We start from the raw sequence: 72,089 nt of genomic DNA, 5'->3' as shown, positions 1-72,089 counted from the left end.
GAACTCAACCATAGGCCCAACAGGTAATTTTTTGCCACTTGGAGACAAATAAAATACTTGTGAATGTGGACTACAATAAACAAATGCATGGGTATGAAGCTTCCTCTAATGCTCCAGCTGGAGCCGAGAACACAGAAAGGTATGCTGTGGACTAGCTCTACTGGGGTCTCACCCTCCAGCACAAAACTCCAGGAAGTCCCAGAAACTCAAAACTGAGGAAAATGACATTGAAATAAAAAGTATTTGGATGTGGGAGTCAGAAGGAATAGCATGGGGGACGTTAGGAGAAGGAAGGGGAAAATGAAGGGAGGGAATTGAAGGGGGAGATGAACCATGAGAGACTGTGGAGTCTGAGAAACAAACTGAAGATTTTAGAGGGGAGGGGGGTGAGGGGATGGGCGAGTCCAGTGATGGGTATTAAGGAGGGCATGTATTGCATGGAGCACTGGGTATTATATACAAACAATGAATCTTGGAACATGCCTCAAAAACTAATGATGTACAGTGGCTAACATATCATTAAAAAAAAAGGAAAAAAGAAGAAGAAGAAGAAAAAAAAACCGCCTGGGTTTAAACCTTGACTTTGCTTCTTATTAACTTTGTAACTGGGAACATGTTTCATACTCTCTATTAGGGGTAATTTCTGGATTTAATGTAATAGGATTAAAGTTAATATTAACCAACATAGCACTTCGAAGGTGGCAAAGAAAACATGTGGCATATAATAGGTTCTTGATAAATGGTTTGTTCTCTTTCCCTTTATTACTCCAAACAGCAGCAAAATAAAAATTTATAAGCATGCAGTCATTTTTTAAAAATTCAATTTAATTTTTTAATTTTTTAATTTTTTTTGGTGAATAGGCATTTCTCTACGAAGAAACAGGTTTGCATAAGTGGTGCCACATGTTTGGGATGTTTAACTTTGTAAATTCTATAGAAACAAAGTATATAATTTACATTAAAAATGTTAAATGTCTTTGAAATTTCCTTAGAGGTATTTGTTTTTAGAGTGCCTGCTTTACCTCTCTGTTCTATGTCTTAGTGAAATCCTAACAGGTATTAAAATCATGGGGCGTCTGGGTGGCTCAGTGGGTTAAAGCCTCTGCCTTCGGCTCAGGTCATGATCCCAGAGTCCTGGGATCGAGCCCCACAGGGAGCTCCCTGCTCAGCAGGGAGTCTGCTTCCCTCCCCACCCCCACCGCCTGCCTCTCTGCCTACTTGTAATCTCTGTCTGTCAAATAAACAAATAAAATCTTTAAAAAAAAAAAAATCTAGTTGGGGAAGAAAAATGTTAAAAAAGCTTTTCATGTATGTGAATGCTTTTCAAATATGTTTTGTCCAAAAAGAAATGAGTACTAAAACAATTTGTGCAGAACCCTTTTTATGGTAAAATTGTAAAATTGTAATTGTTGTATACTTCAACCTGGAAGCATTTGGGAGTGGATTTCCTGAGTACATTCCAGATAGAGAGCGAGAGAAAGCACATTCACAAGGGCTCTGCCCCTCGGCACTGAGCTTAATTGACATTCCTAAGGTCATCCTATCAACCATTGCCGATGCTTGCCAGCCTCACACAGCACACTACCTTTTAGATCTCCTCTTTTTCCCGAGGACATAGACAACGAAAGTGTCATATCTGCATCAAGAAGGGCCTCTTTAAGAAGAGAATATCTGACCAGACCTGGCAGGTGTGCTTGGACTGTGTTAGCATGAAAGGCAGTGGCAGGCCTGTGGAAACTATTGGAGCAGCTCACTCTTCCTCAGCCTGCTCTTTGGTCTTTTAGAAGCAGTTTTTCTTTAATTCTGTATTCACTTTTCAGACTTTGATTCTAGATCCCTGAGCCACTGCCAAGAGTTGCCAGGAGTCAGATTCTAGAGCAAGAAATTTCTATGAAGTGTCTAACGTGAGTCAGTGACAACAGGAAAGCAGGCCGAGAAGGTCCTATGTTCAAAATTTAGTGGGGGAAACTGACTTAAAAACAAATAAATATACTTAGTTAAAAATAAGAGTTGTGAAAGAAATGGGTGTTAAAATATAAAGTAAGAAAGCACTCTAAATTCCACTGCTTGGATTTTTCCAGGATTTTGACTAAGCATGATTTACAACTCTAATCCTATTCCTGAGATGCTTAATCTTATGAATGCATATAATTTATTTCCCTGAAAAACCTGATTTTCAATGCCAAGGAAGGGAGAAGATGCGGAGGTTTGGATAAAGATCAATGGGGAGGATGCTTTCTTTGTCATTATAACTGCTTCTCTGCGCATTTGGGCAAAGATGGGAAGCAGCAGGTCCTCGGAATTTACAGTGACCAGTTAATCAATGAAGGTTGGAAAGCTGGACGGTGTAGGATCAGAGATTTCTTAGCCTCAAAGACCAAGTTTGAATTCTAGCTCTGTCACTTAACAGGCTGGTGATTCTTGACAAGTCACTAAACTTTGTTAATCTCCACTGTCTTCATCTGTGAAAATGGTTAATAAAGTAGTATCTACTCCATATGGTTAAGTATCAAGTAAGATGATTCATATAAAGCACTTAGCACATTATTTTGTCCATAGGTATTAGCTATTTTCACTAATGTGAATTATGTTTTGGTAACTGTGGTAGTAAGATTGCTTTTTCATTTATATATATACGTATATATATATATATATATATATATCCATATATATATACATATATCTATATGTGTAACCATGAATATATTCAGGTTGCAACTATTTATAGATAATGTGATAAAATGTTGGAATTATAAGGAAAATTATTTTTAAAAGCAGACATGTTGCTAATGAATGTAAAAACATAAATTCATTTTTTATTAATTGTTTTTGCTCTTTTTCTTTGAAGTCTAACTTAACAATAAAAGTTCATATCTTCATTTTAGACCGTCCTGGAGACATTTAGTCACTAGCTTCTATATGTTCCATTGAAATCTGCACTTTTCATATTCTAGTAATTACCATGCTTTATTTAATATATTTTTTTTTTACCTTTACTCTTATTTTTCTTGATGGTTGCTTACATATAATGTCCCTGGAATATAGTAAGCACCAAGGAATCCCTTGTTTAATGAATAAGTAGATGAATGAACGAATAACTAAAATATGAGAAAATGGTCATCACCATCATAGAAATACAGAAAAATTATAGATTCACAAATTCTGTAGTCTGGATATCTGGAAAACTACATTTTGTTCATGATACTTCTCACACTTATGTTAACATCATCAATATTCATGGCCTAGGTAGATATTATGGAGCTACATGCAAAGAGTTATGTAGAATTCAGCTTAACAATCTCTTTGAAACATCATAAATATACATAATTATGAAAATTGAGTGGGTAATCTTGTTGAGATAGATTGACGACAAAATAGTACCAATTCATCAACCCTTCCCGTGTCCATATGCTTTGCAATATGACTTTGCTGCTTCTCTCAACAAAAAGGGAATCTGTTTTCCCATTTGGGACACCCTTGTTACTTGCTTTTGCCAAAACAATCTGTGGAGAATGGCCTTGCACTAGTTCTGAGCTTAGGCCTTAAATGGCTGTGAAGGTTTTCTCTTTTGAAACCCTGGAATACAATCATGTGAACAGATACAATCTAATGTGCTGGGTAATTAAAGACACATGGACCATGGTAGGCAAAACTGACAACAGTCAGTTAATCACCAGGTCAGTGAACCTCTGAGCGAACTACCAGCTGATGGCAGAAACATAAGCAAAACTAGACAAAATCAGCCAAGTCTGGATAAGATTAGCAAAATTGTGTGGCTGATCCATAATCTTAGGAACAACAATACTTGTGATTTTAAGACCCTGGATTTTGGTGTAGTTCATTATATGCAATAGATAATTGGTTCACATATATACTCATAACAATCTGTTATGTAATATATGCATACTCACACATTATACATGAAATATACTTATAACCTTTAGATTGTTCAATAGACATGTGCAAATTATATGCATACATATGAATATATTTATATAAATAGAGGGCAGAAAGCATGCATGTGTGCAGAAGAGTCAGTTTGGAATATCATTTTTTCATCTCTCCTTAACATCCCCAGTGACAACAGAAAGTTCTAACCCTCGCTTTAGGTTAGAGATTTGCTGTGGTAGATCTCCCTCCATATGTTGTCTTAGCTCATAAATTACCTTTAAGTAATAGTTGCCACTCAGTGGTGGTGGCAATGACAGCAAATAGAATAGAAATAGAAGTTTGAATCTCTCTGAGGACCATCAGTGAAGAATCAGGTTTAAAGCCCCAGTAGGGGGACGCCTGGGTGGCTCAGTTGGTTAAGCAGCTGCCTTCGGCTCAGGTCATGATCCCAGCGTCCTGGGATCGAGTCCCACATCCTGCTTCTTGCTCAGCGGGGAGCCTGCTTCTCCCTCTGCCTCTGCCTGCCATTCTGTCTGCCTGTGCTCGCTCTCTCCCCTTCTCTCTCTCTGATAAATAAATAAAATCTTAAAAATAAATAAATAAATAAAGCCCCAGTAGGTAACATATTTTTGGTCTCACAATGTAATCTCCTGTAGATGTGAAATGGCTAAGTTTCATGGAATGTCATAATTTTAAGCCTTCATTTTATTCTCTGAGAAAGAGATGGCTGGGTCAAAGCTGTGAGAGAATTAGTCATAAACATAGAAAAACACTCAACTTTTATTTTCTTTGGTAGTATTCCAATATTTCAGATTATCATTTTTAAATTCTTCTAATATTAAAAGGCAAAATATTTCTGTATCATTATTATATTGTTTAACTATGGATTTGTGGGTCCTACATTGATGGTGGTAGGGAAAAAAATTTCAATTAAAAGTTCTGCATTAAGGGGCGCCTGGGTGGTTTGGGCTGCTGCCTTCGGCTCAGGTCATGATCTCAGGGTCCTGGGATCGAGCCCTGCATCAGGCTCTCTGCTCCACAGGAAGCCTGCTTCCCTCTTTCTCTCTCTCTCTCTCTGCCTGCCTCTCTGCCTACTTGTGATCTCTGTCTGTCAAATAAATAAATAAAATCTTTAAAAAAAAAAAAAGTTCTGCATTAAAAGCATAAAATGGGGGGTGCCTGGGTGGCTCAGTGGGTTGAGCCGCTGCCTTCGGCTCAGGTCATGATCTCAGGGTCCTAGGATCGAGTCCCGCATCAGGCTCTCTGCTCAGCAGGGAGCCTGCTTCCCTCTCTCTCTCTGCCTGCCTCTCTGTCTACTTGTGATTTCTGTCAAATAAATAAATAAAATATTTAAAAAAAAAAACATAAAATGGGTGAAAATAGTAAAGTATCATTAGGTAAAACATGACGACTGAAAATGCAGCCAGAAAATATGAAAACATGAGTGTTCCTGGCAATCAAGACACAACCAACTTGGAAACCTTAGTTTTGAAGTCTTGCAAAGTAACAGTCAAAACAAAATATCTGGTAAGCCTTCTCTGCTCAATAAAATGAGATCGGAGTAAGAGTGAACCAGATATAGGCCAGCCCCCTTTATTCTACCTAGGAGATTGCACAGGACAGTTGACTTAGCAGTGATGAGAGAGAGAGGGAAGGAGAAGGAGAAGGGAGAAGAAGAAACAAGGAAAATCTTAGTCAGCCCTATCAACAATGTACAGCCCAGATTCTCATCACTAAAGTGGTTTAAGGAGCTATTTCATAGTAAATTGTGTTTAAAGTAGCTCTGTCCTGGCTACCTGACAAATGAGAAAACACTGATCCATGAAGGAAAAGGCACATCTACAGTTTAACCTCTAGAAATCACTTCAGTAATACTTGCAAAGGAATAAATAGTGCAGTGGTTGAGATGTTTTCAACGTTCCATTTGAAAAAGGTACAAGGGAGGGCTCTGGGGAATAGAGAGGGTCTAGAAATTTTTTTTAGAAGGAGAAGTTGAAGAGGGAGGGCTCTGGGGAATAGAGAGGGTCTAGAAATTTTTTTAGAAGGAGAAGTTGAAGATAAGGACTAGAGGAGAGTTTGAGAATATGGAGAATTTTGTAATAACCAATATTAAATTCTAGAGGGTTCAAAATGATGCAGGACGTGGAGAGAGTAGGAAAGGATGAGTCAGGAAAGGTATTAAAGTAGATGATTTGTGGTGATGACTTGGGAATCATGGGATTCTTGTAAGAAGGGATACACCTCTAGGGTATGAAATTTTTTTAATTTTTAAAAAAATTTTTTACTTACACTTTCTTAAGGCAATTCTTCGCTTTTCTAGCTTCTCATGTTGTGCTCTAACCTCACTAATTCTCAGGCATTTTGTCCCTAATGTAAGCTTACAGGACTAAAGTTCCTCCTCTAAATGCTACTTTAGCTGGATCCAGCAAATTCTGGTATGTGATTTTGATTACAAATTGGTTCTAAATTTTTATCCATTAAGAATTAATTTTTGACTTATGAATTATTTATATACTTATTTAAAACCTTTCAAACTTTAAAGTAGGGGGCTTTTAAAAGTTTCAAACATGGAATTATAACCTATTTGTATTGTGATTAGGAATCATGTTCTGAATAGTACCCTTTTTTTTAATATTTGTTGAGAGTCATTTTTGTTACATTTAGTCTATTAATATTAAAAAAATTATAAATGTTCCTCATAGGCCTAAAGATATGTTAACTCTCCAATTTGTGGACTCAGGATTTCACCTTCCTATTTTTTAAAGATCTCACTTTTTTTTTAACTTCTACTAGATATTTGTTGGACCTTATTATTTTACCTCTTATGTCTTTTAATTGCTCTTTCATATTTCCTCTCTCTGTAGGTTTCTATGTTTTTGTTTTCTGTAATTTCCCAGGTATATCTTTTACCTCACTAATTCTCTACTCAATTTACCATTTGACTGATTCAAAATTTGCTCATGAGAAATCTTTCTTAATATATATTCTATTTGCAAAAGTTTAATTTTGATCATTTTCAGCCCTGTTTATGAATGCTTTTGTATCTTTACATACTTTTCATAATTTAAAAGTCTAATAATTCTATTACATAAAAATATTACTTGTATTTACATTCTTGATCTTGGAATACTGCCAAGTATTGTGTCATTCAGGGCTGTGAATTCACATTCATGAAAACTTATCTGTAGGAATCCTCTCTAGTGTTAATTAAATGTTTTTCTAGAATACTTTTGCCATGTTTCTATCACTTTTGTCCCACTTGAGATTGTTTTTTTTATATTAATTTGTTGGATTGAGTGTTCCTGGATAATGCATGAGGGAAAATGTTTAATCTCATATGAAGTCATAATCACATTTTTAATTCTCACTAAAACTATTTTATTTCAGCATTAATCTCAAACAAATACAGATGAATTTGTTTTCTAGTTAAATCTAGTTAAAGAAATTTGTTTTCTGTTAAAGATTAATTTTTTTTTTCAAACCTGATAGTGAAGTCCTTTGAATGTTCAAATAAATGATGATGTAACGTTTTAGGTGTTCTGAATTTCAGCTACCCACCATGTGAGGGCCCAACACTTAACTACTGTATGGCTATTAAAACTAAAAATTTTAGTCATTGAAATTGCAACACTCCATCCCAATTCATCATCCCTTCCAATAGCTATAGTCTCTTGTTTCAATTTCTTCTTTATGACTCATCAAAGATTTCTATACTTACATACTCACTATAGTTTTTAAGTAATGTCATGTGAAATGTGCATGGAAAAGTATTCAGGACATTTAGTCTGCCTAATGCTGAAAAATAAAATCCAAATTCATTCACTTCTTAAGTTCATTTAAAGTGCAATAAAATAAAATCCTCAATTGCCTCACTTTCCACCTGATGTGAGGGTAAAATATCTTAATCACATCTGTCTGCATAGCAGAACTACACAATGGGCTGGACACAGAGATGTATAAAAAATAACCTACTACAAATAGTTGTACAACATGGAAATCTTTAATAGCTTTGCTGGTGGAAGGGAATATAATTGTAGGCCTTTCTATCCAACCGAAATTAGCAGTTGCTATTTTTCTACCCCAGAAAAATGCATCTAATAGCAGTTTACTGAAACTCCATCATTGCAAAATGTCACTAGTATAGGGGAAAAAACCCACTCATATAATCAGAGAAATACTATGTTTAGCTCATTTCTCCAGCCTCTCAACCTCTAAATTTAATAGTTTTTAAGCATAACTACAGTCATGAATTATGAAGTTATGAAGAAATGATTCATTACACAGGCCTTTGATTCATTCACTGCCACCTATGATTGTAGCCCCCGTATCAAATTGTCACTTTGAAATAAATTTTTAGACAAATATAAATGAGTAATATTATAATGTGTACAAATCCTTGAATAGAAAACAAATACCCACTTGATTCAAAATTAAATACACAAATATAGAATTGGTGATTTAAGCAGCTTTAAAAATAGTTGCTTGCATAATTTTGTTCAAATGAGGTATCAAATCATATTTTTAAAAGATATCTACAGTGAACACTTATCATGAAAGTTACTGATTCCTTGTCTTTCAGCTCCAAATCCACTCTTCCTTGCCTTGTCTTGTGTAATTGGAACAGCTCTATCTCTCAAGCCTTTTTTCTTGGATACTTAGTACAATGTTTATCATCAGATGGCATTAAAAGGAATCTGGAAGGAAAAACAGAAGACGCTTTTTTGTTGTGTGTTTTAGTCATGAAGCCTCTGATGGTCAGTGGTTTAAGGGCCACCTGTTGGGACGAGGCTCTCAGCAAGATTCACTGGTGTTGCAGTGGGCAGCTTCCTTGCTCGTGGTGTGTGGGAGACCTGGTGGTGCACGCCTTCCGGTGAGTTTCACATCCCTGCAAAGTAAGATCGTCATATTCAGCAAATAAAGATACAAGACAGTTAAATTTGAATTTCAGATTGATATTTTTTGCAGCATCTGAGATATACACACCTCTTATTCATTATTTATCTGACATTCAAATTTTGGCCTACTTCCTCTATTTTATATGGCAACCCTACATCCAGTGGGAGTTTTCTGTTTGCCAGCCACGGACAGTTAGCATCCTGGTTGGCAGCTTTCTGCCCAGTACCTCTTTGAATTTTGTTTCCCAGTGCCCACAACCACACCTTCTCCAACAAGGTTTGAGTTTTTGACCTGGGTCAGGGTCACTGGTTTGAGGGGCGGGGTGGTTCTCCTTTCTTTCCTCCTTGAATCCTCTCCCTGGCCTTGGATGAGCAGCTGTTCCCTACCTTTGCTATTCCCATATTCTTTAAGAGTTGTCTTCTGTTTACTAATCATCTTAATTAATTAATAAGTCTTTATATTAAATTTTCTCTGTGGCAATTACCATAATGGATTCTGTTTCCTAACTGGATCCTGACTGGTGTGGAATTAGAACTGGAAGTGGTTCTATTAGATAAACCATTCAAGATGAGACTTTAGGGATTGGTTTGGTCATGCTCATGGGCTTATGTACAGTGGTGAAATCCTGACCATTGGGACACAGGATGCTAATAATTCAAAGCATGTAGTGGTATCACGGTTAATCAAACTACCACCTGTGGCTGATTCTGATGAAGTGCCAATTGAAGCACGTGCCTTGGGAGCCTAAATGGCTGCAGCACTTGACCGTTAAGCAATCAAGATACGTGTGAGCATTGTGGTGTGAGAGGAATCTGCTGAGTGCACTGGAGCACTTACAAAAAATAAATGACAAGATCAAGTCCTTTAACCCTCAGTTCAAATCATGACCTGAAATCAGAGCTCTCATGACAGCCCTCCTAGAATCTCTTATATTTTTAGCCTTGGAGCTGATTCTGCTCAAAAATCAAACACAATAATGGTGCGGGCTGCTAAATAACATCAGTTGAATTCACAACTCCATGTGACACCGTTTCTCATGTGAACATTGTATTGATCTGGAAAGAATGGAACCAAGCTTGGAATTGACAACATTAGCTTGGACTCAGATGAAATGGACGTGTCAAACTCACCAGTCTATCTGAGCTTCCCTGGCAAGTAGAAGCAGCTTTTCTTTTGTGTGAGAAGATACTAGCTGCCCTTTATTTGGAAATTCTGTGATAACCTCACCTTGTGCAGATGCTTTGAAAGAGGATGCTTTTTCTTCTCAAGACCCATTATAGTTATCCCTTGAGACCACTAGACCCATAACTAGAGTCAAACATCAGAATGCTTCCAGTGGTCTGAAGAAGACCCAGTGGTTCTCACCATCCAGTGCACTTTCAGCATCTGAACAAGCAGTATCCTTGTTAGCACGACATGGCAGACACACTGGTAATTACCCTTTAACAAGTTTCACTGTCATTTTATGGAGAAGCTTGTTCTTGTGTTTTGGTGACACCCTCACAGGTGTCTTCCGTGGGAGATGAGTGCTTGGGGATTCCTGTGATCCATACCCTCCAGGGAGTTTTGTCAACACCCTAGACATGATTTCCTCACTCCTGGTGTTCCGGACAGCCAGGACTGCACATCTTTCAGTGAGAGTTATTAACAGCCTGAAGACATTTTCTGATTCTCAGCTAAGAGAAACTGTTGTACATGGTCTTTTGGTAATGTGATGGTGAGGTGTAGGGGAAGGGCAGTGTTCTGTTGTTCCATGAGTAAGTCTTGATCTTTAAGCCAGCTTCTTCCTCCAGACTGGGATCTACACAAGAGTTTCTCAGGTTTTCTCTGCTTTGTTTGCTTGTTTGTTTCTCCTATTTAGGTGGGACAGAATGGCTAGAGTGGGCAGAAGTGATATTTCTGTTCTCCCATGTAGAAGGCTAGAGCCAGATGGAATTGGGTATTTCCTGTTCCCCAGGTGAGTTAGTGCTCTGATACTCTCCCAGCGGGTTAGGCTCTGGTTAACTAGTTTCTCCAGAGGAAAGACATTGCTAAGAACACAGTGCTCTGGAGAATTAAAATGCTTCCTTTCCCCCTCCAACTGACAGAAACAGGAAGGAAGTTGTCTCTGGTACTTCCCGTGAGAATCTTGTTAGAATTTCTGGAGATAAATCTCAACAATATTTTGGGGAATCCCTATGATTGGGTCCCCTAACTCTGAAACGTGTCAAAGAGAGCATCTAGAAATTCATTGATTACAAACCAGGTTTTCCTGCCAGTACTTGTTCCAGGGGAGGTTTCCATTGGGAGTATTGGCACTGGTGGCCATGACTTCTTTATATTTGCTTATCTCTCCTGTCTTGGAATAGCAATTTTCCCTATGTCCTCCACATAGGGTATTTTATATATTCATGAAGAGTTGATTTTTCAGTCTATTTAGTTTTTTACTTGTTGTTAGGACAGAATGGAGAATTCCCAGCTCCTTAATACAGAACTGGAAACTGGGAGTCTATACATTTGCTGTATAAATATATTGCTATTTATATCTATATCTTTTAGAGTTCTCTTCTACTACTTTTAGCAACCACTTTTTTCTAGTAATAGTTTTTTACATTAAATTCTTCTTTTTCAGATAATTGGTAGGTGTTCTTTGCATTTTCTTTGTATTGACCCTAACACATTTATAATTATATTCAACCCATATTTAAACACCTTTGATATCTTGGAAGCAAACTGATAGTTCTGTATTCCACTGCAGATTTACTATACGTACTTTCAGTTGGGTAGTATATGTGGAGACTCCAGTGTTTAAGGCTCTGTAACTATCACAGTAGAAAAGCTGTATATTCACAACAACATTACTGTTGGGTTAAGCCTATGGGCCACGGCGTAAGTGTCTGTACACCTCAGAGACCATTCCTGTGGTAAGTTTATGACCCAGCATGGTTTTTCAGCCACTAACTGCATCTATGACTTTCTTGACATCAATTTAATTAATTATCTTTTCTTGTACATTAACTAAAGTTGTCTTTAATTTTTGCAACCAAAAACCCTGACAAGCAAAGCACCAAATATCAAGATAAATTACCCGAGAAGTTCCATTGTAGTAAGTTGAGAAACTTCTACTAGACCAATGATTTAAATCCATCACTGATTCGGTATAGAGTTAAAATCTTGATTCATGTAACAGTTCATTGTTGCTATTAAATTAGTTAGCTGGATAAAAAAAAAAAAATCAACTTAACATTTGGCTACTAGAGTTGTTGGTTCCCCACAACCAAAGATTTATTTACTCATTAGAGAGAGGCCATGCATAGGTGGAGGGACACAGGCAGAGGGAGAGAATCTTCAGCAGACTCCTGGCTGAGTGCAGAGCCCCATACAGAGCTCAGTCCCAGGACCCATGAGATCGTGACCTGAGCCAAAACGAAGAGTTAGAAGCTTAACCAACTGAGACATCCAGGTGCCCCTGAGGTTTTCTTAATGTACAGAGAATTTTGTTCTGAAGTTTTGGCCATCTAAAATATCTTCTAAGGTGCAAGAGCCATAAAGAGAGATAGATACACTGATCAAGCCCCATGCTGTACACCCCACTCAGGGGGAATCTGCTGGAGATTCTTTCCTTCTCCCTTTACCCCTCTCCCCACTTGCATGCTCTCTTTCTCTCTATGTCTCTAAAATAAAGATAAATAAATAAATCTTTTTTATTTTAAATTTAAAAAAATTTTTTAAAATTTTATTTTTAAATATAATTTTAATAACAAAATATATTTTATTTAAAATAAAATTTTAAACAATTAAAAAAATCTTAATGTAATATACCAGCTACTCTGATACATATAATTATTAAAATTATCTAGAACTCCAGTTGGCTAGAACTCCAATTGGCTGAATCCTAGAACGCCAATTGGCTCTCCCCTGTCTCCATTTTCTCTAAACGGGCCATTTTGATTCTTCAGATTAGTATATTTAATAGGTGATGATTTGCTTTCTAAATGGTTTCTTCAGTGTGCTTCTCAAAAGTTTTTGCATCATTTCCAGAATAATGGAAATAAACATTTAGGTATGGAAAAGAATGTAAGTAAATCTCAACATTCATTAACTAAGTATTTATGTTCCTAAATTTGGATAAGTTAACATTTTTATAGATTTGGCATTGAGAAATTTTGCAATTGTCAAAAAAATGATGTTAAAAATCCAGAGTAAAATTAACCTCACTTTCTCCACTATATGCTCCATTGCATAGTATAACTTTGTTTCATAAACAAACAACTCTTCGATTATCAGTGCAGGGAATTCAGTGGGAATTTGTCAAGGGAACAGTGCAGCATATAAAAAGTTTTTGTATAATATGGAATAGATTCCCAGAACAAAAACAAAATCTTAAGTGTAAAAACACAAAAGGATTTTACTATTGTTTATAAAAGTTTAGACTTTAAATTCAGAAAGTATAAAAAATATATTTTGACCATATCTGAGCAAGTATTATGTATTCTGAAATAAAACTATCCCTTTCCAGTTACTCTGAAGTTTTTAAATTAAGTTAATGGCCAGTTACACATAGCAGAAGGGCAGAATTTTAGGGAATAAGAAACTGGTATATATCATGCATATAGATGGGGATTTTTTTTCCTTTTATAGTTTATTTATTTATTTGACAGGCACAGATCACAAGTAGGCAGAGAGGCAGGCAGAGAGAGAGGGGAGGCAGGCTCCCTGCCGAGCAGAGAGCCCGATGGTGGGCTCCATCCAGGACTCTGGGATCATGACCTGAGCTGAAGGCAGAGGCTTTAACCCACTGAGCCATCCAGGTGCCCCTAGATGGGGATTCTTAATGCAAATTTTAAAAATAAGTGGAAGCTAACTTAAATGTCTAACTGTCTGGATGATGGACTAGAGACCAATGAAAAAAATTATATCATTTAGAAAAAAAAAAATAGAAATTGTTAACAATAGTGAACAAGGGGCAATGCTAAGAGATTGTTCAGTTACTTAAAATAAAAGGAAAACATTGTCACCTATAAATTACCCAATAAAAGCATACATAATCCAAAATTATTTCAAAGAGTCTGACACAGTATAAGACAAAGCTTTACATTGACTTAACAGATGAATTAGTTTATCTATAGAAGTTTTATACCTGAAGTCAGAGTTTGCTTAGAAGAAAATGCCTTGGTGGCATAGAGGGTTGAATGTCCAACTCTTGGTTTTGGCTCAGGTCCTAATCTCAGGGTTGTTGGATGGAGCCCTGCTTTGGGCTCTGTGCCCAGTGGGGTCCTGCTTGGAAATTCTCTCCATCTGCCCTTCTCCCCTGAGTAAATAAATAAATCTTTAAAAAAAAAAAAAAAAAAAAAAAAGAGAAGAAAAAGAGAAAAGTGAGTCAGAGGGATTAAGGTCAGCAGAGCGCATGCAACCCCTTTTGCTATGTCAGGGATTTTGAACTACAGTGCATCTATCTTTTCCTTAGCATATATATCCTAGACATATACTTATACCCTGAGTTTAAATTCAGTTTGAGGAAGTGAGATTTGTGTATGGGCTTGTAAAATCACTTCTCAAGTAATTCTGATGCTCACTACTTGAAAAATTATTGACTTAAAATATTTGAATATTTAGGAATTGGGTCTGAGTATATTGTAGATAGGAATTTAATTAATTGACTAAAATTGCTTAATAATCTTTTAAATAATAATGTTTAATCTTTCTTTATAAATTTAATCTAATACAAGAGTATTTACTAAGTATGTGTTATGTGAAAATGATAACTTATTTGTAAAACACATTTTAATATTTCTTTCAATATTTCATCATGAATCTGTTTATGTTTTTCAAAGAGGAAAAATACCAAAAGGGTTCAAGAACTTCACACATCTTTGTACAAGGACAGAATTGTCTAGATTTATTTTATAGATAAGTGTATTTATTTTATTTTTAAGATTTATTTATTTATTTTAGAGAGAGACAGAAAGGGAGAGTGTTTGTTAGTAGCGGGAGAAGCAGAGAAGAAGGATTTTCAAGCAGACTCCCACTGAGCATGGAGCCTCTCCTGGTGCTTGATCTCACGACCCATGAGATCACCATCTGAGCTAAAACCAGGAGTTTGTCACTCCACACACTAAGTCCCCCAGGCACCCTCAATAAGTATTTAACAGCAACAACAAAAAAATTATCAGTATACTTTTTATGTAGAAGAAGAAAATTAATTATCTTTTTTTTTTTAAGATTTTATTTATTTACTTGAGAGAGAGAGAGAGAGACTGTGAGAGAGCATGAGAGGGGGAAAAGTTCAGACAGAGAAGTAGACTCCCCATGAAGCTGGGAGCCTGCTTCAGGACTTGATCCCAGGACTCCAGGAACATGACCTGAGCCAATGGCAGTTGCTTAACCAACTGAGCCACCCAGGCACCCAAAATTAATTATTTTATTGCCATTATTAAATCAATACCGTGATAACAAGAAATATAATCCAAGTCTATAGCACTATGGCTTATATATTTATAAAGGCACTCAGTATGCTCAGGAATCCAAGCTTTTGTCTTCAACCTCAGTTCCTCCCCGGAGTTCTAATTCTATATGTCCCTATAGTTTAAGTGACAATTCTATCTGGATAGGGTTCTCAATTTTAATATGACCAAAAGATTATGTTTCTTAAAAAACTCTTCCAGTCTTGATCTTCCCCATCTTAATGATCAAACTTGAGGTCTCTCTTTGCCTCCAACCCTTATCCATTAGGATCTTTTTATTACTTTCCTTCAAAAATACAGCTGGAGTCTAGCCAATAACTAATCATCCATTTAAAACACCCTTTCTACCTCTCTGAATTGCTGTCAGAGCCCCTAACTTGTCTTCTTGCTTGTATCCTCACATTTCCCTTGAAGTCAACTTTTTAGGAGGTTGTCTGTGTGATCTTATAAAACATAAGATTAGTTCATGTCACTCAACTGTCCTAAACCCCACAAATGGCCTCCAGAACTTTTAGAATGAAACCAAACTCCTTATCAGGGTCTACATAACCTTTTCTAATCTACCTGAAGAAGGCCTCCAACCTCATCACTCTGCAGTTCCTTCTTTGTTTCTGTTGTTCTTTTTACAGTTAGTGTTTTACTTCATGGCCTGTACTCACTATTCCTACTATATGGAAAGTTTGTCCTTCAGAAAGTATGACTCACTCTTCTGATCATTTCTATCTCTGTCCAAGTGTATCTCTTCAGAGAGGCTACTCATCACCCTAAGTAAAATAGTTTTCTCCAAATTCACTTTCATCACACATCTTTTTTTTTTATTACTTTTTTTTTTTTTTTTTTTTTTTTTAAGACAGTGAGAGAGGGAAAAGGGGTAGAGGGAGATGGAGAAAGAATTTTAAGCAGTCTCCAGGCCCAGCATGGAGCCAGGCAGGGAGCTTGGTCCTACAACCCTCAGATCATATCCTGAGCTGAAATCAAGAATTGATTGTTTAACCACCTGAGCCACCTCGATGTCCCATTACACATCTTTAATTATTTATTTAAAATCTGTTTTCCTCATGAGAGTGTAAGCCATGAATCAGTCTTTTAAAAAACCAAATTAATTTTATTGTTTTAATTAAGATTTAATTTTTAAATTATTGTTGAGTTCAGAATTTAGAACAGTAACTGTAGATTAAGCAAATAGTAAATTTATTTTAAGTGAATGAATTGGAAATGAAGAATTTTATTTAATGCCTTCTTTTCCCAAATATCAGTCATGTCTTTCACAGTGCTTGCCATAGTTCAAACCTGTGAGACACTTTGCCTGTATGGCACTAATTTTCCACATTCAAGAGCAGCTTGTTGACAAGGAGGAGCTAGATGTTCAAAGTGTTGTCCTGCAACATTTGTTCTCTCCTGTCAAATCCCACCACTGCTACTGCTCACCTCTTCACACCTATGTCAAACCTGAATTCCTAGTCTTTTTCACTGAAACTGATGACAGATACATTTTTTAATGTTTTTTAGTTTTTCTTTTTTTTTAAAGGTTTTATTTATTTATTTTTTTAGAAAGAGAGTGAGAGAGAGAAAAAACATGAGAAGGGAGAGGGTCAAAGGGACAAGCAAACTTCCCCTGAGCAAGGAGCCCAGTGTGGGACTTGATCCCCAGACTCTGAGATCATGACCTGAGCCAAAGGCAGCTGCTTAACCAACTGAGCCAACCAGACACTCCTGATTTTCAGTTTTTCATTTTACACATATTAACAGAGTGGTGTTTGTATATTAGTAACTAAGTAAAAACCCAGCACCGTTTTCCATACTGTCTCTCAACATAGAACATATTAAATTCAGCTGATATTCAAATTTTTCCCTAATTCCTGCCTTTCAAGTCTTATCTCTGACTATTCTCATATAGATCTCCTAAAATAGATAAATCAGAAATATTCTTATATGGATGTTCTAAGATAACCTACTAGAAATGATATTTAGGTATCTGGGGGGGGGGGGAAGGCCAAGAAAGTACTGTATACAGGATGAGGGATTGATGAGAGAAAATAAAAAGTTTATGTTTTTATAATCTCCTAGGTTGTGAGGGAAATTGTGGGTCAAAGAAAAGATTAGTCATGAGATGATAATTCCTCATGTTGAGTGATTTATGAAGGTTTAAATTCTATCTCTATCTGTGTGTGTGTGTGTGTGTGTGTGTGTGTGTGTGTGTATTTGTTTCTCAATTCCCCATTTGCTCCAGTCACGCATACGTTCTCAATGTTAAAATAGAAAGTGCTTTAAGGTCAGTAAATGTTAAATTATATCTATAAAATTGACTGAAAATTTGTCTTTGCATCTGTATGTTTTAAGTTAGGAGGTCCTTGAAACTATTTGTCAGGAGGCAAATGCTTTTGTGTGCCAGATGGCTTGTAGAAAAATGTAAGAAATCAGGATTACTTCATCAATAATTTTAGGTATTTGCCTGAAGCATTTCCACTCACTTAAGAAGAGAGTTAAATCATAATACTGTTTTGGAATGTTGCAATTTATTTTTAATTAGGCAACAATTATTGTTAAGTCACTGAAGGGGTTTACAGAATGAGTAGGACATTTAAAGGTAAAATAAAATTCTTGCTTTATGTGGCTTATGATGGGAGGAGGGCCAAGTTTATATTAGTCTGTTGAACTAATAGGATCGATAGAGAAGGGAGAAAAAGCGAAGGCATATTCATCTAGCTATTATGGAATAATGCTTATAACAACATTTGACTGAGTGGCTGCGTTAGTTTCCTAAGTTTTCCTTAAGGAAGCAACACACACTTAACTGGATTAAAGCAACAGAATTTTGTTGTCTCACAAGTCTGTGAAGTCTAGAAGCCTGAAGTCAAGGTGTTTGCAGGGCCATGCTCCCTTTGAAGCCTGTAGAAGAACCCTTCCTTGACTTTTCTTATGGTTGCTGCAAACTTCTGTGTTTTTTGCTTGCATTTGCGTAAATCCAAGCTCAGCCTTTGTCCTCACTTGGAGTTCTCTGCATGTTTCTCTGTATCTTCCATTATACGGGCACCAGTCATATTGGATTCGTCATCTACTCTACTCCAGTATGATCTCATCCTAATTAAGTTACATCTGTGAAGGTCTTATTTCTCAATAAAGTCACATTTGAGATACAACTTCAACATACCTTTTTTTGGGGAGGACACCATTCCATAATAACTGTGGATTGTGAGAAATATTAACAAGAGTGTATTAATCTAATGGAAACATTACATGACAATAGAGATAAAATGAAATGCCTCCCAAATGAATAGAAGTACTTCAATAGATCTTGAAAAATGTGGGAATAGTGATAGTTGGAAAAGGTGGAGACTGTGTTTAGGAAACTGTAAACATACACTTAAACTGGAGAATAAGTTGTGTGTAAATATCACAAAAAGAAAATAGGAAAAACTAAGTTGAGTTTCTTTTAGGAAGTGGCTCCATTACCAGATCATTGCATTTGTACTTAATTCTCTGGACAACGTTGTCAGCACATGCCATGTCAAAAGCTGACAGGACGGGATCTGCGTGTTAAAGATCAATACAGTAGACAACTGAGGTAAAAGTCCAAGTTAGAGAAATGAGCCCCTGAACCAGAATGGTAAAAATGAGGACGACATCCTGGATTATTTTTTTGATCCATGTTTGAATTCTTTGTAATAGGGTGCACACAAAATATGAGATTCACTTTTGTTTCAAGGTTTCAAGCACATTATCCTGGTTTGTTTAATGACAGCAGAACTCAAAAGTCATTCCTCAACATTTGGTGTTTACATTATCGCTGGGAAATTTTGCACCAAATTGCATCAAAGCAGTTAATTTAAAATTATTGCAGATTTACTTTATTTAGAGAATGCATTATTAAAATGGATTACCATTTCCATCTTTGTTTAAATTCTTGTGCTTAATTTTGTAAAAGGTATAGTTTAAAAATATCTCTTTGATTTTTATAAGAAACAAATTGTATTTATACTTCCTTTCCTACACCTAAAAGGTTTCTTCTCAGGAACAACCATTCCAAAAATATATTTCAGGAAACATTTTATCAAGTCAAGAAAAAAAATCTATTTAGTCACAGCTAAGAATAAACTTGTGCAAATAAAAACCACATGCCAGACAAAGCCTTATAAATTTATTCATTCATTCAAAAGAGTTTTATTGATTATCTATTATAATTAAACCACTCCATCAAGCAAAATGTAGAGCAAAAAAGCTTTCCGATGTGGTCTCTTCTTTAAGGTACTTGACTTCTATAAATGAATCTAAGACTCTTACAAAAATACATGTAGTTCAAGGGGAAGAGTGATTGTTGCAACAGATGTGGGATAAGTAATTAAAGGGTGTGTGAGACACATGGTGCTAATCCAGTAGCACCAACATCCCCTTTGTCTTTGTTGTTAGAATTCTTATATTGTCCAGGTAGCAGAGAGCCATATGGTAGCTGGTCTTGGTGAGTCTAAGCCTAAGAAATCATGATAATTCTAGCTCTCCAGACATAGGCATGTGAATAGCCATGTGACATGATTCTAGCCATTCAGATAGGACCATGCTAGACACATCTGAGAAAATTGTTCTCACTCATTAAAAAACAAAACAACAACAACAACAAAAAAAAAACAAAAACAACTTAAGGAGAGGGATGCCTTTTCTCATCTGCTTTTTTAAAAGTGTCATCTCCCTTCCACACTTGGAACAATGGCAACCGTCTCTGAGTCTTGAGGTTTGCTAACACTATAAGGAGATGGCCTGCTAGAAAGGTGAATCCAGGGGCGCCTGGGTGGCTCAGTGGGTTAAAGCCTCTGCCTTCGGCTCAGGTCATGATCCCAGGGTCCTGGGATCGAGCCCCACATCGGGCTCTCTGCTCCGCGGAGAGCCTGCTTCCTCCTCTCTCTCTTTGCCTGACTCTCTGCCTACTTGTGATCTGTCAAATAAATTAAAAAATCTTTAAAAAAAAAAAAAGGCAAATCCAGAGAAATGGGATCCTTGATGATCTGAACTAAGGAATTTATCAAGCATGGAAGCATCTTACCTTGTGATTTTTTCATTATGTGCAATATTATATTTCTATTATTTAAAAACTTATTTTGTTTGGTGGAGGAGGAGTGACAAGGAGCTGAAAGTGTCCTCATTAAAAGAGAATTAGAATGCATTGGGGTTAGTTCTTAAAGAATTACTACAGTTTTATAATACGTTGAAGTGCCTGGTGATAAACATGGTAGAGGAGTTGAGAGAGGTCCAAGGTTTAAATGTCAAATAATTTATGTAAAAATACCAACTATTTTATTGTTATGGTTAATCTCAATTGATGGAAGGAAATTACTCTAATTAATATATATATTTTGATCTAAAAATTTCAAATGCATTTCTGTTTAAAAACCAAGCATGTTCCTAAAGATCTTTTACCTTGTTCTTATTTTTTTAACTACATTTCAAGACCCATCATTGAGTGCTTTAAAGAATGTATTTAAAGCTCACAAAAAGGCATCACATACAAAGATATGAAGCCTAAATTCTATCATGGAAGAAAATTAAATAAGCAAATAACAAGCAAAATCTAAACTTTATTTTTGAGATTAATTTTTATTAAGTGCTTGAAATAGTCATTACTGTCAGGTCAATTACTTTGTTCTGTGAGTAAGAAAAAAAAGGGACTGCATCCGTTTATTGGATTGGAACACTAATATTCTTTACACACGGACTTTTGAGATGTCCAGAAATTCAATTAAACTCCAGGAGACGGAAATAGGATATTAATCTAAGCTACTTAAGAAACACGAGAACCAAGTGATACTTTTCTGACAATACTCCCTGAAAACCTTACTTCTGTAAATAGTATATATAAATACCCTGCAATAAAATTTATTCTGGAGACTGAAAGGCATTTAGGAAGGCTGAGGTGGGGCACACAGGGAGGGCTGACATTCTGGTGACATCGGTTCAAATCTGCTGATTCTTTTTGTGGGCCTTTCAAAGTCTCTCTTGTTTTTAGTAAAGCCATGTGTGCCTGCAAACGATGTATAATATGTGTTATTTCTGGATGAATGCACTTAATTATCTCTAAAAATCATTTCACCAACAGATGTCTCCTCCTCCTTTTCCTTGTACTAATCATTCTCTGCAGTTGCAAACTTTTTTTTCTTTTTTCTTTTTTTTTTTACTGAGTCCTTGTGTTCCCTCTCTTCTTCTTTCTGAAGGATTTCTTCTCCAGGGCAATTCTCCCTCTCAAAACCAGAATGTGTAGAAGCATAAAAGATACCATAAAGGCTTTGAAAATGTTCCCTAGTGCATATTTTAATATAACTACCAGATTTGTCCAAACCAAGAAAATGAATTTTCATCATTTTAGTAATTTTTGCAATGGCATCATAATCCAAATTTATCAATTTATCTCTTATTTATTTGTCTACGTAAGTGCAGTTATGCTTCATTGTTTTGGCAGTGATTAGAAAATGAAAAGAACTGTACAAAATTGTATTGTTATTCATTTCCATTTCTATATCTCATTTTGTGAATCACACCAATTAAGTTGTTTAGGTATTAGGATTACACAGGGTTTATTCCTTCAGCTCCCTATTCAAGTTCCCAGCCTCTAGAAAAACAAACAGACATATCACCTAGGTTCAGAAACACAAAGAAGACCAGTTGTGACTGCACATATATTAGGGCTTTATTAGGCCTTAAGCCAATATTGCTATGACATTTTAGATTTCATAAACTCTTGGCTCATTTAAAGTGATTATGATAGACATAGTTGCTTTCTGAATTATTATTCAACTGAAGATTTGATGTGGTACAATCAAAGCAAAGCCACCGAAGTGTTCAGAAATGAAGATGGAGGCCTCTTTAGATACAATCAGACACCTAAGCCTGCCGATGTTTACAGTTGCTTTAATTAAGGATGAGGCTTTAAATTTCACCAATTTGACTTTTATCTTCTTAGTCCTTACCTCTTGTCTTTGTATGCAATTGATTCCTTTTTTTTTTTTTTTAAGATTTTATTTATTTGGCAGAGAGAGACACAGCAAGAGAGGGAACATATTAGGGAGAGTAGGAGAGGAAGAAACAGGCTCCCCACAGAGGAGGGAGCCCTATGTGGGGCTTGGTTCCTGGACCCTGGGATCAGGACCTGAGCCTAAGGCAGGGGCTTAATGAACCACCCAGGCACCCCTACGGTTGATTCTTAAGTAGAAATGTCCTCACATTGCTCTGAGACACTTTCCTTTTTTTGCCATTTATTTTCACATGTCAAAAGCCTGCAACAAGGAATTCTTTTTTTTCTTTTTTAAGATTGTATTTATCTACTTGAGAGTGAGAGAGCCCCAGTGAAAGTGGGAGCAGGGGGAGAGGGAGAGAATCTCAAGCAGACTTCATGCTGAGTGAAGAGACCAACACAGGGCCCAGGCTCAGGACCCTGTGCATCATGACCTGAGCCGAAATCAAGAGTCAGACACTTAACCAACTGCCACCAGGTGCCCCAAACAAGGGTTTCTTCTGATGAGATTAACCCTGGCATTTTAAGTTTGAAGAGTCCTCCTGAGATGATGGTTGTGATATGTGACCCTGTGGAAGAACCGTTAAAGTACACTATTATAAATATGGAGCGTTGTGGCTTGGGAAGTTCTGGCCAGGGAAACCATGTATTTCCTCAATGGAATACTTAAAAAAAAAAAAAAATTCTATTAAGTTTTGGAAGTTGTGCAGTCTTTTAAAATTTGAGTCCATTCAGAACAGTACTCCTAAAGTATCAGTCACTTTGTAAAGATCCCATTGGAAATGCTAAAGAAATTAAAACATTATACTATATGTCTGATGTGGCACATAGAAGGGATCCTGACCTTGAGAACATATTTAAAATTTGCAAGCCTTATTTTACTTATTTGTACAATTACAGTGTGTACCTAATTGCTCTTTGAGCTCAATATTCTGTGATATGTTGATACTCTATCCAAGAGATTGCACAATTATTTTGTAGTACTTTTTCCCAAAAAGGATATGAAAACACATAAAAAGGAACGTTTTATCAAATAAAAAGTAGAACTTGAGAAAATGAGGATTAAGGCAAAAACCTGATGTTGCCAGCATCAAGTCAGTAAAGTTTCTTTCATTTGGCGTCACCACTGCCTCTAGGTTTCTCACAAGTCATGTATAAGAAATAAAACGATAGTTTCCAGATTAATGGTCTTCATAGTGTGATGCTATAAAATAATAGCATTTCTAATTACATTTGTAACTCATACGCATTTCTATGTTCATTTTTTGTGTGCTTTATGGTATATGTAATATATTAGAGCCGTCTTAATAAAAGATATACATGTCTAGACATGGTTCAGAAAAGAATTTTAATGATGTAGTAAACATTTGGAAGACATTGATATGGAGAAAAAAATAGAAGCTCCTTAGAAAAGACAACATTTTAATAGTTCCAGGTACTGAGAAAAATTCAATGTGAGAAATAACATTTAGATATATTTAAGGGAAGGAAAACACAAATGCTTTCAAGAGTCAATTAGATAACACAAATGCTTAATGCAGCTTGTTTTGAGTCAATTAGATAACACAAATGCTTAATGCAACCTGTTTTGAGATAGGTGTTGTGCCCTGTGCAGATATGGACAGAGTCTTGCCTAAAAGCATCTGAATGTTTCTATATTTAGTTTTATAGGTTAGTATAAAAATGTATATATATCTTTTATATATATATAAAATATTACTATATGTATAGAGCCTCTCAAATGTTGAGATACATATATATAATTTGCATTTATGTATATTTTAGAAATATAAAAATATTGTTTATACTAAACACAGTGTCTTCAGGTTTAAGGTTTAGAATTTGCTATTCCTTAAAATACATAGTACCCTGAACAATGATTTAGAACAAATAAAGAAGAAATTATAGACTTTTTAATTTAGTGAACTTTAAAGTTCAGAAAACAATATTGAAATACACCTTTATAAATATGATTTTAAAATATAGTGTAAATGATTTTTTCCATTGAGGTTTTGATAGGACCTCAAATATAGTTAAAAGCTATGGTTAATTATGAATTATAAATCTAAAGTGAAGGTAACTTGTACAATTATATAAGATGATATTTGTAAGGAAATAAGTCAGATAAGAGTTAGGAGACAATTTTTATTATCAACATTGAAGACCTTAATTAAAATTTTAACTGAATATGTAAGTTCATATGTTCTCTGTATGAAGATGGATCAGAGAAGTCCAAGAACATCCTTAAGAAGAAGTATTTTTATATGATCTATGAATTGGATAAAAACTGGATTGATCTAAACATAATTCTATGTTAAAGGCTATGACAAAGATTCTGAACAGTCCTCAGAGCAAATGTTCCTGGTATATTGACAGGGGACCATGAACCACAGAATACAGGCAGCCCTTAGAAGTTGGAAAGACAGGGAAGTGGAGTTTTTCTTAGAGCCCCCACAAAAGAATATAGTTCTTTGGAGTAAATACCCAATAGTGAAATTTCAGGGTCACAGAGTAGCTCAATTTTTGATTTTTTTTAAATTTTTTATTTTTTATAAACATATATTTTTATCCCCAGGGGTACAGGTCTGTGAATTGCCAGGTTTACACACTTCACAGCACTCACCAAAGCACATACCCTCCCCAATGTCCATAACCCCACCCCTCTTCTCCCAACCCCCCTCCCCCCAGCAACCCTCAGTTTGTTTTGTGAGATTAAGAGTCACTTATGGTTTGTCTTCCTCCCAATCCCATCTTGTTTCATTTATTCTTCTCCTACCCCCTTAACCCCCCATGCTGCATCACCACTTCCTCATATCAGGGAGATTATATGATAGTTGTCTTTCTCTGCTTGACTTATTTCACTAAGCATAATACCCTCTGGTTCCATCCACGTTGTCGCAAATGGCAAGATTTCATTTCTTTTGATGGCTGCATAGCATTCCATTGTGTATATATACCACATCTTCTTTATCCATTCGTCTGTTGATGGTTCTTTCCATAGTTTGGCTATTGTGGACATTGCTGCTATAAACATTCGGGTGCACATGCCCCTGCGGATCACTACGTTTGTATCTTTAGGGTAAATACCCAGTAGTGCAATTGCTGGGTCAGAGGGCAGTTCTATTTTCAACATTTTGAGGAACCTCCATGCTGTTTTGTATATCCTTGAGGGAGGAATTACACATATCTAAGAATTTTTAAAAATATCATGTAAAGTCATATACTTTTAAAGGACTAGGCAGCATTAGTAATCATCTAGACTAACCTCTGTATAATATAAAGAAGTAAATGGAAATTCAGTATATTTTCCTCCAGCAAAATGAAATATAGGATTAAGAATATGTGGAAATCATGTCTTAATCAAAATTACACATTATTTAAAAAACATTTATATATATAATTCTGAGTGCATTCAAAATCTTTTTTTAATAAACCTCAACAGAATGAAAAGAGTTTTGAAAAATAGAATCATAAATATTTTGGTTGCTTCTGGCAAATACTAAATAATCAGATACTGCCTCATGATTAATATATTAAAATGTACTGCAGTAATTTTAATATTATGGCAAAAAACAAGCTTAGCTCATATTCCTGGTTATTATTTATGATTTAAAAAAAAATCATCTTCACATCAGTAATTGGTAATGTGCTAGAAGGTGCTGTGGGAAGATCCGGTCACTGTATTTGAAGTCAGGTAAAATAAAATCTGGTTTACAGATTTAAGCCTACTAGATATAAATGGTAACAGTCAAGTTCATAGAAATACAAAAATTAAAAAAGTTTAAGCTCTTTTCCTTTTTACATGAAATTATTTCTTTTATGAGCACTATCTTGAGAATTGCCAGATTGTAGTTTGGGAACTAATCCAAACCAGAGATTGCACCTGAGAGCTATAAGGTTAAAAAATTAGGTTACCCTATAAGAGACTGTGGACTCTAAGAAACAAACTGAGGGTTTTGGAGGGGAAGGGGGTGGGGGATGGGTGAGCCTGTTGGTGGGTATTATGGAGGGCATGTATTGCATGGAGCACTGGGTATGGTGTATAAACAATGAATTTTGGAACACTGAAAAGAAATAAAATTTTAAAAATTAAAAAAAAAAGTTTCATTTGATGGAGTAGTCAAAAAAAAAAAAAAAAAAACAGTTCTACTGACATCTTCATTTTAGCCAGTGAGACCCTTTTCTGGAGAACTTTGGAATACCAGAACTGTGAGATAATGTATCTATGTTATTTAAGCCACAAAATTTGCTCTAATTTGTTAAAGCCACAATGGGAAAGTAAAAGAGTATTTTTGAGATCCTCCAGTATAATTCTTTCACTTAGATGTCTAAACTAAATTTGTTAAAATAAGCAATCATGTTTTTTTATACCTCTATTATATGGCTCTTTCTTATCCCCAGGCAGGATTACAACTCTTTATGGAAAACTGATGTCTCCCATTTATTACTACTTGGCATACTTTTTAGCTTTCAGTGTTTAAATAACAGTACATATTATCCTCAAACTATGCATTTTGTTTTTCAGTCACAAAAATTCTTTAGATTATTACATATTATTACTTACTTTTGTCAATTTTTTTATGTTGCTGTTGTAGAGAACTTTTATCTATAAACCAGTACCGCTTTAGTTGTTCACCTTTTCAAAATCAGTAGCATGTTTATTCTCTCTCTTCATAATCATTGCAGTGGTCAAGAATAGTGAGATGTCCTTCCCAATTAAAACTGTTTTAAGTTGATGTGTACTCTCAAAACACGTGAATAAGAATGTATATAGCAATATGAGTTTGTTGAATACTTTTTCTGCAACTTGACATAATATTTGCATGGTATAATTATAAAAACAGTAGAACTCAGTGATAAACCATCATGAAATAGTTCATTCTTTAATTATGACATTTGCACACAGACTAAAAATGCAACATATGAGAAGAAAAATAAAAGGATGTCTATATGATGTTGGGTCTCAAAAAATATTTCTAGGAATATTTTTAATCCAGGGAAATTGAAGTTTAGAAGGTTTGATCAAAGCTGTATCGGTTTTTACTGGAAAAATGAAGATTCGTTGCATTGTCACAGGAGAGAATCCTGGAGGTAGTCACCCAGAGCTAATTGTGTGTGCCATGTTTAATAAGGTTGCTGTTTAATAGACTTCATCACAGGCAAGTCTTTATTGCCCAAGAGACCTTGACATTAGGAACATTATTGGAAGGGTTTCTGTCTACACATGTATCCAGCTATTTACTCGCCCAGAGTTAACATAAGATTTTTTCTAAAGGTTGATTGGTTCAGCCATCACTTTGATTTTCTGTCTCCTGTCACTTTTTGCAGTAATCACATAAGTAGTTTTTGTTGTTGTTTTCTAAGCAACCTGGATTAAGGAAATAGTTTTTCACTTGTACTAAGAGGTGTTTTTCATTAAACAATGTGATCAAAGTTGCTATTTTCAATTTATATGCTAATAAAGTGTACTTTGGAACTTATAAACATGCGTTACCCAGTGGGATTTTATTCCTGGATCCAACATAATCTATGCCCTCCAAGGATCTCTTCAGGTTATAAAACTAAGAGAAAAGTGGTTGTCAATCGAAAAGTATGAGACCATATTCATAGTAAGGTGGAGCATTAGAGCAATAAATGATAAATTTAGGAGAGATTAGAAAGAAATGTAGATATAAAAAACATGCAAAATTTTTATAATTAATTATTCATGGTTCTTTTTCCTAACAATATTGTATATCTTGGGGCAGCTGGGGGGCTCAGTGGGTTAAGTCTCTGTCTTTGGTTCAGGTCATGATCTCAGGGTCCTGGGATCAAGTCCCGCATCAGGCTCACAGATTCAAAGGAAACCGATATTTAGGTTAATAAGTTTTGCCTGAAGAGGCTTAAAATTAAGATTCTACCCAAATGGGCATGATGTAGCTAACTAGTTAAGGCAGATCTCTTCTGATAAACATAATTATTCAACACAGAAAAGCATCAGGATTTTATTATGGAAATAACACCTGAGGAGACACAAAGAGACCTTGAGATGGCAGAGGAAGCGAGTTCGCAAAAGCTGTAAGTAAACTAAAGCTATGAGTCACCAGAATTCATAATTAACCTGAAATCAGAAGTTATGAGGAGTCAGAAACCACAAGACACATCCAAAGTTGAGGTGGCTTGTTCACAACAAGCAACTGGATCTTATTTTTGTTCATAGCAACAGGGACTGTCAAAACACAGAAAGTGAGAAGTGTCCCAAATAAAGGTCTCCAAACACCTGCTGCTGATAAGATTAGATCTGAGAGAGTTCTGGGTTTGGGGTCAGGTGAGTGTAAGATGTAGTGTATTGTAGAATTCCATGACTGGCAGCGACTGATGAAACTACTTTACATGTCGGTGCCCTACACGGAAATTTTTCTTCTTGGTTTGATGCATTGATGTTTTTGGAAATGAAAACGAGAAGCCTGTGCTTTCAGATACCATGGAAAGAGCCATTGTTCAGAGTGGATAATCTACTTTCCATTTATTCTGGATCCCCCCTCTTTAGATGATTCTTCTTAGAATTAAATATTTTTTTAGGTACATTATTAGGTAATCTCATCAAAAGACTTGTGCATTCTGTTGCTTTTAAATTTATACTGAAGTTCAGTTAACTGAGGCCCTGCATTGCCTTCTTCCTGGGTAAATTACACGATTTGGATATAGAGTGAGTATGTGTGTGTGGGTATATGACCATGACCGCATGTTATGATACGATATGTTGAGTGCCATGAGAAGCAATATTAATTATTTTCTAATTTTATTTACTTATAATAAAAATATATTCAAAACATTCCTGTGGTAGACACTCCTACTATTTGGTGATAATCTGATTTTCTTCTTACTGATCTCACTCATCTCCTTGGAGAGATGACACTATAGGACATCCTACAGCCAATGACAGTTGAGCTGTAATCATAAGAATCAGTTCTAGGTGGAAATACTCATCAAAGATCAACTCTTCAATTTGTCTTTTCTTCTGGTGTATGGATATACAGATATATATATATATATATATATATATATATATATATATTCCAGCATATGAGGAATCAGCGGCACTTGACACTGGCAAAGAACAGCAGCAGTGTGCACAAGAAAAAAAAAGGAAAGAAAAGAATGAAAACTTTGTTTTCAGACCCTGAGATTTTTAGGATGTTTGCTATTATAACATGATGTAGTCTATTTTGACATCATCATAAAAGAGGAGAACAAATACAAAATTTCATAAGTATTGCAAATGAAGACTTTCATCAGGTAATGGTTAGTCCCCAGATGTTTCCACACATTAGGGAAAGAATTCAAAAGGTACAGACTCATATTTTCTTAATCAGGTAAAAATCTTGAATGACACTTTTTACAAGTATTGATAATCACTTGTGAACTAACCCTCCACAGCAATATGTTAAAAATAATCTCATTTGTAATCAAGCAAAATCCTTTTTACCTAATATTTATGATTTTATAAATAGTGTACTACTTCTTAAGGAACATTAAAACATTAATTTGTAAATTCAAGTTTGACAGAATCAGATATGCAAAAATTTCTATGCTTTACTTTGTCATGTTACCTTTATTTCATATGAATTTCTAACAGTCCTGGCTGTAAATTTTCAATAACTAAGTTTGCTTAAGTTATTGTTAACTTAATTTATCATTAATGTCATATATATTAATGACATTAATATAATGTCAATTATATTATCTTTATATACTTTGGATGGTGTTATCTTCTTTTTCAAAAAAAAAAAAAGGATATCTTCTTTTTCTGTCCTCTTGTATTTAGTTCAGTCATTAAGTTGACCAAAATAAAAGGAAAAATATACTTCCTTTACTTCTTTCTGAAATTGACTTGATTCTGATCAAATCTGATTAAAAAGAAAATGTAAAGCAACGTCTAAATACCGCTTCCATTACTAAGAACTGACTTTCAGAAAAACAGGTCAGTGTATAAGTAGCTATGTTACTTAACCTTGTTTCATTGGCCTAAGCAGGTCAAATGGCTACTTGCACTGATTATATTCTAGAATAATGACAAACAATAGTGATAAAAGTGTGTATCATTGCCTTATTCTTGAGTTTATCAGAATGGTACATAGGTTTCTCTGTTTTGTATGATATTGGCTATTAGCATGCAAAAATATGTTTAATCATGATGTTTTTTTTTCCCACAACAGGAATTTTTTTTGGACATGGTTGTTGATTTTACCAAAACATTTTTGGGGTCTATTAAAAGAATCAGATGGGTTCTTTTTTTTTTCCATTTAATTGATGATTAATAATTAATGTGTTTTTGTTTACCCATCATCTTACCTCTCTGAGGTTCCTGGACCCAATTATAAAGTATATCTGTGGAGGAGCCTTCCCACATAACACTAGGCAATTCTCAGACCCCTGCTAATGTCCTGCTCATGTCCAAGAATTCAGTTCAATTCTGACACTATCTACACAAAGATAGCATCAGATTCCACAGTTTAAGGGTTCAGTCCTATAAGGCTCTAACCTACATCCTGCTTCAGAAGCCAGTCACAAACCTAGATTGTACCTATGCTTTTGACAAACTGACTACAAATTGGAGGTTCCAATGAATCCCATCTTCCTTAGGTGTAATTTGCTAGAGCAACTCACAGAACACAGAGAAGCATTCTATTTACTAGATTCCTGGTTTATTATAATAGGATATAACTCAGGAGCTGCCAGATTGAAGAGATGCAAAGGTCAGGGGGCTAGGAAAACTCCAGTCTTCTAATCACAGGGTTGGGCCCATCTTTAGGTGCTGTATGAACATAATGAAAGACATCTCTGTGGCTTTCCTCACGTAGGAAATCCTGGAGGCTCTTAGGAACTCTGTGCCAGAAAGAGGGACCAAGACCAAATACACATTTCTTATTACAAATCAAAATATCACTCTAGCCCTTCTTAAACACACTCTGTATTTAATAACGACTTCTTCTTTCTCTCCTTCTTATTAGCATCTCTTCCTCCTTTACCTTTTTTACTTATTTTTTTTATATTTTTACTTATTTTTTTAACTTTTTTTTAAACTTTTTAAAAATATTTCATTCTATAAGTTTAATTTACAACAACTTACAGTTGTTTATTGGTGTTTGTGTAAGTGAATGCATTATGGTCTGGACTGGAAAATAGAAAGCATACCAGATATTTTTAAAAGATACTTGTATATAAGAAATTGATAATGCAGGCACTAGAAAAACTGAGAGAGGTAAGTGGGGGAAAGAGAGAGTGGAAGAGGGAATTAAAAGAGATAGCAATTAAGGAAGTAGTTCACTCTTAGGGCAAGAGGAAGAAATGGAAGATATGGGTGTTATCAGAACCTAGAATATAGTATGAGGGCCCCACAGAGCTGGGACCTAGACCTCTGAGGGATTGCTTGTATCTCAGGAGCTTGGATGAGACCACCTAAAGAGCTCTGAGGAGGGGGCACTGGCCATATTGTTTTGGGGTATGGTTGGAACTGGTTCTGAAAGAGTGGAGAAAATAAAAATATGGAATTCGGAGTATCTATTTTTGCTAGAGTGAAAAACTCTTGGTGAGATGATGCTGAATGGACAGTGAGCAAACCAGAGTGAAGCAAGATCATTTTTCTCCTGTCTGCCAGTTTCTCTACTGATACCACTGATTGCTGAAAACAGATAGGTAGCCAGCTGACAAAGAAGAAATGTCATTTTTAGAGGCCAACAAGCTCCAACAATACAAACATGTATAGCAAGATGGCTTTGGAATTGAGGGACAATAGCTTAATAAGTGATTCAATGGAAATGGCTTCTAATTTCTATTTTAAGTATTATTACCTTAAAGGTATACTAAGTTTGTAAGATAAAAAGTAGACCTTTTTTTTCTTTCTTTTTGCTCTGAAATAGTTTACATAACATGAAAATTTTCTGTCCATTAAAAATGTAATTTGGATTAAATTTCTGGGATCATAGGAATTTGGGATAGAATTTTGGACAACTTATTTAGTTTCAGCTGTAGATACTGGTAGGTATATGTTTTTTAACTTTGCTTAATTCTTGGGCACTTTCTGATAATGTTCTGGAAAAATGTTCTATTGCTACCCTTATTTGTGTTTATCCTACTTTGGCAAAATATTTTCAAGTAATATATAGTGTGATATCAGTCTTTGAAATTATGAGACAAAGTGATCATTTAGAACACAGGGATATTTCATAATGCAATAGCAAATATAAATATAAACAGACACACATGCCAACATTTTTATAAATTTACACAAACAATTGTATTTTGAATAATAAAATAATGCCTTTCTCAAATATATATTGAATTTTCAAACAGAACTGTTGAACATTAAGTCAAAAGTAACAGTTTAAATACAGTTTGTTCATGTAGGTGTTTCTCTTGCAGGTGCATATCAAAATGGCTTCAGTTGGGCATCTTAAGATTCAAGGACTGATATTAACATATCATTTAGGTAAACAAGGTTTAACCGTTGCCATTTATCACTGGACTAGAATAGGGAAAATTATTGATATAAAAAGAACTTGAGAAAGCTTTTGAAAATAACTAGTTTCCTTTCTTTATCTTACAGATCTTTAAAGCTCTGTTTTCCTTCTGGGACACTTTACCCCACTCTTCATTCGGACCATCTTGTCTAGAGATTCTAGGCCATGCCACCTTTGAAGAAATCACTCCTTTATATTTAGCTGGTAGCTTCCTTTGACAAGTTTTTGGGTCTTTGTTGAAAAATTGTATTCATTTTTACATTCCCCATTATGAGGTCAATGATAGTGGAGTTAAATATTCTAGTGCTTTGAGGGTAACACATTAGATTCCTTTTACTTTCGGGTGAGCTTTCAGAACATATCAGGAAGAAAAAAATTGTTTGCTTCTTTGTGGAAGAGAGTATGAAAATGTATTCATGCATTATTATTTTTTCCTTAACCCTTCCTGGTTTGTCACAGAAAAATACTACTTTAAAGATGTTTTATCATGATAAGTAACAACCTAAAATTAAAATGTTGAATTTACTTAGGTGTATAAAATACGTGTCTTAGGGAGAGAAATATGAATATAGAAAAGAAAGAAATCTTTGTACATTTGATTTTATTTATCTTTACCAAAAAGCCATAAAAACATTTGCTCTTAAATATTTAAATGTCAAAAGAGGAAATATGGTTTTGCCGTAAAAGTTCTCAGAAGAAAATCTGGTCTTGATCTTGTCTTTTATAGTCATGTTTTGCATCTTGAGAGCTTTTTCTTTGCTCTACCAATAAAATTATTCTTTTCTTCTGTTTTACTAGTAGTGTTCCAAAAACATGACTAACTACAAAGCAAATCTCCCAATGCATGTGTCAAAACAATGTGATACATGCCTGAGTGTAATACCAGAAACAAAGCTCTGGTGATGTTTCTAAAGCAACACTTAATTAAGTTGTTGTTCATGCAGTAAACACAACATCAGACTCTTGGGTCCAGCATTCTGAACCAGGGGACAACATAGTTTCACAGTCTCAGAAAACAGGACATGTTTTGAGCAGAGCAAAAACACTCATCCAAAAGGAAAAACAGACATTTTAATAGATTATCTGATTAAAAACTAGTTTTACAAGCCCATTTTATTTTAGAGGCAAGGTTAGCAGATGGAAAAGGTATTGTGATAGTTGATAGACGAATCAAACTTAGCAAAATAATACTATGGAAGACTAATCTCACCTTAAGCTTAAAAGATAAATGGAAAATTGTTTTAGAATTATAATTGGGATGGACATAATCTTATTTCTTATTTTGAAATCATGTTTAACTCTTAACACGAACATAGGACAATATCTATGTACAGTTAAAGCATATACAGAGGAAATAAAATTCTACTAAAATGACTAGATGAATGGATGATATTGGTTTTATAATGTAAATTATTCTTGCCTGTGGATATTTTGTGTTACCATTTGTGTTAGCTTAAAATTAAAGCAATATAGACTCAAGGTCCATGGTACTAAATATATGAGAGAACATTTGCCTGATTATTAAATGTATTATCTCCTAATTTAAAAAGTCAATTTAGGAGCAGTTAAAATTCAAGATACTTTCTTTATACCCACCTTAGATCGTATTTATCATCCAATAATTGTGCATTTTGATTAGATGTATGAGTGATAGAAATATCAGTTGTTTAAGACATATTCAGATGAAATAAAATAATTATCTCTAGACCCATAGAAAATAAGTAATTATTTATGTACTTAAGTTCTGGTTTTAACCTTATAGTATATTTCTTCCCTAAATTATAGGAAAGTGTTCCAGAAGTTGAGTTAATGTTATAGCAAATGGGCCAGATAATAGCAATGTTGTAAAAGTACAATACTGGCTAATGTGCTTACACAAGAGGGTAGAAATGGGATTTAGCAGGGTCAGGGGAAAGGTAAGCAGAATATAAGAGATAGATTTAATAAAATCCATGAATAATGACAAATATAGAAAACAGTCGGGAGGTCAACATAAATCACTATAGTAGCTTGTCTGAGGCATTTGATTTGGTTCTCCCAAACTCCAGTCCAACTTCATTCAATTTGGAGATAATAAAATGGCTGAAAACAACCTTCCCACTCTCTCTTACAGATAGGGCCAAGATGAAGTAGGGTATACTCATAGTTCGTACACCTATAAGGCTTGGAAAGCAGACATGAGGCAAAAGCTGTTTCCTGCTGCTGTTTTCTCTTGCAAGCAAGATCAGGAGATGTGGGGAAGTGTGGTGTCCAAACTCAACATCTAGTTTCCGGCTTTCTGGGCACCAAAAAGCACTGCTGAGCAGTCTTGGTGGCTGCAGTGTCCACAGCATCTTCTCGTATTCCTGATTGGAGCTAGATGGTGATATTTCAAATCAGTAGTGAAATGATATAACCTCTTCACTGTAGTATCTCCCTGCCTCCCAAAGCTGTGGCTAGCTTTATTTACTTATTTTTTTGGGGGGGGGTTAACTCTTCTTTCCCTGTATTAAATTCATTTCTGACTGAAATAAGTAGGAGGGTTTCTATTTTCTATACTGGACTTTGAGTGACAGATAGACACAATATTTGACTACAGTGTTATTGAGGATAAAGAATGAACGATAAGGAATGAAGGAGGACAAATGGGTAAGAAAAGAAGAAGGTTGAAAAGATAAAGGAAGAGAAAATGACGTTTCTTACTGATTATTGATCACTTGTAAGAACTGGACTACCCTTGTCACGTTCACTTATTTGAATTTGTTGGAGGACAGATGTGAACTTAGAAAAAACAAAAATAATAAATCTACCCCTATTCCACTTATTCTATTTATAGCTTCAGCTCAGAATAAAAACGGAAGCATATTTGGTACAACAAGCATTCTTTCTCAAAACACGCACTCAGACAGGGCCAGAGCTAGTATAATGACATTAAAAGAGCACAAGTCTTGTAAAACAATGAGTCTGCTCTCCATGGATAGTTTTAAAAATCTGTTAATAATCCCCCAATATTCTGACTTTCCAATAATGACTACTTTCATATTTTCATAAAGGATAACATATCAAAAATACATCAAAAGTTTGGACTTTTCTCTAGCTAATGGCCTAGGGGAAGACTGATATGCTTATTAATAATCTAACACTATGCATGAAACTTCACTCACCCTCCATCTTACTCCAGTCCAGAGGGGCCCAGTCTTTATCTCAAAGTCAGCCATGCTTGAAATCCATTCTTCCAGAGCTTAAACCACTCTGCCTACTAAGCCAGTTTAAAACATAACAAGAACAAACCAAAATGCCCAGTTCATCCCTTTTTGATTCTTCCTCCTCTCCCTGTTTCTAGTTTCTATTCATAGAGCAGAGTCCTAACCCATGTACCTAATCATCTATTTGCCTTCCCAATCTCGGCCAGTTCCACTTCTTTTGGGGAGTCTCTTCACTTATATTACTTAGTCTATTAACTGGATTCTTGAATATTTTTATAAGCTAATCAGAATGCTTATTACCTCGCCCCATATTCTTTCTCTTCATGGATTCCCCAGTGTTACCCTCTGAATAGATATCCCGAAACCCATCCCTGTCCCTTAATATTACCCATCTTCCACTGGAAACCACTATGTACAGAGCTAATTAAGAATGACAGTGCTATGGGGCATCTGGGTGGCTCAGTGGGTTAAGTCTCTGCCTTCGGCTTGGGTCATGATTTCAGGGTCCTGGGATCAAGCCCTGGATCAGGCTCTCTGCTCAGCAGGGAGCCTGCTTCCTCCTCTCTCTCTGCCTGCCTCTCTGCCTACTTGTGATCTCTCTCTGTCAAATAAATGAATAAAATCTTTAAAACAAAAAGAAAAAAAAAAAGAGTGACAATGCTATACTTCTTCCCCTGTACCTACTATTAAATCCTCAGCTTCTTTTCTCAAACAGCCATTGTCTACATTTGTGCCACATGTCCCCCTACATCCTCACAAATGACTCCACCTTCTTATAGGTTGATATATTTTTGTTCTAAAACAAAATAAAGAATAATTGATACGAAATGTAAATAACCAAGCTATGAAATATTCCTAATATCCAAAATTCTTTGCAAAAAGTCATTTTATTTCATTTAGGCAAAGAAGCTTACCTCTAGAAAGGTAACCTCCATAGGGATATTCTATTTTAGCAATCACTATGTTCCCAGATCTCAATATAATCCTTCATACAAGGTAGCATACCTTTAATAATTTTTATATGAAAAAACAAAAAGGAATTTATGAGTTTGTTGTCACTCAAAGATAGTTATTATTAACTATAGTTAGTTTATGTTGAGTATAATTTACTATGTATCCCTGAATGTTACAGGTTATAGACACACATTCGATTTCCCACAGGAAATGTAGTTTTTATTTAACGCTGAAAAATACATTGTCTATGAAACTAATTACTACCATTGACTACTTTCAATATTCTTAGCCCAGACAAAAATAATACAGAAGAGAGTGAATTACCTAAATGTCTCTGAAAATAATCTGCTCAAACTCAGAGAAATAGGGGAGTATTTGAGTGGTACATTCAGTTGAGAATCCAAGAGAACTCTCTTGGTTTCAGCTCAGGTCATGAACTCAGGGTCATGGGATAGAGCCCCATGTTGGGCTTCGTGCTCAGCGTGGAGTCTGCTTGACAATCTTTCTCCCTCTCTTTCTCTCCTTCTGGATTGTGTTGTCTCTCTCTAAAATAAATAATTAAATCTTTAAAAAGTCAAGGAAATAGGAATGCATCTAATAAAGTAAGATAATAAAAGTACTGTGACATATCTGTTATCTGTGGATCAGCTTTTTCTTTCCCCAAAGCCCAACATATTTCTTGTCAACTAACCTTACAGCTCAGCTGCTAAATTATTTCTTATATACACAGGAAATGTAAGCTAATTTGAGTTTTTTCTCAGTAACACACAATGATGTTCTGTTACCAAAAAAAAAAAAAAAAAAAATCCCCAAATTGGATACAAAGGCCTTCTGGATTATTCATAGTTTTGGATAATCCATGCTGCTTCTTTCTGGTAATTGAGAATTATTTGTAAAAACATTCCCAAAATGTGCTAATTACTTAAAATAAAAATACATCTTTCTATACTTGTAAGCAGAATTTTGATATTTATACTCTGGATATTTATGATATAACATCTGTTTAAAATTTCATGTGCTATTTAAATTAACTATGATAGATTAAATAAATTAGTAGGAAAATTTTTTATTAAGCCAGAATAACAAAAATAAGGATGTTTAAAAACAAACAACATCTCAACATGTTCTATTATACCTTGGAAAATGACATTACATAAAGAAAGGTATATTTATTACTTTTTCACAAACCCAAACCACTGAGAAATCCTTTGACCTCTATAAATTGTTTAACTTAATAATTTAGTCCCTTCTTACAAAAAACCTGCATTCACCTCATATTTGCTCACTTCATTGGAACAATAGTCACTCTGATACCTGATATATACACAATTAATCTGTTAGATTGTATATCTGTATATCTGATATACACACAATTAATTTGTTAGAGTTCCTATCTTCTTTAAATAGCTAGCTCTATTCCACAGAGAATGCGATAAGATGATATAAAATTTTTCCTGAGGAATATTAAATATGTTTATAGATCACAGAAATCAATTTCACTGTGATTCAGCATCATATGAAGGTAAATATGTAAACCGTATTAATCACGGTTAGGAATCTTCACGGCTCTCTCAAAGACTGATTGACTTATCTTATTCACTCACCTAGTCCAGAGCATTCACTGGTTCTACTATATACACAGAATTATGCCGATGCTACCTACTTACAAACAAAGGAGCTCGGTACTTTATTGTAAGCTCCATGATGGTGATCAGTGTATGGTACTATGGGAGCAAATAAGAAGAGAGCTCTACTTGGGAAACAAATGAGTGGAATAACGTATGATTGGAAAGATTAAACCCTCCCCCCTCCATGATTCTCTCAGTCTTCCAATATATTTTTGGATTTTCTAAAATTGTTTTTCCTAAAAATGAATCTCATGTTACTTTTCAAATTGAAATTCTTCCTACTGCTTTCCTGGCAAACTTCTTTCATGGCCCATAAGATTCTTCATGATTTCCTCCTGCCCATATCCACAAACTCATCTCTAAATAGTCCTTAAAATATCCTGCACCATAAAGCCAAACGTGAGTTATATTTCCGCAAATTCATCCTTTGATCATTCTTCTGCTTGGAATACTTTTATCCAACTTGCTTAATCTTAAATTTTTAGACTCATGTCAGGCTTCACCAAATGAGGAAAACTTTCCCAGATCTAAAAGCTGGAGCACCAGGGAGGTTTTTCCTGAGGATTTGAGTGAGAGGAAAACATACTTGTTGACTTAGTATTAACAAGGTGAAATTGGACAGAGAGGAGGGCATTCCAAAGAGATAAAAAGGATTATTCAAAGAACCAGTAGGGAGAAGAATGACTTAATCAAGGAATAAAATAAATAATCTTAAAGAACAAGTGATTATGTGGTCTGACATTAAAGCAAAGAAATAGGAGGTCGGAATGAAACCATTCAGGCTTATTGACCACAATAAAGATTTTAGTTTAGTTTAGTTTTGTTTTGTTTTCCTAGAAGCAATGAGAAGCAATTAATAGGTTTTACATAGGAGATGATATCATATTTCATTTAAAAAAAGAACTGAAGTGTGAGGAATGGAATATAATGAAGCCAGAAAAAATATGAAGAAACTAGAAGTCCAAATAAGAAATAAAATAGCCACTGGTCTATGTCCATTTTTGTGCCAGTACCATGCTATCTTGGTGATCACAGCTTTGTAGTAAAGCTTGAAATAAGGCAACATAATGTCCCCAGCTTTTTTTTTTTTTCTTTTTCAACATTTCCTTAGCAATTCGGGGTCTCTTCTTGTTCCATACAAATTTTAGGATTGTTTTTTCCAGCTCTTTGAAAAATGTTGGTGGAATTTTGATCAGGATAGCTTGAAAGTATAGATTGCTCTAGGCAATATAGACATTTAAAAAAATGTTTAATCTATTTTCAGCATAACAGTTTTCATTGTTTTTGCACCACACCCAGTGCTCCACCTTACACCAGTTAGAATGGCCAAAATTAGCAAGACAGGAAACAACATGTGTTGGAGAGGATGTGGAGAAAAGGGAACCCTCTTACACTGTTGGTGGGAATGCAAGTTGGTGCAGCCACTTTGGAGAGCAATGTGGAGATTCCTCAAGAAATTATAAATAGCGCTTCCCTATGACCCTGCAATTGCACTACTGGGTATTTACCCCATAGATACAGATGTAGTGATAAGAAGGGCCATCTGTATCCCAATGTTTATAGCAGCAATGGCCATGGTTGCCAAACTGTGGAAAGAACTAAGATGCTCTTCAGTGGACAAATGGATAAGGAAGATGTGGTCCATATACACTATGGAGTATTATGCCTCCATTAAAAAGGATGAATACCCAATTTTTGTAGCAACATGGACAGGACTGGAAGAGATTATGCTGAATGAAATAAGTCAAGCAGAGAGTCAAATATCATATGGCTTCACTTATTTGTGGAGCATAACAAATAGCATGGAGGACAAGGGGAGATGGAGAGAAGGGAGTTGAGGGAAATTGGAAGAGGAGGTGAACCATGAGAGACGATGGACTCTGAAAAACAATCTGAGAGTTTTGAAGGGGCGGGGGGTGGGAGGTTGGGGGAACCAGGTGGCAATATAGACATTTTAACAATGTTTGTTCTTCCAGTCCATGAGCATGGAATGGTCTTCCATCTTTTTGTGTCTTCTTCAGTTTCTTTCATGAGTTTTCTCTGTAGTTCCTTGAGTACAGATCCTTTACCTCTTTGGTTGGGTTTATTCCCAGGTATTTTATGGTTCTTGATGCTATAGTAAATGGACTCGATTCTCTAATTTCCCTTTCCATATTTTCATTGTTAGTGTATAAGAAAGCAATTGGGTTCTGTACATTGATTTTGTATTCTGCCACATTACTAAATTGCTGTATGAGTTATAATAGTTTGGGGGTGGAGTCTTTCGGGTTTTCCAAATAAAGTGTCATGTCATCTGTGAAGAGAGAGAGTTTCACTTCTTCTTTGCCAATCTGAATATCTTTTATTTCTCTCTGTTGTCTGATTGCTATTGCTGACTTCTAGGACTATGTTGAACAACAGTGGTGAGAGTGGGCATCCTTGCCGTGCTCCTGATCTCAAAGGGAAGACTGTCAGATTTTCCCCATTGAGGATGATATTCACTGTGGGTTTTTCATAGATAGATTTTATGAAGTAGATGAACGTTCCCTCTGCCCCTATACTTTGAATCATTTTAATCAGGAATGGATGCTGTGTCCTGTCAAATGCTTTTTCTGCATCAATTGAGAGGACCATGTGATTCCTTTCTCTTCTCTTACTGATTTGTTCTATCACATTGATTGATTTGTGAATGTTGAACCAACCTTGCATCCCATGGATAAATCCCACCTGGTCATGGTGGATAATCTTTTAATGTGCTATTGGATCCTATTAGCTAGGATCTTGTTGCTAATCTTAACATCCATATTCATCAGGGATATTGGTCTGAAATTTTCCTTTTTTGTGGGATCTTTGCCTGATTTGGGGATCAGGGTAATGCTGGCTTCATAAAATGAGTTTGGAAGTTTTCCTTCTGTTTCTTTTCTTTTCTTTTCTTTTTTTGAAACAGATTCAGGAGAATAGGTATTATTTATTCTTTCTATGTTTGGTAGAATTCTCCAAGGAATCCATCAGGTCCTGGGCTCTTGTTTTTTGGGAAGTTTTTGATCACTGCCTCAATCTCGTTACTAGATATTGGTCTATTCAGGTTCTCAATTTCTTCCTGATTCAGTCTTGGAGGTTTATAGGTTCCCAGGAATGCATCCATTTCATCTAGGTTGCTTGACATATAATTATTGATAATAATTTCTGGTGATTGTTTCTATTTCCTTGGTGTTAGTCATGATCTCTCCCTTTTCATCCATAATTTTATTAATTTGAGTCCTCTCTCTTTTGGGTTAGTTTGGCCAATGGTTTATCGATCTTATTGTTTCTTTAAAAAAAAAAGAGCTTCTACTTTTATTGATATATTCTACTGTATCTCTAGTTTCTATCTCATTGATCTCTGCCCTCATCTTGATTATTTTCCTTCTTGTGGGTGAGGTTGGCTTAATTTGTTGTGATTCTTCAGTCCTTTAAGGTGTAAAGACAGCTAGTGTATTCTGGATTTTTCAATTTTTTGAGGGAGGCTTGGATAGCTATGTATGTCCCCCTTATGACTGCCTTTGCTTTATCCCATAGATTTTGGATCAAAGTATCTTCATTCTCGTTGGTTTTCATGAAGTGTTTAAGTTCTTTGCTTTCTTGGTTGATCCAAAAATTCTTAAGAAAGGTGGTCTTTACCTTCCAAGTGTTTGAATTCCTTCCAAACTTTTTCTTGTGGTTGAGTTCAAGTTTCAAAGCATTGTGGTCTGAGAATATGCAGGGAATAATCTCAATCTTTTGGTATCGGATGAGACCTGGTTTGTGACCCAGTATGTGGTCTATTCTGAAGAAAGTTCCAGGTGTACTTGAGAAGAATGAATATTCTGTTGTTTGAGGGTGGAATGTTCTGTATATACCTATGAGGTCCATCTGGTCCAATGTGTCATTCAATGCTCTTGTTTTTTTTATTGATTTTTTGCTTGGATGATCTGCCTATTACTGAGAGTGGCATGTTAAGATCCCCTACTATTAATGTATTCATATCAATATAACTCTCTATCTCAATTAACAATTGTCTTATGTAGTTGGCTGCTCCCATATTGGGGGTATAAATATTTACAATTGTTAGATGTTCCTGGTGGATAGACCCTTTAACAATGATGTAGTGTCCTTCTTTATCTCTGGCTATAGTCTTTAGTTTAAAATCTAATTTATCTGATATGAGAATTGCTACCTCAGCTTTCTTTTGAGACCTACTGGCATGAAAGATGGTTCTCCATCCATTCACTTTCAGTCTGGATGTATTCTTAGTTCAAAATGGGTCTCTTGTAGACAATATATGGATGGGTTTTGTCATTTTATTCAGTCTGCAACCCTGTGCCATATTATAGGAGTATCTAGGCCATTCACATTGAGAGTGATTATTGAAAGATACATTTTTATTGACATCATGTTGCCTGTGAACTCCTTGTTTCTATAGATTGTCTCTGTAAATTTCTGTTCTATGACACTCTTGGGTTCTTACTTCTTTTGTAGAACCTTCCTTAATATTTCTTGTAGTGCTGGCTTGGTGGTTTTATACTCTTTTAAACCTTGCCAGTCTTGGAAGCTTTTTGTCTCTCCATCCATTTTGAATGTCAGCCTTGCTGGATAAAGTATTCTTGGCTGCATGTTCTTCTCATTTAATGCCCTGAATATGTCTTGCCAACCCTTTCTGGCTTGCCAGGTTTCTGTGGACAGGTCTGCTGTTATTCTGATGGACCTTCCTCTGTACATAAGGAATCTCTTCCCCCTAGCTGCTCTCAAGAGTTCTTGTCTAAAATTATGATCCATCAGTTTCACCATCAGGTGTCTTTAGGTCTTTCTAGATTCTATGATCTTGGGGGGATAATCTTTCTGTCTCTAGGACATGAACACTGGTTCCATTCCCCAGATTGGGAAAATTTTCATGGAGAATTTGTTCAACTATATCTTCTAGTCTTCTTTCTTTCTCCTCCCACTCAGGGATCCCAGTAATTCTAATGTTGGAATGTTTTATGGCAACATTTATTTCCCTAATTCTGTTTTTTTTTTAAGGATTTTTTTTAAAGAGTTTTATTTATTTATTTGACAGACAGAGATCACAAGTAGCAGAGAGGCAGGCAGAGAGAGAGGAGGAAGCAGGCTCCCCGCCAAGCAGAGAGCCCAATGCGGGGCTCGATCCCAGGACCCTGGGATCATGATCTGAGCTGAAGGCAGAGGTCTTAACCCACTGAGCCACCCAGGCACCCCTTCCCTAATTCTGTTTTCATGGCTTCTAAACTGTTTGTTCTAGGCCTCCTTCTGATCCTTTCTCTCTATCATTTTGTTCTCTAAATCACTAATTCTATCTTTTGCCTCAGTTACCCTAGCTGCTAGAGAATTTAGGTCAGATTGGATCTCACTGATATCATTTTTAACTTCTTCCCGGTTAGCTTTCACTTCTGCCCTAATCACTTCCATGTTGTCATTAATGGTTTTCTCCAACCTAGCCATTGCCTGGATAATTGTTACCCTAAATTACCTTTCCAATATACTGTTTATGTCCTTATCAAATAGCTCTGATGGAGAGGGAAGTCTGAATTCTTCCTCTGTTGAGAATTCCTCCTCCTAGTCATTTTGGTGAGAGGTGGTCGAGGGGATGTATAGTTGAATATGTCAACTGTGGAACAGAGTAGAGAGCCCAGATATGAACCCTCAACTCTGTGGTCAAACAATCTTTGAAAAAGCAGGAGAAAATATACATTGGAAAAAAGACTGTCTCTTCAATAAATGATGCTGGGAAAATTGGACATCTATTTGTAGAAAAATGAAACTCAACCATTTTCTTATCCCATACACAAAGATAAAGTTAAAATGGATAAAGGACCTCAATGTGAGGCAGGTTTCTATCAAAATCCTAGAGGAGAACATAGGCAGTAACATTGGCCACAGCAACTTCTTTAAAGATATGTCTCCAAAGGCAAAGGAAACAAAAGCAAAAATGAACTTTTGAGACTTCATCAAGATCCAAAGCTTCTGCACAGCAAAGGAAACAGTCAACAAAAGTAAGAGACAACTCATGGGATGGGAGAAGATATTTGCAAATGCAAATGACACTACAGACAAAGGGCTGATATCCAAGATCTACAAAGAACTCAAATTCGACACACACAAAACAAATAATTACATCAAGAAAAAGAAGACATGAACAGCACTTCTCCAAAGAAGATACACAAATGGCTAATAGATATGAAAAAATATTCATTATCATTAGCAATTGGGGAGATTCAAATCAAAACCACATTAATATATTGCCTTACACCATTTAGAATGGCTGAAATTAATAAGACAGCAAATAATAAGTCTTGGAGAGGATGTGGAGAAAGGGGAACCCTCTTACACTGTTGGTGCAAGTTGGTGTGGAATGCAAGTTGGTGCAGCCACTTTGGAAAACAGTGTGGAGATTTCTTAAGAAATTAAAAATAGAGCTACCATATGACCCTGCAATTGCACTCCTGGGTATTTACCCTGAAGATACAGATGTAGTGAAAAGAAGGGCCACCTGTACCCCAATGTTTATAGCAGCAATGGCCACAGTTACCAAACTGTGGAAAGAACAAAGATGCCCTTCAATGGACGAATGGATAAATAACATGTAATCCATATATACAATGGATTATTATTCCTCCATCAGAAAGTATGAATACCCAACTTTTGTATCAACATGGATGGGACTGGAAGAAATTTTATGCTGAGTGAAAGAAGTCAAGCAGAGAGAGTCAAATATCATATGGCTTCACTTGTGGAGCATAAGGAATAACACAGAAAATATTGGAGTTAGAGAGAAGTGAAATGGGAGAAATCAGAGGAGGATACAAACCATGAGATACTGTAGACTCTGAGAAACAAACTGAGATTTTTGAAGGGGAGGGTGGTGGGGGGTTGAGTCAACCTGGTAGTGGGTGTTATGGAGGGCACATATTGCATGGAGCAATGGGTGTGGTGCATAAACAATGAATTTTGGAGCACTGAAAAAAAAATAAAAAATAAAATAAAATAAGATAAAACATAAAAAAAAAAAAGAAATTAAGTAGCCAGATGAGGATAGAATACTGTATGTGGAGACAATGAAATGGAGAGTAGGAAGTAAAAGTGAAATCAGTAAAATTTAATGAGAGATGGGGCACTGCAAGTGAGGAAGAAAGTTGTGTCAAGTCAATAGGACAGATGTGATTAGAAATTTGAAGTTGAAAAATGAAATCAAGTATAATCTGAAGAGGTTGATGAAAGACAGTTTATAGTAAGGGTAGAAGAAGCACATGAAGTATAATAATTTTCAGAGGTTATTATAAAAGGTAAAGTCCTGTTTAGGTTTTTGAAGTTTAAACTACATTATGGAATGACCAAGATGAATGAAAATCCCAAAAGGAAAGTGGAGTGATGTAAAGTTACAAGGCAGCTGTATTGGAAGAACAGAATTGAGTGATAATGGCGACTGTGTTGAGAAGTTCAATAAATCATTGACATTGTTATTAAAGGAACTATAAATGATTAAGCATGAAGAGAGGAAGCAAGTGAGCCAGGTGTTGAAATCATCAAGGAAGATGGAAGGATTGCATTGATCATTTGGGAAAGATGCAAAGCGAAATGGCATGACTTCAAATAAACAGTGAGAACTAAGTTGGAAGAGGGAGAGCTAAACGTTTCAGTATGAAGTGGCAGCAAATCAATAGTCTGGAATTTGTACCACAGTATATTGGCTGAGTGGATACAACCCCACCTTCAGTTGAGTTGTGCAGAGTAGAAGATGGCAATATAATCACTTTTGTGCCATATCAACATCATATACTTTAGCACTCTTAATTGCAAGTTACAGTATACATTTCAAATTTAACCTTTTTTTAAAGTTTTTAAAGCAGAATTCTGTGTTTCTTATAATTGAAAGTCTGCCTTTGGGAATATCATAGTACAGGTGTTCAGGTGATGAGCCAGTTTCTCTCCCTCTCCTTTGCTATAAGTGTCAATGGCATGAGGGCTCTCTAACATGGCGGCAAGGATAATTTTAGCAGATTGAGGATCTACATGGTACTTAGTTCTCCTTTTTTTCACCTGTCTCAGTACCAGAAAATATTATGGGAAAGACTTCTACTGGTCTTTTTGCATGACATTTTCAGAGAAGGAAGAGTAGTCCCAACTCTCAAAAACATTTATATGAAATGTATAAATCATTCATATATAATGAACATTATATAAAACATATAAAATATAAAGAGTTAACATTTCTAAACTGAACTCATCTTTACTTAAAAATATTTCCTTATCTACATGATTTCTTAATCACCTTATTAATTTTTAAATTTATTTTTTAATTTATTTAATTTAATTATTTTAAAAATACATTTTAAGTGACACTTTAATTTTTTTTTTTTCCTATTACCCAAGCAGACGATCTGGGAGTCATTCATAATGCTTTTGACACAAGAAAAGTAATTTACGTTTAGTTAGAAAAGCACTGGAAGAAAAATATTTAGATGTAGTTAAGGCTTATAACATAGACAAGGAAGGTTTTTGAAGTTTGTAACCACTGTCATGATATTAATGGTTTTCTTGCATTTAGGGAACAATGAATCCCAGAAATATTTAGTACTGTGACTGCTCTTTTAGCAAGTTATTTTCACACAGTGGTTAAGATAATAGAGTATTTGGGCACCTGGGGGGCTCAGTTGGTTAAGCATCTGCCTTCAGTTCACATCATGGTCCTGGGCTCCCAGGATTAAGCCCTGTGTAGGGCTCCCTACTCAGTGGGAAGCCTGCTTCTCCCCTTTCCTCTGCTGCTCCCCCTGCTTATGATCTCTTACTCTCTCTCTCTGCCAAATAAAATCCTAAAAAGAAAAAAAAAAAGATTAAATAGTGTATGGCATCAACAAACTTGACTCTGGATCTTAAGTCTACTAAACCACATTCTGTTCAACATCGGGCAAGTTTCTTTGTCTGTAGAATGGAAACAATTACTGAATCTTATTCAGAGATACCGTGTGAGGACAAACTGACATGAAGCACAGAATTTGTTGTATATAAGGTTTGGTTCATGGTAATACCATGAAATATCAAAGGTCATCATGTTATTATTAGAAATTCTCTCTTCTTTGGGATTTGGTCTTTTCTCTCTGTTACAGTCTTAAGGTGAGGAGTATGCTGTTATGTTGTTTAAGAACAGCACATGTTTCTGTGTGAATGGCCTCGTGGTGTCAAGGAGGCTAGGTTCCCACTACCGTGCTAACAGTTATAGCTAATCCTTTAGATCATTTTATGCAGACATCAAAACAATGGAGAATGGCATCAGCTTGAAATCTGTTGCTTATCTGCAGGGCATTACCCTCTCTTCAGGCTCAAATAAAAAACATAGGAAAGGGGAAAACTGTCATGTTGCAGAATATAAAAATATCAAGAAGAATCAGAAAATGGAAGAAAGAAGTAAATTGAGGTAAATCTTCTGGGATCCATCTTTAGCTTTGCTCCAGTGACCTGAACCTTACTTTTTGTGGTGATCCACATTGCTCTGCCTACCCACCTTCCTTCTCTGACTCTTTCTCCTTCTAAGTTTAACAACAGGACTAATTAAGTGCTTCTGGGACAATGTAGTAACTAGTCAAACCCAATTTGAATTGTTTAATCAATAAAGCAAATATGCCTTCTGCAAACTATATTAGTTTTGCTTTTTACCTCCATCTAGGAAAAGTCGATGTATGTACTCAAGTAGAGCTTAAAAGATAGTACAGATAAAAATACCCATTGCAACTGGTGACTCCTTTCTTGTGTGATACACCCAAGTGCAAATAAAAGGTTCATTATCTTCTGAGCATGAATTAAACAAATATGTACGAATGATACAAAGTCAAACTACCTTCAAGTAATCTTGGTCCTATGCCATGAGAATCGATTTAGACAATGTAAACAAATCACATTATGTAAATAAGTGTTAGAGTGGAGAATCACCTTTTTCTTCACCTTGTGTTTCTCTGCTGAGGGAAGGTAAATACTGCAACACAACCTTGGTCTTCTTAGCTTCTTCCAGTATTCCTAACATGGACAAGATGAGCGAATTATCTGATTGATAAGTGTTGATGCAGGAACCGAGTAAACATAGTTAGCATCTGCACTCTTCCTTCTTAGAGGGAATCTGTTTACTTCCAGAGACAGCACATCTTACTCTATGCTAGTCCCTTTTCTAAGCTTAGCTCAGGGTTTATCAACCATGACACCCAATGACATTTTAGACCAGGCAATTCTTTGTTTTGTGGATGCTGTTGGGTATTGTAGGCTGTTTATCAGCATCTATGGCTCATAGCTACTAGATGCCTGTAGCATGCCTCCATTTGTGAAAACCAAACCTTTCTCAGATTATCTCCAAATGTCCCCTGAGGGATGGGCAGGGAGCGGGGTGGATTCCAGTGGGGAACTACTGCTTTGAGGCTTGCCTTTTAAGGGAGCACTGCCTGATTGAATGGGTGACTCAGCCTAATACCTAAGCAATATCCACACCCAACATGGGGCAGGAACCCACAAGCCCAAGATAAAGAATCTCATGCTCCATAGACTGAAACAGTCAGGTACCACTCACTTAATTCTATTTAACCTGAGCCAAATTTTACAGTAACTCTACCAGCAACAAAGTTGATACTTTAATTTCTTTTTATATTACTCCTTGGTCTCTCAAACAGTCCAAACTCTAGAAGGGGTGTTTGTTATGGGCCTTTTACAACTTCAGTTAAGGAAAACACAGTTTTTATTTGTTTGTTTAAGAAAAATAGCTATGGATGGACTTTAAGTCAATTGATGGGAGGGTGGAGGTAAAATATTTTAAAATGCTAGAATAGAATCTTTACTGCCAATGTTAATAATTTGAGAGCCATATCTTTGTTTATTAAGCAGACTTCCTTCCTTCCTTCCTTCCTTCCTTCCTTCCTTCCTTCCTTCCTTCCTTCCTTTTCAAATAACTTCTGTCATTAACATTTATTTCAATTAAGGAAATGTGAATTTAGAATTAACATAAGGTAAAACCTTTTCAAAGTATTTGGCAAAAGAAATACTATTAAGAGTTAGACTAAAATGATGGTGGCACCTGCACTGGGATTAGGGTGGCAAGTTTTGACCAGAACATGGTCAGAGAAAGGATACATTTTTCTAGCCTCACGTTGCCTGGGAACAATTTCTCAACACTGTGGAGATTAATGGATGAGAGAATAGACTCCAACATCAGACAGGCTTGGGTCATTTATTAGCTCTGTGACTGCATTTAATATAAAAATTTCCTCTCATATTGTTTTCTCACCTCTAAAAGAGGCTAAGACGAGTACCTCGTTCATACATTTTTATTTTTGAGGATTACATTAGATAATATGTGTCAAGTACTCATCAAGCTATCTGGCATATAGGAGACACTAAAAAAAATTACAGCCATTATTCTAATTCACACTCAAAATGATGACAACGGGACAAGTGTCTACTCATGATGTGCTCAGGGCAGAAAGCAGAGTGATCCTTGAGACTTGGGATCCACAGAGAGGAGACTATTCAGGATGCCAGACCACAGAGCAGGGTGGTTGTTCTGCCAGCATGGCCGGGCAAGGCGATAGTAGAGATGCAGGAGACTGAGGCTCCATGACCAGCACAAGCATGATGCAATCATGCCAACATGAAGCGTGTGAGAGGGGCAGTTTCCAACCAATACAGGAAAAATAAATCACAGAAAACATTATCATCATTAGTTACCCCCGTCAGCGAGAAAAATGTGGGTTTGTGAGAAAGGACGTGTGGATGTTAAGTGAATAGAGATGGTGTCAAATAAAGCTCTGAAGGTGACCTACTTTAGAACTTTTTCTGTTTCACCAGAAAATAACCAGAGATCATAAGAGGAGAGCATGATGCCACACAGACAACCGTGTCAGTGCTGAAGTCTATCCTCTAGCTCCAAAAGATTTAGAACCTCATCAATTTGACAATGATTCGTGAAGAAAATTCACAATTGCTGTGCTTATTGATATAGTCAATATATAGAATATACAGTTTAATTTACTAGTAACTGTTTGGATGGCTATCACATAACTAATTTTTGAAAGGACTCTTCTCTAAGTGTTGTTAAAAATGATAGAGGGGCTTAAGGAGACACAACCAACCACGTAAACACAGGAAGTGTGCATAACAACTTTTCTCAACTGTGTCTGATGCTGTATTGATAAGAGTTGCACAAGTGGTGCCCACGCCGGGGATTTCTGCCAGATAACCCATTCTTGCAGTAGCAGGTTAGAGAGACTTTTCCACATTGTTCTAAGTGGGATCAATGATCCTTGGGGTATAACCTTTTCCCTACCTGCTCATCTGGTAAGACATTGAAACAAAGGTAGATAACAAGCGACAAATCGGGTAGGACATGTCTAGTAGCATGCTGGTATTCTGCTTTTTTTTTTTCTGCATACATCAGATTTTATTTGTTCACTCTAACTCCCTCAATAGTCCTATTGCAAGAAGAATAGGGAGTTGTCATGGAGAAAAGGTAAAAGGAAAGGAAATCACAAAAGTTAAGAAAAATTTCTATACATTCTACCCTTTGGAAAGAAGAAAGAAAGTGACATCTTTGACTGTTTAATTTCAGTTTTCCCAATTCTCTCTCAATAGGCTATCATGCAATTCAGTACTCAGGCACAAAGATTGTGCTGTTACAACTTCCTTATGAATAGAAGGAGTTCTGTACTCTATGGAAACAGAAAAGGCAATGTGATTACCCTTCTCTTTTATCTTAAGATTCCTCTTGCAATTTGAAGAATTCAAGGTACTACAGTTCAAGTTTAACGTAGTCCCATCCCTGCCTTCATTTCACATGGGAAGAATGTTAAATTGAAACCCAGCAAGAAGTTAAAATTTAGCCTTAGAAAATATTTTTTACTTTAAACAAAATCTGTAAAAATATAATGCAGCATATAAGTAAGATAAAGATCTTATTTTATCTTATAGATCAATTCCATCATTGTCCGTGTAAATTCATAGTTTTGAGGGAAACGTGTAAAATGGATGTTTCACTATTAAAATGTCACCATGATGACCCACAACTATCAGATATGAAAAAAAAGTATATCAAAATACTGTACTTAGAGAGTAGTGAACTATATTTTTTAAAACTCTAAATAATTTTGTCAAACTGCTTTGACCTGGTTTGATAGCTGAGTTTCTCAAAGGACTTTGAGACAGTGAAATTTCTGTCATTATTGTAATTTTATGTATACACACAATGTAAAATGGAGAAATGGAGTCAAAACTTAAGCTCAGATCATGGCTTATCTTTCTGAGCTTTGGAATTTAGATGTCTTGAGATGATTTAAAACAAAGGAACAACCAGAAAGCTACTCTGAATTCTTTTTGTTTTTATTTGTTTGGAACCACCTCCATTGTTATCATGTGCTCACTGTTGTGCTGAGTTCATAAAATATCTTTTTTTGAAAACAATTTTATTTATTTATTTGACAGAGAAAGAGAGGGAGAAGCTGACTTCCTGCTGAGCAGGGAGCTGTATGTGGGGCTAGATCCCAAGACCTTGGGATCGTGACCTTAACCCAAGGCAGACACGTAATCGACTGAGCCATCCAGGTGCCCCAGAAAATATATTTTATTTAACAACAATATCCACTGATTTACTCTAACCATAAATTAGGCTAAAAAATAAACAATAAAATTATATTTTACTCTAGGAATAAAACTTCAGTATTCCTTAGATTTGTTTCTTATACAAAGTATACTGTGTCTTAAGACCTAACTGAGCATTGCCCATTTGCTTACAGAAAAATGGAAGAGTTAAGAAGGCTGGGATGTGGAATTATCCTAAAACATGTTCTTTCTGGTCTCTGTGGACTTGTGTAGGCAGTTTCCTTTGGCTAGAACGTCTTCTACTCGATTCAATACTACTCTTTTCTATACTTAATTCAAATGTCACTTCTTCTTTTGTAAAACCTTTCTCTGCATTGCAAGGCCAGATTATATGTGTTTCCATAGCACTTTGGGAATGTGTAGAGTGTGTCAATTTCCCTGGTTTAAGTACCATCTGTCTTGACTAAATTGTTAGCTAAGTCTTATGCATCTTTATGCCAGTCTTCTCTTATTATTCATCCAATAAATAGTTGCTAAATAAATGTAAAATGAAACGTTTGTGCATCTTGGATAGTGAAATTGACAAGGAATATGATGCAGGTACCAATGCTGAAAGAAAGTTTAGTCTGGAAGAAAGAGCATAACACACACACACACAAATTGTGATACATGGTGATACTTTTGTATCATTTATCTCTAAACTCAGAAGTCATTCTATAAAACCATCTCTTAATATATCTCATGTTCAATCAGTTATGATTTTGACAATTGTACTCTGACTCTAATTCTGCCCCCTTCCTCAGCCTATCAAATGCTAGAACTCTTGTTCTGGATCTAACTTGTGATTTTGTAGAGACATTTGTTGCTCATTTTACATATACCTTTCCAATATACAAAACAAATATGCTTATTGCATATTTGATTTTAATTTTAATATATATCTGGATTTTATCTGTTTATAATTTCATCTTTCCCTTTTTTAATTGAAAATTTCTTGTGAAATTCTCACTTTGTATCCTGTACTATGTTAAAAGATATAAGGGATATAAAAACAAGCTTATATCACCAAATACCTATCATTGAGGTTCTTATACTTAGGTAAAAAGAAAAGAGCAAATGTAAGTCAAAGGAAACTGGGACATGATGGGAAATTTATAAATATTTGTGGAATGACTGAGTAAAGTTTAACTTCATAAGATAAAGATCACAAGCACAATGGTAATGTAGAAATGAAGGAAATCAATGAATACTCAAGTGTCAGTAAGGAGAATGCTAGATGTCAGAGTTAGGGCAGTTTGGGAAAGTAGATGGTTGAAAAAAGAGTCTAGATGACAAAAACAGTGATCCCAGATGTGACAACCTTCAAAAAAGAGACATAAACACTGGGGCAGAATCTAAAATCTTCACAGAAACATTCCAGAAATGACCATACTGTAGAGAAATGTTTTAATATCTTCTAAGCTTACATACTTTGCTTTCTTCAGCATCCTGGCTGGCCTTGACCTTGGATTTGTGTGTAGACCTTGGATCCCGCATGCTTACTTGGACCGAGTGCTGCTTGCTCTGGTTTTTCTGTACCCAACCCTATCATGTTCCTTACTCATCACTGACTTTATGGATTCGAGTTTTGGCATGTATTTTATGCTTCAACTGGTATGCCATAAGTGTCCTGAGAATATATTTTTTATTAAGTTTTGATAAGAATTGTAAGCTGAAACTTGGGCCAGTTTGAAAAGCACAAACCTTGTACAATTCAACAAGAGAAGTTTCCAGAAAAAAACGAAACAAGGAATCTTTTACAGGCTGGGTCAGAAAATGGCATCTATTAAACTCACCTGACAGAATTGTTGCTTTTAGTCCATAAGGGAGCTGATGAAAAGTAAAGTGCAAAACACACACAGAGTACATGGGCCTTCACAGAGAGGTATCAGTAATTAGGGGGATTTGCTTGTGTGCTACAGACGGGACATGCCAGAACCATATAATGGGAATGAGTTTGTATTGTGTAATTGGTTTCTTGCTAGAAAAACTATCACTGTTTTCATTTTCTGAGCATGGCTGTGGCTCCAAGCTTATTCAGTGGTAATGGTCTGCATTCTGATAGGAGCAGGAATAGACATGACATTCACGAGCAGGACAGGTTTCTCTTTTAAAGAATAGAACTGAACTGCCTTTGACAACATATTTCTAGAAGATGTTCATTTACGGCAAGGGGGGAGTTTACGCGTGATTTGCTTTGCTGATATATTCACCTAACACTGGTGGGTGGATGTGAGTGGGAAAATTGCCCAATTTTAGTTTTCTGTTAAAAACTGAGTCTGCTGGATATGCTCATTTACAATGGCTAGATTCAATCCTCTGAAATGGTTAAGAGTGAACAGACGGGTGGAGCGACATTAGTGGAAAGCAACTGAACATTCCAAACAGTGAGGAAAAGTAGGGAAATTTTCACCCGTATCATTCCATAATTTTATCTTTTTTTCTTTTTTTTTAAGCTGAAACATTGAGAGGATTATATTTCTACCCTAGGTCTCTTCTACATGTGTCTTTATTGTCCTCATTACCCTCTTTTAATTTTAAAGCTATTGATTCAACACTGACTGGGGAAGAAACTTGGCCAATAACTTTATTGTAAAATTAAAGTTATATTTTCTTTCCTGCTTTGCTTCATTACATGTTACTTATATAATCAAAGAATAGACAATATCTGGGACCCCGATATTGATGGGGACACTCACTTTACAGGAATTTGAGGCAATCATCAGATTCATTATATCTAAATTGTGCATCTAAATGATGGAATAGAGAAAAAAGGAGAGTAGATGGAGAGAAGGATAATATATACTTAATATTCTCAGAATATATTTTATGGAAGACTTAAAAACCATTGAGAGCCAGCAGCTGCATGCAGAATTTAGCAGACTGTTCAAATGGAGAAAGATGGATTTGTACATCTGTATCTACTCTGGCCGCAGTCTGACTCTCGTGGTCATGACTGATATCCCCTAGCCTCTAGGGCAACATTCAAATGCATGGGCAGAAACAAAATAGAAATGGTTGAGTTTGGAAGAAGGCATTTATGAGACCATTGCAAACAGCTCATTTAAAAGGTTTTCAAAATATGGTTGTAATATTGCTCAGTCACTTCATTCTGAAGACTCTTAAAAGTCACTCGCCTCAAAAATTGTAAGCTCATAAACACTGTTCTATTTCTTTCTTTTGTGGTTCTGCTTTGTTAGTTTCAACAGTGAAAAATCACAGTGAACAAGATTGGTCTCTGTGAGCAAAGACCTTAAATTTTACTTTGTGTCCAGGAGCCAAATCATTAAATACTACTATATATTTACTATATATTAATATGTAATACTATATACTGATATGTATATACTAAGATTTAACATATCTAAAAAGATGTCAAAATCTGGTGTTGATGCTATGGAGATCACTATGTTTGTCAATGAGGTCTGTCTGCCAATAAATTTCCCTAATTGCTGATAGCCCTCAAATTCTACATATTGTTTTGAACTTTCCTTTTTTATTTTTTCCCCCAAGCTTTCTGGTGGACTAACACAAAAGAATGTGGAAGTTTCAAATATTTTTAACTGCCCAAATGTTTATTACATAATATCTTTTTGATGTCTGTTTTTACTAGCCACTCAGCTAGAAGTTTCTATTTGATATATCATTACAAATAATTTCAGAAAGAATAAGAATGGTTCTCAGCTTTAATATTTTGTGATATTGCTTAGATTTTGTGGCTGTTTGTACTGTTGCATGTGGGTTTTTAAAAAATTAACTCTATTATTAGATAGGTAATCATTAATAGGGCTCCAATATATAAATAAAATAAGTTAAAAATTTACTCAGTTGCTTTCCTCATTAAAAACAAACAAACGACAAGATGGGATTGGGAGGGAGACAAACCATAAGTGACTCTCAATCTCACAAAACAAACTGAGGGTTGCTGGGGGGAGGGGGGTTGGGGGAAGGGGGATGGGGTTATGGACATTGGGGAGGGTATGTGCTATGATGAGTGCTATGAAGTGTGCAAACCTGGTGATTCACATACCTGTACCCCGGGGGTTATATTATATGTTTATAAAAAATAAAAAATTAAAAACAAACAAACAAACAAATGAACAAACAAACAAAAAACAGAAAAAACTTCTAGTATTGTATTTTGTATGGGTGGCCTTCTAAATAAAGATGCTTTGTGACTTAATAGGCATGTAAAATAAATTAATTAATTAATAGATAAAGTCAATGGTTTTCACATTAAAAAAGACTATTATATATATTCAGACTTGTTCTGAAGTTTGACTTTATTATATTCATATGGTAGCTTCATATAAAAATACATCTATTCTGACATATTTTGGAAGGTGCTACAAATTTATAACTTTGAACTATGTGGTTTATAATGGGTAGACTTTAAGGCAACCTCATGTTTCGCATGTTCATACCTATTCATACCTATGTATGCTCAAATTATTCATACCAATGTGTAATCTTCTTTCTTTGAGTGTGAGAGGCAACTGTGACTTGCTTCTAACCACTAGCATGTGGAGGAGGTAATGGCATGTTATATCATCTATGGAAGTTCCATCTTGTTAGCTGACTTAGTCTGGAAACTCTCTTTGCCAGTGTGATGAAGAAAGTGGCTATATTAGGAAAGATCACATGGATAAAGTTGGTGGGTAGGCTCTAGGAACTCTAGCACCGTCTCAGAGTTGAGGACTCTCTCCAGCCAACAGCCATCAAGACACCAAGCCCTCAACTATACAGCCTCAAGAAAACAAATTCTACCAACCATCTGAAGGAAAGAATAGACAATCTGAAGTAATGTCTTCCCTAAGCAGTTCGCCAATGAAAACATAGCCTGCTAAACATCTGGGATTTCTGATACATCCAACCTGTGACAGAGTCAGTAAATGTTGTTTTAAACATCTAAGTCTGTGGTGAATTTGTTAACACAGGAGCAGTTAACCACACATCAATAAGTTCATATTTAAAGACTTGGCAATGTAAAAACAATAGTGAAATTAGACAAAAGTACAAAATGAGATGAATGTGAATTAACATGAGAGAAAAAATAAATAAGAGGAGACATTAGTATTGGAGTAAGCAATATAACAAAACATATGTTGTATTGTCACAAAATATATCTACTAAATACATACTAGTATAATGCAGTCATCCTTGCATAAAATGTCAACATATAAGGGTAATAGAGTTATAAAAGAGAGCAAATATATCTTGTGTGGCTTTCATTCTTATTTTCCTTAAAGTTAAAAATAAGAACTATTGCTAAAGATTATGCTGTATGTAACTAATATGTCCTAAATTATAACTATTGGCTCTATTGGGTCTTTAAAATTTATCATTTTTAATACCTATGTTATTTAAGATTTATTTGTTGTTTTAGTGGTACACAATAAATGCTGTGTTAATATTTTAGCATTTCCCTCATCTACACACAGGGATAGAAATTATGATGTGGATGAAGGACACTGATGATTCACTGGTGGAAGGGGGGGACCATAGGGAAAGGAATGGAGGGGCTGTAAATAGAAACAGACAAGCAAGTATTCTCTTGGCGTTGATGTCTGTTCTCACATTTTCCTGGGCCCCTTACACTGGCACAGCTCTGCTGTTTCTTTTTTTTTGTTTTTGTTTTTTTTAAGATTTTATTTATTTATTTGACAGAGAGAGATCACAAGTAGACAGAGAGTCAGGCAGAGAGAGAGAAAGGGAAGCAGGCTCCCTGCGGAGCAGAGAGCCCAATGCGGGACTCCATCCCAGGACCCCGAGATCATGACCTGAGCCGAAGGCAGAGGGTTAACACACTAAGCCACCCAAGCACCCCACAGCTCTGCTGTTCTTGATAAGCCCACCAGGTTGAGAGTTAGATCCATAGTCTGGGAGAAGGACTGCTTTTTTCTTATTTCTGTTTCCGTGTGTGTGTGTGTGTGTGTGACTTTTTTCTCTACCTAAGTGTCGGAGCTCAGCAATGTAAGAGCTCAGTGGTATGGACATGGGGAAAATGGCCTAAGGTGCTCATTTAGACTGCTTCTGGCTTAGGCTCTAGATGAGTAGCTCAAAGAGAGAAAACATCACCTAAGCCCGTTCAAGCACCCCAAATATAGTTTTTTTTAATTAATCTTTTTTATTTCAGAATACTTTTTGAGTATTCTAAAGTGTGAGTGTAGGATAGAGTTCCATATACACCCACTTAACTTCCCATTTAATTTACATATTAGAAAATAAGTAAATAAATATATATTAGTATATTATCATAATTAATGAACTGGTATTGATGCATTATTATTAACTAGGGCTCATTTTTTTTAATATTTCTTTAGTTTTTTCTACTCTAAAATCCCATACAAGATATCACATTGCAATTAGTCATCACATCTCCTTAGGCTCCTTTTGGCCATAGATTCTCTCATATTTCCCTTGTTCCCTTTCCTTGTTTTTCATACCTTGACAGTTGTGAGGAGAACTGCTCACATATTTGTGGAATATCCCTCAACTGGGATTTGTCTGATTTGTTTCCTATAATTAGACTGGGGTTATGGGTTTTTGGTTGGAAGACTGCAGAGATAACTTCTGTTCTGATCACATCATACGAAGAGTACATGAATCGACATGACTTATTGGTGTTAATCATGGTTACCTGGCTGAAGTGGTATTTGATAGATTCCTCCACTGTGAAGTTTTTCTTTTTCTTTTTCTCTTTTCAAAGTGTCTTCTTTTGAAACAAACCACCACGCATTCCATACATAAGGAGTGGGGAGTTCTATATAAACTGTTCACACTGATAAGCATCAGGTAAAATCCTTATTTGAGATACAATAGAATGAGATAATGTAGACATATCTCCATAGACATATAATATGTAAGTTCAGCCATAACGTATCTATATATTTTATCTATATATCTATCTAAGAACTATTATGTTTTAAAGATTTTATTTATTTATTCATTGACAGAGAGAAAGAGCACAGACAGGGGGAAGAGAGGAGGGGAAGGGAAAAGCAGGCTCCTCATTGAGCAGGGAGCCTATGCGGGGCTCCATCCCAGGACCCTGGGATCATGACCAGAGCTGAAGCCAGTCACTTAACCAACTGAACCAGCCAGGCATCCTTCTAAAAACTATTATTTTCTAAGCTATATGCACTTGAATAGTAAGGTTGAACTCCAGAGACCCAGAGAGGTATAGAAAGCTTTTACTAGGCTGTACATTTTAAAACCATCTTATGAAACTTTGTTAAGTCAGTAATATTGCAGAAGCAGTAGGATAAACTGAAAAGAAATAACACCATGAAAAGGAAAAGGAAGAACATTCATGAAGGAAATCAGAAGCAAGAAGGACTCTCTGGACTGGCGAAGTCTATAAAGAAAGAGCTATAAAGGACACTATCTTAGGAGCCCTATAGTTAATAACAGCAACCAAACAAAATTTGTGGGTTATTTAGAATCAACTAGAATCAAAAACATTTTAAAATAAAAATATGTAATAAATTTTTTTACAATCAAACATACATGGTACTTGGGATATAGATAGATAGATGTGTGTATACACACATGCACACATTTATATGCTAAAGACATTGGTGTAAAGAGTTTATACCATTATAGAAGAGGTGGGTTTGTATTGTTCATATCGTTTTACAATCCATACCATTGTAAACCTGTGTACTGGCTCATGTACGTGAATAATGTAGAAGTAAGAAAGGCTTGAGCCCTAATCTGATGAGGGATTCATCTCTGTTTCTTTAACATTTCTTTATTTTGTTCTCTTCCTTTGTCCTTAGGCTGATCTCCTCACAGTTAAAAGTAATTAGAAATAACAGCATCTTCATTTTCCCATAGGTAGAGAAGAAACACTTCTTATCTAGCTATTCAAAGAATAGTCTTGTAATTCTTCCACAGTTGAGCTGATCATTTTGGCTAGGGGAATGGAATCTGTTGGCTGGTTTAACAGACCTTTTACCAAACCACTCTTCCTCTCAACAGTCACCTCCCAAACTCCAACTGCTGGTGGATTTCTTCATGAAACACAAGGGCTCAATTCTAGACTTACCCATACCCTAACAAAATTATAGAGAGTGTTAGGGAGGAGAAAATATAGTGATCAAATATAGAAAACTTTCTATGTCTTGATGTATCCGGGAACATTTTTCTGCCTATACTAATATCTTTTTAGCTGTGAAAGAACTACCTTATATTTTCTCCTTATTACCCAGAGAATATGACCTAGGTAGTTAACTCTAATTTATTGATCTATAGATCACATGTTTTCAAAATCAGATCTTGTCATATACTGGATATATCATTATTTTAGAAAATTTTAACAGGATGTCAGTACACTGAGAACATAGTAATGATTCTGATATTACCAATTATATATATATATATATATATATATATATATATATATATATATACATACTGTTTGAATAAAGCAAACACCTGGTTGCATGAGTGGATTGTGAAGTCAGGTGTGTAACTTTTTTTTTTTTTTCTTTGAAAGAGTTTAAGCGTTTAAGCTTTGGATGCAAAAATCACATTTTTGTGTTTGGTTTTCTCATTTTCCAACTTGTAAAATATTTCCTAGTGTATTTCTTAGAATAAGAATGGAATAATAATTAAGTTAATACTTTTGTCTTTAGATTAGGCAAATATAAATATGAACTAATCCACTTTTGGATGAGTAATAGTTCAGACAATGATATGTTTATTTAATTTGTTTATCACTTGTAAATGTCCATTGATGTACTACACACCTAACATCATTGCTACCATATTATTTAGCATTAATATGGCACATTGAATTTTCAAGATGCTATAATCATTAATTAGCCATACTTCATAACACTCCTTTGAGATAATATAGTGATATAGAAAATTAAGTTACAGATAATTTAGGTTGCTGACCTAAAGGAATTACTACTCATAAATGAATATATTGTAAATTAGTGGTTAGTAATCTGTGGAATTATTGAGCTTCTTGCATTGATATATGCAAATATAGATAATAATTCAAAAAGTATGTTTGTTATAGCTATGCCATTTCTGCCATGTTATTTAGTATTATGACATTTGTATACTCTCAGAACGTCTAAAATGAGAGGTTTCCAGACCTGGGAAGAAACTGAGGAACGTGAGGGTGTGTGGAGTTAATTGAAACTTGGGTACAAGAAATGGTGTCATCTGAACAAATCACTATGCAGAATTTAAGGGCCGGCTGAGAGCCTCAATGGGGAAGTTCTGGGAAAATGAGAATGTTTTGCAAATAGACCTTTTAAAAGTGCTCATCTCAGTAGCTGTATCAGATGTTGTAGACTTCTATCATTTTTTGTTTAAGTGACCAGCTACTTTATTACTATCTTCACTGTTCTCTATTGTAATCTCTGTGGGATATGTCGCACCTTGAAATACTTGTTCATATGTGAGTTAAGACGTTTGATTAACTCTTTTTTTTGTTTGTTTTCAGATAGTTTAGCTTGACCAGCTGTCCTGTCTCTGCTCCTTCATGGTAGTTACTATAAGAGATTATAAACTGTAACTCGTCTGCTTGCAATAAATCAGCAACTTGTAGGGTAAGCAAAAAGACTTTGGGGACAGACTGGGGCATGTTAATAGTATCTAGTACTGGGGAAAAAGGAAGGTACTTATGATGTTTCAGAGATATAATGAGAGATGAGAGGATCCCAGCCTGTGTAAAATTCCTGCTGTGGTGGGAAAAGATATTCATGGCTTAAAAGAAGGGAGTCACTCAAGTTACTTCGAGTAATGAAGAAGCTGTTTTAAGAATAACTATTTAGACAAGAAAAAAATGCATAATTAGGCCATGAGTAGATAGAAATTATAATATTGCAGAGCAATAAGAGAATTTAGAAACCTACTTTTTTTTTTTTTTTCCCTTGCAGGGAGTGGGATCTCAGGCAGTACATAAGCTGTAGATCAGACAGAATTATTAATGATTATGGTTTCTGTTCTAAAACAATTCATGATCCTCCAAATTTTTATAACTCCACCCTTTTGCTACTAGTTTACTTTGTCTTGTTTTCCATTGTGCACAGATACTTGATTTGCCATATAGTTCCTATTTACTCCTAACTCTTCTTTCCTCATAACTCCAGCATGAATCTTGCTCTTCACCTTACCTGACATAAAGTATTTCAGGGTATTCCTTGAGCGGGCCTTTCTAGATTTATCTTCTGCTAAAAGCCACTTTATTGCTCCTACGTTTTCCATTTCAAGTTCCTGAAAGATAAAATATGATCACCTAGTTGATCTGTGTTTTCTCTTCAGTGGATTGACCAAGAAACCATGGATCTGGAAATCATCTCATTGTTTGGTTTTCTATGGCTTTGAGAGTAGGGTTGGGGTGTCAAGTGATAAAAAATATGTCTGTTTAGATTTTTCTTTAAAAGTTAATAGTAAAGAAGCTCAAAATGATCAACTTATTTCGCATAAAAAAATGGCTTCAGAACAATGTAAAGAGTGCCTATGATAAGAGCTTGTAAAACATAGAAGGGAAATACAAGGAGGTAATAAATGACAAAGGGGAAGTCAGAGACATTTTCATACAGACAATCTACTTGAGTTAGAGTTGAGTAGCCATTTTCCAGGTCCTTAAGTAGGCAGAAGAGCTTTTCAAAACGAGAGAACATATGCCAAGGTACAGAAACAGAAAACGTTTTTATACCTTTGAGAAACCATAAATAGTTTTGTCTGGCAGAGGAGGTAAAGTTCAGGAATTGTCAGGAATCATTTGCAGTAAAAGTTAAGGACCAGATAATGGAGATCCTCTACATCAATCAAAAGATTATGAATTTTATCCAATGAGTGATATAGAAACATAGAAATGTTTTAAGTGGATAGGTGTCACACTTAGATATGGATTTTCAAAAAAGTATTCTGGGAATACACAAGACTGAAGATGAGCTAGATGGGTAATGAAGTAGGTATCATTCGCAATGGTGCTGTCAAAAGAACAAGAGAATGGGATGGCAGAGATGGTTGGAATGAAGATGTAAGGATAAATCAAAAGCTGCTAGTGAAGAATCAGTGGCCCTTTCTCTGTGCAATCACCATGGTGGCTGGAATCCTATACGCATATCCTGAAAATTAGAAGAACTTCAAGGCCCTCATTGCAGCTCAGTATGGTGGGGTTCAGGTTGGCATGTTGTCCGTAGCTCCCCACTTTGACTTTGACCAAACCAACTACATCCCTAAATTTCTCCATAAATTTCCAGCAAGTTTCCAGCACTTTAAGGTAACCATGGATCCTGTGTATTTGAGAGCAATGTCACAGCCTACCCTGTGAGCAACGAGGAGCTGCCAGGATGTACTCTAAAAACAACAGGTGACACATTAGGTGAACTTTGTTGATAGCAGCATAGTGCCACCAGCCAGTCAATACCTTCCACGTTGGGCTTCATGTGCCACAACAAGCAGGATACAGAGCATGGAAATGACCCAACAACTTTGGGGGTTGTTGGGTGCTCACTTGAAAACAAGGACTTTTTGATGGAGAACACAAGATGTTGGCTAACATCACAGTTGTCTGAACCCCGCAGTGGCTCCATCAACAAGTCCTGGGGCTTTCTCTCATCCAGACCTCCGCCAATATTAGCCACTGGTTCCTTATATGCATTGACTAGTCCCACTTCCAGACTGTTCGGGGAAAGGTGAAACTCTTTCCCAGAAGGTGAGAAGATAGCCCAGTTTGATGTTAAAATGTGGGCAGACATGTAGCCTAAAATGGATACCTCACAGAAAGTGAAAGGCTCACCAGAGAAAAGCAGAATCCCCAGCCAGAGTGTAAAGAGGACTGTCCCTGTTGCTGAGGAGATGGATGAAGATAATCAGGTACTGCCTGCTAAGTCGAAGGCCAAGAACTCCTTTACTCACCTGATCAAGATGACCTTTATTTTGAATGGCTTTATGTGCAAATGCTCCAACAAGGACACCCTTTCTGTGGTACTGCTGTAGTTTGATAAGGATGGCTGATCCCTATGATACTCCAAGTACACCTTCTTTGAAGAGCTCACTTAGAACTTCATGTTTGTGACCTCATCAATGGAATGTTCCAGTGACTGGACAAGCTAAGGAAGAATGCCTTTATGAGTGTCTTCCTCTTTGGAACTAACAGTAGTCACTCCATTTTGGGAGTCTAAGTCTTCCAAGGCTGTGAACTAGATCCTGGAAGCAAGGAGACCCAGAGAATGGTTTGAGAGTACTTTCCCTGGGGGGGACCTTCCAGCATGTGCGCAAAGTCTCCAATCAGAGCAGTATCTTTAAGTGACCATCTCTTGCCATTGACCCAGATGTCTGCACCTGCCCTTTAGAGAGATGAGAGGTAGTAAAGAAACTGAACATTGAAAGAAGAAAAAAAAAAAAAAAGAAAAAGAAAATCAATGGGTGTCAGTGATAGGTTCTTGATTTTAAAACTAATGATCAAACATTAACAATGTGAATATTCTTGTTAGATTATCATTTTTAAGTCATTATTACATTTTTATTTTGGTTATGGGATTTTTATTAAGAATGACTGCTGAAATTTTATTAATGATGTCTAAAAGCACCAGGAACTTTTCACAGAAGAGAAGATGATTGAAGGCTGAGAGGTTATTTATACGGTTATCATTTATTAAACTAGGGTAAGAGGTAGTGGGGAAGGGCATTCTAATATCAAAGACTGAAAAAAAAAATTCTTCTGCTTCTATAAAGCTGGAATCTACCCTCTCAGTTATTGAGGAACTGAAGTCATCTTCACAGTTAGGGGGCTATCGAATTCATCATAAATTCCTGGTAACTTCATGGACATATATATAGGGTAATGTTCCATGCAGACATTTAATTCATTTGCTCATTCATAAAATACTTATTGACAACTGTTCACTCCACCTCTGCTCATAAATGTTAGAGCAATAAGAAATAAAATATATATTTTCAGGTACTGATAACTACAATGAGTTAAAATAAAATAGAAGTCCCACCCAGGGTACCGGGGTCTCTCAGATGCCCTTGCCTTCTGCCCACACCAGTGCGAAGGTCCAGAAAGAAGGGAGTTACTTCTTCATACCTGAAAGGCAAAAGGATCTGAAATTCTCATCAGATCGTATCCCTTCTGTTCTTACATCTTATATTATTAGCCTGGTAATTTGGTTTGTTGCATATGTATTGAATACAAAGTTGATTAAAAATGCACTCTCTTTGACCTCTACAATTTATATTCTGATGTGATAGAGATATGGTGGCATTCAGGAATATGCATTTTTAACAAGATTCCAATATAATTCTTATTCGAGAGGTCTGTAGTATACAATTTTATAAGTGCCAGTAAAGTTAATCTTATTTCTTATTTCTAAAACAATATATTAGTATGAAGTCAGGTGATTGGCCTGAAATGTGCTTGCAGAACAGGTATCAAGTGCAAACTTTGAGTTTAGCTGCCTGGTAGAATAAAATGCCCTGAAAGCCAGACTTCCAATATTTCTTAGAACTGACAGAATATGGCAAAACATCCTTGTCAAACATTTGCCATGTTGGAGCTTATCTTTAATTTAACTCCCCAGAAGTTACTTTTAGTGGGCTACTTAGGAATCATAACTCTTGTGGTAACCAGCCTACATTAGAGAGAATTTCTTTGATTTATTTAATTTTGGCATAGAAGACTGTTTTCCACTCAGAGGGTCAGAAACAATCCAAAAATATATAATACCCTTGTTTTTATCTTTAAAGATTTATTATTTATTTATTTATTTATTTGAGAGAGAGAGAGAATGAGTGAGGGAAAGGGGCAAAGGGAGAAGGAGAGAGAGACTCTTACACAGACTCAATGATGAGTGCAGAGCCCTACCTGGGGCTGAATCTCATGATGTGAAATCATGACCTGAGCCGAGATCATGACTCGAGCTGAAATCATGAGTCAGCTGCTTAACCAACAGAGCCACTCCGGCGCCCCACCTTGTTTTTAACCTTTAAATATAAGTTTACTTGAATTTCTGAAGTTTTTAATTTATGTGCTTACAATTTTGCACCATTTTAGGCCAAGAGCATAATTACCGTAAATTCAAGAATGCACAATGTCAACTTTTTTTGTCGTCTTCTTTTGTTTCCTTTAAATGTATGAATTTGCTTTCATGTTATGAAGCAAGTGTTTACTCTGAAGTTCTATCTAATGCAACTCTTCAACCACATTCCTCCTGTCTTTGAGGTGATTAAGCTACATGTGTAAAATATTTATATTTTTGATACTAGGAACTTACTTGTTTCTTCCTTATGGCAAGAAACTTGTTAGTGTTTTTAGTCTCAATAGAGAAAAGAGTTGTAATTTTTATGTTTTAATAATATTTGGATAACTAAAAGCCATATGTGTGTAGTATAACTTAGCAATTTATTACAAATGAAAAGGCATCTGGCTAGCTTCAGCAATAATTTCTATTATGAGCACATTTTTTATGCCTTCAAGCTTTTATTTCAGATGTGTGTTGGGAATGTACATGGTATTGTTATAGATCAAAGAATTTACTATATCAGAAATGTTTGGAGGTTTCTTTTCCTCCTAGTTAATCTCAGAAAGTTCACTAATTCTATATCTTCTTTGACTTTATTTGCAAGTTGGAAGCCCTGATAATAAGCCTAGATTAATTAGAGTAATGGGCTAAGACAGAGTTGCTATAACATCTGGTAGGATTTGGACTTTGCTTCTGGGAAATGCAGTGCACATAAACACTAAGAGCAAAGGGTCATATACAACAATTATCAAATTTACCAGATTTCAGTACTTCCTAGATTGCCAGTGAGTTTCTAAAGGAAATTTGCTCCATGCCAAAATTATGTATCAAATGATATTTCATTTTTTCAAAGAGGAATTTTGAGGTTAAGACAATAATTTGTGGTAGTCCTCTGAACTAATTCTTAAATGATTAGAAGTCTTATGTGAGTTTGAAAATAAAATTTATGTCTTTAGCTTAACTGATTTAATTAATTGACCAAAGTCAGTGCACAGTAATGTACACTTTGAAGAACCAGGTTACTCGAAGAAAATAGACTACAGAAATCCAACAAAGACATAAAGACATAAAATGGAGATAGAAATGAGCTTATCACAAAAATAGGAACCATAAATCCTATACCTTTCCTAGGAGTGGGTTAGGGTTTTGTCCTTAATCAGTGAACATGAAAAGAGAAATCAAGTTTTTTTATACAAACTACAGAATTCTTAAGGTAAATAATAACAGTTGTTTAGGAAACATAGATGTTTCTGATTAATTGAAGAAATCATAGAAAGTGATACAATAAAGTAAAAGTTCTTTAAAGTGTATTCTGTTCATATAATTCACAAATGCATAATAAAATATAGAATGCTGTATAAAAAATAATAAAATGTGGGGTATTGTATTGACTAATATCCCAAGGCCCACTGCTGAATTTAATGATATTGCTTTATTAGATCATCTTTCAATACAGGGCCTGGCTTGATATTTTACCTGTTTTATTCTTCTTATAGATTTTAGTCTTAGAATTTAAACTCAGATTTGGGTTGACAACCAAAGGATGTGAGTATGATTCTATTATATGAAGTTTTACAGCAGGCAAAATGAATCAATAGTGATTTAAATCAGAACCATGGTTGCCTAGGGAGAGGTTTGGGGGAAGATTGTAAAAGGGCATGAAGAAACTTTCCGGGTGATAGAAATACAGTGCTTGGGATGGTCAGTACAAGGAGCTATATATTTGTCCAAATTCATCAAGTTGTGCATTAAAAATGGGTGCATAAAGGGGCACCTGGGTGGCTCAGTGGGTTAAGGCCTCTGCTTTCAGCTCAGGTCATGATCCCAGGGTCCTGGGATCCAGCCACATATCAGGCTTTCTACTCAGCGGGGAGCCTGCTTTCCCCTCTCTCTCTGCCTGCCTCTCTGCCGACTTGTGATCTCTATCTGTCAAATAAATAAATAAAATCTTTTAAAAAAATGGGTGCATATGTAAATTAAAGTCCAAAAAAGTGATTTAAACATATAATTTAATGTAAATTAATTTAATTTGTACTTATTTTTTTAAAGGCAGGCAGAGAGAGAGGAGGAAGCAGGCTCCCTGCTGAGCAGGGAGCCCGATGCGGGGCTTGATCCCAGGACCCTGGGATCATGACCTGAGTCGAAGGCAGTGGCTTTAACCCACTGAGCCACCTAGGTGCCCTAATTTGTACTTTAATTATTTTCTACTGTGACACACTTTTTCCATGTCAAAATGTATTTTCAAATACCGTTATTATTTTATTCTCTTCATGGTTAGAGGCCAGAGGCTGTGTTTATCTCGTTTACCATCATATTCCTAGTCCGTGACCCATAATTCACATTCAAAAATATTTTTAGAATGTAAATAGATGATAAGATCATCAGAATTCTATTTTCATTGATAAACTTAAAATACTTAAGCTTCCAAAAGTGTATTTAGAAATTAGTTGTCCTACAGAAATCCTACTAGAAATCCAATTGTCCTACAATTTAACTTTGAAGCTCTCTGATTTCCAGAGGAGTGAAATATTTGCAGTTTTGTGACTACACTGTTATAGGTATACCTACTATGCATAAATATGAATATTAGTGTATTTCATATTATTAGCTGAATAAAAAAGGTAGGCTTCATGACACTAATTTTATATACATTAAAACTACCTGGACTATATTAACAACACTGTCAAAATTCTAAATCATTTTATTGCTAGTTTTTAAAAATATTTTTGTCACGACTTTGTGTATTATGTAACTTTTCTCTCGGTTTTTATTTGATAATGAAATGAGAATAACTTACAGCTGAACTCAATGGTAATTTACATACTCTGATGCCCTCCACTTTGTTACCATGTAGGGAACTATGACACATTTCCAAAGTGACAGGAAATGCTACATTTCTAGACTCTCCAAGTATCTGAAGACCTTAAACCACAGAGCTGCTCCATCACAAGAATTACTTCAAAATGAAGGCTTCATTTAAGAGACACGGAATGAATGTCACAGACTTAGAGGAAATTCTGGAGAATTTTAACCTGCCCAAGCTTCAGTTTCCTGATTTTTAAAATAAAGAAATTGAGTTAAACATTCTTAAAGATCTCATTCAAATCTATGTCTTTAATTCTGTGATCATCATAGGATTATGTCTTTTTTTTTTAAGAACTCAACCTGAAAATAATAAGATATGAAATATGAAGAATGAGATTATCTTTTAGAATTTAGGATGACATGGTAATGACTTATAGACTAACACTTATTTTCTCATTTTATGTCTCAAAAACTGTATCTCCAATGAATGTAAAGGTAATTCCTTAAAAGATGGCCCATTAAAATAATTTTCTCTCACCCTAACAGACTAAACAGTACAAAGAATTATGACAGCTTTTCAATCTTATATACCTTCTAATTCATATTATTCTTAAAATCCAGCACTATCTACAATTTAGCAATATCTCAATGGCTATTCATTATTATTATAGAAGATGACATAATTAAGAAAAAAATCATTATTTATACTATTAGATCATAGTTATTTCACTTACAGTTTGCAAACATTTTACATGAAAAACAAGAAAGAAAAAAACCTGTATATTTTGAGAGACATTATTACTTCAATCCTAAATCTCTCCCTCATGATTTTTGTACCGTTTTCAATATTAATACCTTGAACACACACACACACACACACACGCACAAATTCCTAGTAGATGGAGATCCCTGCAGTGTTGAGTACCTCATTAATTATTCAAGAATTTGTAGGTCTAGTTACAGAATCAAAAATGTCATTAATCATTAATACTCCTTGCTTAAATGCATTGGAATAAACATTTACTACTCACAACAGAAACACCAAGTGTATGGATTACCTCTGTTTAGAAATTGCTTCCTCATTTCACCCACTGGAAATTTGGTTTGGTTTCAGTCTTCAAAGCCATTTTTTATCAGAGGAATATAGCCTTCATTCTGTCCTTTAAATGAACATTTAAATATTGGTATTTAAATAATTTTCTATTTAAATGGTATTTAAATAATTTTCTAACTTTTTATAAATACCTTTAATTGGAAATTATGTCCAAAGATAATGTCTTTAAACTATAAATGTTTTAAAAAGTAGATTTCTTGGGGGATCCTGGGGGGCTCAGTCTGTTAAGTGTCCCACTCTTGATTTCAGATCGGGTCATATCTCCAGCCCCGCATCAGGGTCCATGCTGGACATGGAGCCTGCTTAAGATTCTCTCCCTCTGCTCCCTTTGCCCCTCCCTTCCAAAATAAATAAATAAAAATAAAAAACAGACTTGTTAAGTTTTATGGCATTTTGTAAATCTGTAAACATTTTCAAATAGAATAAAAAGTTCAGATATTTCAAGGCAATGATCTGGGAGCTAAAGTGAAGTGAAAACTGACATAAACATAAGGTATTAAATGAAAGAAAAATTGATATAATTCAGGCTAAGTGTCTCAATGTATAGATGAGAAAACTGAGATCAAGTGACTAGTTCAAGCTCACATGTGTATTTAGAATCGAAGCTAATGCTAGAAATAAAATTCCAGACTCCTCAGTAGTACTCTGCTGAAGCATTACACTGTTATATAATCTGTGTAATGTAAACCAACTCTGCTTGAATTGTGTAATTATCTAAAATTGCTTATGAAAATACAACCTTAGGGTAAATTGTTCTGCCCTTTTCTAGATGAATAATCCATGCTTCTTAAATGTGAAACCAGACACAATGAAAGCACAGGATTCCTGGTAGCCATGAGAAAGAATTCTGTACAGTTTGTACCAACTTCAATTTTTTTTTTAATATCTTATTTATTTATTTGAGTGAAAGAGAGAGAAAGAGAGAGAGAGAAGGTAGGGGGAGCAGAGGGAGAGGGATAAGCAGACTCTGCACTGAGCGAGGAGTCTGAAGCAGGGCTTGATCCTAGGACTATGAGATCATGACCTGAGGTCATGACCTGAGCCGAAACCAAGAGTCAGAAACTTAACTGACTGCACTACCAAAGCATCCCAAAACTTCAATTATTTAGTAATTTTATTTTTATTTGTATGGAAATAGGAAAATAGAACAAAATAATTTTGGAAATATCTGCCAACATGTATTATTTGAAAGGTATTTTCTCATTAGGTCAATGGTAAGAATAACAACCTATTTGTGATTTACAAACCTTTTTTAAAAAATATTTTATTTATTTGACAGAGAAAGACACAGCGAGAGAGGGAACACAAACAGGGGGAGTGGGAGAGGGAGAAGCAGGCTTCCTGCTGAGTGGGGAGCCTGATAAGGGGCTTAATCCTAGGGCCCTGGTATCATGACCTGAACCTAAGGCAGACACAATGACTGAGCCATCCAGGTGCCCCAAGTGATTTATAAAACTTTGATCAATTTAATTTCCTGGAAAATCATGAGACTGAGAAGGATTCTAAGAAAACCTAATTAATAAGAGGATTATTTTCCCCAGTATCTTTTCCCTCTAAATTCTGACTTACTTATATAGCTGGTAGGTTTCTCAAGGGTGTTCTTCTTGCAACTAACTAACTAACTAATGCTAACTAATGGATTAGTATAATATATTTCCATCATGTATTAAAGATCCTGAGATGCCTCACTAGCCTATTACTGATTACCGATAGCATAAGTCAATAAGCAAGTGTCGAGAAATGAAACAAGGTCTTCAGAAGCTTTCATATTTTTGTAGAGTTTTGGTAAGGTGAAATCGATACAAGTGGACAAAACCTAAAAACATATACGGAAGCCCCCTCCTTATCTGTAGTCTAACTTTCAGTGGTTTCAGTTGCCCCTAGTTGAAGGGGGTAGAGATACAGATCATCAGAAGGTCAGTAGTAGCCAGCAGTGCCTGTCATTCCCTTCACTTGCTCTCATCTCCTAGGAATTTTATCATCTCATTGTCCCAAGACGAAGGGTGAAGAGAATAGAGTAAGATATTTTGGGAGAAGAGATGGAGAATGCAGTCACATAA

The 72,089-nt window shown here is 35.6% G+C and overlaps 1 long non-coding RNA gene across 1 annotated transcript; it reads right to left on the bottom strand.

Moving 5' to 3' along the window:
* Positions 1-37,105: 37,105 nt before the first annotated feature.
* LOC309848741 lies at positions 37,106-64,114 on the bottom strand. Its single transcript, XR_014303252.1, has 4 exons — positions 64,003-64,114; positions 62,250-62,349; positions 48,433-48,516; positions 37,106-37,413 (listed from the first exon to the last, which is right to left on the bottom strand). It is a non-coding gene; the product is annotated as an uncharacterized lncRNA (long non-coding RNA).
* Between the last annotated feature and the right edge of the window lie 7,975 nt (positions 64,115-72,089).

This window comes from Mustela nivalis, assembly GCF_964662115.1.
Source record: "Mustela nivalis genome assembly, chromosome: 15".
In the NCBI taxonomy this organism is placed as follows: domain Eukaryota; kingdom Metazoa; phylum Chordata; class Mammalia; order Carnivora; family Mustelidae; genus Mustela; species Mustela nivalis.
The sequence above is the reverse complement of the archived record's forward strand: the minus strand, read 5'-3'. Positions and strand labels throughout refer to the sequence as shown.